General features: G+C 43.0%; 4 protein-coding genes and 2 pseudogenes across 6 annotated transcripts in view; 3 read left to right on the plus strand and 3 right to left on the minus strand.

The window, feature by feature from the left end:
- Window positions 1–3,524, minus strand: part of LOC308519487 (uncharacterized protein) — a 5,558-nt gene extending 2,034 nt beyond the window's left edge. Inside the window, exons 1-3 of the mRNA XM_081091484.1 lie at window positions 3,176–3,524; window positions 2,717–2,777; window positions 1–491 (exon numbers count right to left, since the gene is read on the minus strand). The exon at window positions 1–491 is cut by the window's left edge and continues 2,034 nt beyond it. Of these exons, the coding sequence (XP_080947610.1) occupies window positions 1–491; window positions 2,717–2,777; window positions 3,176–3,209 (586 nt within the window). The 5' untranslated portion in view covers window positions 3,210–3,524. The remainder of the gene's footprint in view (window positions 492–2,716; window positions 2,778–3,175) is intronic.
- A 6,510-nt stretch (window positions 3,525–10,034) lies between these two features.
- LOC308520163 (elongation factor 1-alpha 1-like) lies at window positions 10,035–13,074 on the plus strand (annotated as a pseudogene). The gene is made up of 4 exons: window positions 10,035–10,069; window positions 10,808–11,304; window positions 11,541–11,845; window positions 12,583–13,074. The product of its transcript is annotated as an elongation factor 1-alpha 1-like (transcript).
- A 13,069-nt stretch (window positions 13,075–26,143) lies between these two features.
- LOC308519488 (uncharacterized protein) lies at window positions 26,144–29,618 on the minus strand. The gene has a single exon (XM_081091485.1). The coding sequence runs from the start codon at window positions 29,061–29,063 to the stop codon at window positions 27,678–27,680; it is 1,386 nt and encodes a 461-aa protein (XP_080947611.1). The 5' UTR covers window positions 29,064–29,618; the 3' UTR covers window positions 26,144–27,677.
- LOC308519489 (zinc finger protein 124-like) lies at window positions 29,435–57,063 on the minus strand. Its single transcript, XM_081091486.1, has 3 exons — window positions 56,889–57,063; window positions 29,971–30,097; window positions 29,435–29,770 (listed from the first exon to the last, which is right to left on the minus strand). Exons 1-3 carry the CDS (start codon window positions 56,985–56,987, stop codon window positions 29,706–29,708), a joined length of 291 nt encoding a protein of 96 aa, XP_080947612.1. The 5' UTR covers window positions 56,988–57,063; the 3' UTR covers window positions 29,435–29,705.
- Window positions 34,305–35,709, plus strand: LOC308519219 (serine/arginine-rich splicing factor 7-like; the record flags this gene model as incomplete). The annotated part of the gene is made up of 4 exons (XM_081091228.1): window positions 34,305–34,332; window positions 34,638–34,818; window positions 35,252–35,428; window positions 35,628–35,709. The coding sequence occupies 4 exons, from the start codon at window positions 34,305–34,307 to the stop codon at window positions 35,707–35,709; spliced, it is 468 nt and encodes a 155-aa protein (XP_080947354.1).
- Window positions 47,275–50,704, plus strand: LOC308519220 (transcription factor 20-like; annotated as a pseudogene). The gene is made up of 3 exons: window positions 47,275–47,301; window positions 48,953–49,284; window positions 49,474–50,704. The product of its transcript is annotated as a transcription factor 20-like (transcript).
- Window positions 57,064–60,948: the final 3,885 nt, after the last annotated feature.

Raw genomic sequence — 60,948 nt, forward strand, 5'->3', positions numbered from 1 at the left:
CACATTGATAGGCCTTCTCTCCAGAGTGGGTTCTCTCACCTGTCTGAAGAGAAGTTGAAGAACTAAAGGTTTTCGTACACACCTTACCATTATAAGGAGCATCTGCACTATGTTTGGTCATGTGTTTCTGAAGAATTTTGAGCCACATAAAGGTTTTCCCACATTCCTTACACTTATAGGGTTTCTCTCCATAGTGAGTTCTTTCATGATTTTCAAAGCACTGAAGATAACTAAAGGCTTTCCCACATACATTACATTTATATGGCTTCACTCCAAATCTCTGATACTCAGAGAAGTTTTGTCCATTGTGGCAGCTGGTGTGACTACTATGGGATGAATGATCTGTGAAGGCTTTGTCAAATATTCTGCATTCACACCGTGTTCCTCCAGGAAGAGATTTCTTCTTCAGACTGAAATCAGGAATAAGGCTGATGTTTTCTCCACACTGACTAACCATTTTCCCTTCACAGGTTATCTCCAACATACGACTTCTGTAAAAAACAAGAAACACATCATGAATGATTTTTTATTAGAGACTTTGTATTGATCAGTAAAATATTTAAAGTATATTAGTATGATTTACACTGAAAGTGTAGGTTTTATGTTTTATGTTTATATAAAATTTAATATACTGAAGGCTCTGCAAGACAAGTTTAGCCTTGCTATTAATAAAACAGTGATATTCATATACAGGGTTTAATAATGCTGTTTCCTAATCTGTTTTGCAAACACTGATCATTTATATAATATACTAGAGGCCCAGTGCACAAAAATTTGTGCACTCGGGGGGGGGGGGAGGGGGGGGTCCCTCAGCCCGGCCTGTGCCCTCTCACAGTCTGGGACCCCTCGGGAGATAACGACCTGCTGGCTTAGGCCTGCTCCCGGGTGGCAGAGGGCAGGCCCAACCCCTAGGTGCAGCCCCTGGTTAGGCTCAGAGCAGGGCCAATTGGGGAGTTGGGGCACTGCCCCGTCATGCACAGAGCAGGGCGGATTGGGAGGTTGCGATGCCACCCTCAGTCACGCTCAGGGTAGGGCCGATTGGGAGGTTGGGGCACCACCCCGTCACACTCAAGGCAGGGTCGATGGGGAGGTTGCGGCGCCACCCTCTGTCACGCACAGAGCAGGGAAATCAGAGGGTTGGGGCGCTGCCCCCTGTCACTCACAGAGCAGGGTCAATCAGGGGGGTTGGAGCACTGCCCCCTGTCACGCACAGAGCAGGGCCCATCAGGGGGGTTGGGGCTCCGTACCCTGTCATGCACAGAGCAGGGCCCATCAGGGGGTTGGGGAGCTCCCCCCTGTCATGCACAGAGCAGGGCCAATCAGGGAGTTGGGGCGCTGCCCCCGGTCACGCACAGAGCAGGGCCCATCAGGGGGGTTGGGACTCCATACCCTGTCACGCACAGAGCAGGGCTGATCAGGAGGTTGGGGCGCTGCCCCGTCATGCACAGAGCAGGGCCTATCAGGGGGGTTGGGGCTCCGTACCGTGTCACGCACAGAGCAGGGCCCATCAGGGGGTTGGGGAGCTCCCCCTGTTACGCACAGAGCAGGGCCGATCAGGGGGTTGGGGCGCTGCCCCCTATCAGGCACAGAGCAGGGCTGATCAGGGGGTTGGGGCGTCTTCCCCTGTCACGAACAGAGCAGGGCGGGTAGGGAGGTTGCGGCCCCGCCTCCTGTCACACAGAACCGCAGGGCAATCAGGGGGTTTGGGCGCTGCCCCCTGTCACACTGATCCCGGTGCCGGGAGGCCTCTCGGCTCCGCTGATCCCGGTGCTGGGAGGCGTATTACCCTTTTACTATATAGGATAGAGGCCTGGTGCACGGGTGGGGGCTGGCTGGTTTGCCCTGAAGGGTGTCCTGGATCAGGTTGGGGGTCTCCACTGGGGTGCCTGGACAGTCTGGGTGAGGGGATGATGGCTGTTTGCAGCTGGTCACACACCCTTCAGGGTGGGTGTCCCCACTGGGGCACCTGGCCAGTCTGGGTGAGGGGCTGAGGGCTGTTTTCAGGCTGGCGGTGACTGAAGCTCCCAACTGCTCCTTTTTTTCTTTTTTTTTTATTCTGGGCCAGCTTTAGCTTTGAAGCTTGGCTCCAGCTCTTTGGCCTCCGCTGCTGAAAGCAGGTTTCTGGCCTTTGTTTACCTTCTGTATTTGAAACAATGTTGCGATCCTGCTGGCTGAAGCCCGGCGGACTAAAGCAGGTTTCTGGGGTTTTGTTTCGCTTCTATATTTGTAACATAGTTGCTTAGAGTTGCAGCTCAAAGGCCGGCAGCGGCAGGCGGGGAACGTTGGAGTCCTCTGTCACTGAAGCAAGCAAGCCTCATGTTCGCTTTAAGCTGCCTGGCTGCCGGCCGCCATCTTGGCTGGCAGTTAATTTGCATATTGCCCTGATTAGCCAATGGGAAGGGTAGCGGTCGTACGCTAATTACCATGTTTCTCTTTCATTAGATAGGATAAGAAAGCAATTTGGACACTGGGGGATAGGGGAGGCTAGGGGACTGTCTAGGGCGGGGTGATAAAATGGACACATATGTAATACCCTTTGTAATACTTTAAGCAATAAAAAAAAAAAAAAATTAAAAAAAAAAAAAAAAAAAGAAAGCAATTTGGTGAACATCTCTTAAGATGTAATATATTTAAAGAAGCTGTTGCTTTGGTTGCTTCTTTTTAAAATTTCAATGGTTTTTTCACATGAGACACTGCTTTCTCTTGTGTGACTCACCTTTGTTTTCTCTTCTGGTTTTTGTACTGATCTTCCTTGTCAAGATCTTCCCATTTGCTACCTAAAGAAGCAGACCCAGAAAAATAATTCCAAAGTATTGGAAGTTATTTAAAAATTAGTACATTCTATTTCTATGATGAGCTGTAACTATTTGTCAATGTCACTCCTTCCCAAATGACACATCTTAGAAAATGCTGATGGGTAAAAAACACTTGTGCCTGGCTGGCGTAGCTCAGTGGTTGAGCATCAACCTATGAACCAGGAGGTCACGGTTTGATTCCTGGTCAGGGCACATGCCGTGTTGCGGGCTCGATCCCCAGTGTAGGGCCTGCAGGAGACAGCCAATCAATGATTCTCCCTCTCATCATTGATGTTTCTCTTTCTCCTCTCCCTTCCTCTGAAAAAACAAAGAAACTTGTGCTCTAATTTGAGCAAGTGAAGGGAATTCATCATCCTTACCTATGGAGGCCAGGTTCCGGAAGGTTTCCCTCATCACATCTCTGTAGAGTTTCTTCTGTGAAGACTCCAGTAAAGCCCACTCCTCCACACTGAAGTTCACAGCCACATCCTCAAAGGATACCGAGTCCTAAAACAATCCATATACGTACAGAGTAAAGTTTGTGAAGTTGACAGCCTGAAAATCTACAATCCATTTATAAGAAGGTTACATATGATTCTATCAGCTCCAATAATTTATTTTATGATTTGATCAAAGAAACGTACTTTCCACACTTCCTCATAAATTTAACACCATCATGAACACATGGAAATTGCTTATACATTTTTACTATGAATACGTCACATCATTATTTCTCTAATAACAAGGTACAGAGCATGTTGAGAAATGACAAAAGTCTATACAAGTGAAACAAACATTATTATTTTAATAACATCAATGCCTTGTAAGAAAAATTGATTCAGCTCCTTTCTTTTTTCTTTTTAATATTTTATTGATTTTTTACAGAGAGGAAGGGAGAGGGATAGAGAGTCAGAAACATCGATCAGCTGCCTCCTGCACACCCCCTACTGGGGATGTGCCTGCAACCAAGGTACACGCCCTTGACCAGAATCGAACCTGGGACCCTTCAGTCCGCAGGCCGACGATCTATCCACTGAGCCAAACCGGTGAGGGCTCAGCTCCTTTCTTATTATTCCCAATTGACAGCACTCCTAAGTCTGAATGTCAAATCCGCATTCGATGAATAAAATGTATTAAAGAACTAGAAGCTTTCCTATCGCCAAACATAGAATACATGTGATCCTTGGGAATCCAAATTTTATCAAGGTACAGCAGGCCATACCTTACTAAAGTCCCCCAGGACATTACAAATAATGAGATGTAATGAAAATATTCTATGGAGAAGCAGGGCCTTTTCCTTGTGTGGTATTTACCACAGTTTTAGCTCTTAGTTTCTCTCTCGGTATGAATTGATGAGCTAAAATGGTAGTAACAACAAGGACACAGCCAGACATGCGTTGTTAAGTGAATTTGGCGTTGTAGAAACATTATACACGAACTTCGCTGGTATGCATAGCCTACCACACACCTAGGCTACATGGTATAGATTGCTTGTTACTGTTTTGAATGCTGTAGGCAATTGTAACACAAGATATCTAGGCAATGCCTATCCTGTCAATTCTTACTTCCCCCGTTGAATAAAGGAGCATGATAACTCAACCCTTGGGCATAGAAATCCCTCAGCTGATGAAACCACACATTGCCAACAGGGTATGAAAGGGCTATGACTTTCATAATTGGGGTCTTTAGGGAAAGTAAGGCACCTCTCTCAAGCAGGCATGAAATAGCTTGAGAGAGCATGAAAAAGTGCGTGGACTTGTTTTACTGAGTTTAGAAAGGGAACTAAGGTGAGAGTTCACACACGAGGGTGGAGCTAGCGTGTAGTCAACTTCTTGCTGCCCTAAAGGACAAAGTACGAAGGCTCTCCTGTAGCATCAGAGAGATGTAAAGACATGGGGGAAATAAATCATGAAGTATTAAAGCGGTCAGCAGTTAATCATCAGTGATTAATCATCAGTGATTGGAGTCAGAGACTTCAAGTTTCTGATCTGGAATTTAAGTAACTTAGAGGATGACATTCTCTCAATCTCAGGGAAAAAGGCACAAAAACTGGAAATCATCTTCTATTCTTAGATCCATAAGATAATTTTGGTACCAGGGCAATCTGGTGATTCCAGAATTTGGAAAGAGAAAATGAACCCAGTATTTTGAAATATGGCCCAAATATTTTGTTCTAAACACAACCAGTACTTTAAAAACAAACAAACAAAAACCTCTGTCTCAGTGAAGAATAACGCAAAAACAAGACAGAACAAATAAAACAGAAGGCAAGATCCATAAACCCTAGGTAAGCCTGCTTTAAACAAAAAATTTGAAAGCGCATCATGGGAATACCTTTAAAAAAAAAAAAAAAAGGAATAGCCAAAGCCAGTTTGGCTCAGTGGATGGAGCGTTGGCCTGCGGACTGAAGGGTCCCAGGTTCGATTCCGGTCAAGGGCATGTGCCTGGGTTGCGGGCACATCCCCAGTGGGGGATGTGCAGGAGGCGGCTGGTCGATGTTTCTCTCTTGTCGATGTTCCTGACTCTCTGTCTCTCTCTCTTCCTCTCTGTAGAAAATCAATAAAATATATTTTAAAAAAAAAAAGGAATATAGAAACAAGTCAGTGCAGTACCAATTAATTTTCATAAAATTAATAACAGATAACAGTCAATGCAAACTTTATGAAGAAGGTTCCATAAAACGACTTTTAAATGATGGAATGGCAGGTCTGTCCCAGATGCCCGTTCATTAGCAGACACTGCAAGAGAAGAAGCTTGCAACTTTAGATGTAACTTTGGCTACAGCATTCCACTAAAACATCTTGCAGACAGAGTGGCCACATATGGACATGCATATGGGCATACACACTTCACAGTGCTGTGAGAACTTCTGGCTGCGGTTTCATGTTAAAGTCTTACAGTGTGAATGATGGTGTGTGACTGACCCACTGGGTATTTCATATGGTCACTGGGGCTATGCTACTGGCAAAGCCAGACAAGCTGGAAGACAGAAATAGAAAAATTTCAGATAAACAGAATGCCTGATGTGATATTGTTAAAGAAGTTACAAAAACATTTTCCATAGTAGTTAATAAAGTTAATGATAAAGCTGAACTAGAGCTGAGTTGCGTTGGTGAAATAACTAAAGGATGACAAAAATTATCCCAAAAGATATAAAGGATGATGCAGAGAAATAGGCTAAAGAATCTTTAAGGAAGAAAATGAATCAGATAATGATAATATGTAACATTTACTTCAGCATCTATTTTAAATTTGTAAAGCCGCCCCAAAGTAACTATTTAGCCCCTTGGGCTATTACATACCCAAGGAACAATGTTTTTTAATTTTTTTGTCTTGTAAAAAAAAAAAAAAAAAAAGTAACCAAGGCACCAGGGCCTCATATGTTTTGGGCAGTGGGCCATTTCCCTTTAGTAAGCTCCTTTTTTCACTGTACGTGTGTCCTAAATGTCAAAAGAACGTCCATCAAGGAGAATGACATACATGTAATGTCATGCCTGTTCTCCTGGAGCAAGATAAATGCAGCTTATATCTAACCTGCAGACTGTGTGCTGTGATAATGGTGTTGAGGTTTCCTGAGAATAACCAGGTGAAGGTGTATCATGGCCCTTCAAGGTGAAGCCCAACTGTGCTAAATGGCTGTTGAAATGGGCACTGAACAGAACACACTGTTAGCCAAATCTATGATAACAGGATCCGTACCAGTTAATGAGTAGGCGTCAGTAAATTTGATAATGTCGGGAACTAGAAATACAGGTTTATCTGGTATGAACACAACCTCAAGGTTTTAGCAATCCAGTGTGAGAAGTCATTCATTCTCTCCAGGTTTAAAAAGGCAAAATTCAGCTGTTCAAAGTATAACTGGAGATAATGGCTTCTTTCTAAAAGGTTATTTACTACAGTTTTCAATGCCTGAAGGCCCTTTTTAATTTACACTGGGTCACATTAACTAACATTACAAAGTGGCAAGGACCACAGAGTCAAATTCTGTAAAGCCAATTTGGAAGTGGTGAAGTTTTAATTTAATTAATTGGGTCAGAGCTTTCCTCATGACCATGGATATTTTTGGAGAATGGGTGCTATGACCTTGAGTCAAAGGCAGACTTTTCATTTTTATTTTTTTTTAAATATATTTTATTGATTTTTTACAGAGTGGAAGGGAGAGGGATAGAGAGTTAGAAACATCGATGAGAGAGAAACATCGATCAGCTGCCTCCGGCACATCTCCTACTGGGGATGTGCCCGCAACCCAGGCACATGCCCTTGACCGGAATCGAACCCGGGACCTTTCAGTCCGCAGGCCGATGCTCTATCCACTGAGCCAAACCGGTTTTGGCCAGACTTTTCATTTTTTACATAAAGTATACTCCTTTCTCCTTTATATTATTTCAGCAATTCCCCTAAGATCAGAAAGTACCTTGCTTTAATTTATTGAGATCCCAGGTATAACTGTAACTTGAAACCAAATTACATGAGAATTGCACGAAAGGTCGAATACCACTGCATTATAGATAATGGGTAACAATCTGGAATTATTTTTAGAGACTCAAAGTCCAAAGAGTGACCTTTAATTTTTTTTATTTAATTCTTTCTGTGTATTTTGAATTTCCAATTATGTCAAATTCTGTACCATTTCAATGCTTTTTTCCTTTTGTTCTTTTGCTCAAGCCCTTACCTGTTTTATATTTTAGGTCACTATAAAAACATCAGAGGAGTGCAGTCTCTAAAGCATGGTACCCATTAAACTTTCCCTTCAGAGGGGCTCAAAGCAGTGCTATCAGGATTAGAGGCCTCGCCTATGAAATGATTGCTATATAGGACTTAAGGACCTGAGTCCAGTCTGAGTTCATCCCTTTGCTGTGCCACCGACAGGCTATAATTGTTGTCCCCACTATCCAGGGGGTCAGGATCTTTGTTGCAGTAGATGCAGAGCCAGCAGCAACAGAGGTACTTAAGGGTCCTGGTGAGCTCCCTGGTACTAGGAGAGTGAACTGGGCCCGTCGATTGTCGATTGGCTGCTTTCCCCAATTTCTTCTCTTTCTCTCTGAAATAACTTCTCTTTAAGACAGTGGTTCTCAACCTGTGGGTCGTGACCCCTTTGCGGGTCGAACGACCCTTTTACAAGGGTCACCTAAGACCATCGGAAAATACATATATAATTAAATACTGTTTTGTGATTAATCACTATGCTTTAATTATGTTCAATTTGTAACAATGAAATTGGGGGTCACCACAACATGAGGAACTGTATTAAAGGGTCGCAGCATTAGGAAGGTTGAGAACCACTGCTTTAAGATGTGACCATCAAATAGGCACACCTTATTCATACCATACAATCTTTCTTTTTGCCATTCAGACTCCCCTCCTACTGTCAGGGCAACCCCAGTCTCTGTCACAGCCTACCTCTAAGGCAGTGGTTCTCAACCTTCTGGCCCTTTAAATACAGTTCCTCATGTTGTGACCCAACCATAAAACTACTTTTGTTGCTACTTCATAACTGTAATGTTGCTACTGTTATTAATCGTCATGTAAATATCTGATAGGCAGGATGGTCTTAGGCAACACCTGTGAAAGGGTCGTTCGACCTCCAAAGGGGTCGGGACCCACAGGTTGAGAACCGCTGCTCTAAGGGAAGACAGGATCCAACATAGACATCTGCCCAAGGTCTTTTAACAAGTACGCCATTCTAATAGTACTACTCCCAAAGGTAGATCCGACCTTGCCACAGAGGCAGTCATCATCAGCTTGCACTGCACTTCGTCCCAGGTGGTTCTAACAATGGTAGACAACAGATGGCCCTGGTTCTCATCACAGTTCCTTCCAAGTGACCCAGACCTGGCACATGCAGCAGCCTACCTTTGCTGAAATACCACCCCTACCCAAGTAGCTCTAGGCCCTGCACAATCTGCAGCTGGCCTCAGCCACAGCACAGCCACTCTAAAGAGGCTTCAGAGCTGGCATATTTGGAAACCGGCTTTGTCTTACAGGAGTGCCACACCCAAGTTACCTCACAAATGGCACACTGAGTGGGGGGACTCAGCCAGCACCCATCAAAGTGACTCCTGCTCCATAGGGCCAACCCCTGTACACAAATATCCAAACCAGTCATGACAAGTTTTAGGGGCTAGTCAGCATGAGAAAAAATCCCACCCATGGTAGTACCCACACCAATCCCCACCAAACTAGACAGAAGGGCACACAGAACCCACACAGAAGACACCTGTGGAATAACTGATTCTGGTGACCAATGGGGATTGTGCCATATAACATTTTCAACACAAAACCACTCTTAAAAAGGGAGACATAATTGATCTACATTATACACTGAAACAACAGAAAGATAAGCGAAATGAGACAATGGAATATTTTCCAAATTAAAGAAAAGGACAAAAATCCCAGAAAATGAACTAAATGAAGTATAAACAGGCAATCTACTAGATCAGGGGTGGGCAAACTTTTTGACTCGAGGACCACAATGGGTTCTTAAACTGGACGGGAGGGCCGGAACAAAAGCATGGATGGAGTGTTTGTGTGAACTAATATAAATTCAAAGTAAACATCATTACATAAAAGGGTACGGTCTTTTTTTTTTTTTTTAGTTTTATTCATTTCAAACGGGCCGTAGTTTGCCCACGGCTGTACTAGATAAAGAATCCAAGAGCAATGGCTATAAAACTACTCAACAAAATTATGGTAGGTAGATGAACTCAGTGGAAATGCTCACAAAGAGATAAAACACACACACACACACACAAGAAAATATTGAAAAATACAATAACTAAAATAAAAAGAGCCGAAACCGGTTTGGCTCAGTGGCTAGAGCATCGGCCTGCGGACTGAAGGGTCCCAGGTTCGATTCCGGTCAAGGGCATGTACCTGGGTTGCGGGCACATCCCCCATGGGGGGCGTGCAAGAGGCAGCTGATCGATGTTTCTCTCTCATCGATGTTTCTATCTCTCTCCCTTCCTCTCTGTAAAAAAATCAATAAAATATATTTTTTAAAAAATAAAATAAAAAAATAAAAAGAATACACTAGGGGAATTAACAGCAGATTAGATGATGCAGAAAAACAAATCAGCAATCTGGAAGACAAAATAGTAGAAATCACACAATCGTAAGAGTAAAAAAGTAAAAAGAATGTTAAGGAACAAGGATAGTTTAAGAGACCTTTAAAATAACATCAAGCATACATTTGCATTACAGGAGTTTCAGAAGGAGAAGGGAGAAAGAGACTGAATCTACATGAAGAAATACTGGCTGAAAACATCCCTAATCTGGTAAAGAAAACTGACATTTATGTCAGGAGGCAAAGAGATTTTTTAACAAGAGAAACCCAAAAAGACTCATAACAAGACACAACACAATTAAAATGCTAAAAGTCTGAATAAAAACAATCTCTCCCTGGTCCGTGTGGCTCAATTGGTTGAGTGTCGTCCTGTGCACTGAAAGGTTGGTGGTTCAATTATCAGTCAGGGCACATACCCAGGCTGCAGGTTCAATCCCAGGCCAGGGTGTGTACGGGAGGCAACCAATGGATGTTTCTCACATCGATGCTTCACTCTCTGTATCCCTTTCCCTTTCCCCTCTCACTAAAAACAAACAAACAAACAATAAAAAAAAACAAAAAAAAAACAAACAAAACAGAATCTCCTTTCTTTTCGACAAGGCTTTGCTGCCAGAACAGTGTTGTGAGAACCACTGCTAAATCTAAGCCAAAATTAGAAAGAGCCCTAACTGGTTTGACTCAGTGTCCACCTGCGGACTGAAGGATCATGGGTTTGATTCCAGTCAAGGGCATATGCCAGTAGGGGGTGTGCAGGAGGCAGCCAATCAATGATTCCCATCATTGATATTTCTATCTCTTTCTCCCTCTCCCTTCCTGAAATCAATTTATATATTATATATACATACATGTGTATGTATACACACACACACACACACACATATATATATATATATATATATTTTTTTTTTTTAAGTAAAAAACAAATTGGAAAGAAAAAAACTCATGTCAGCATCATCAGCATTAGACACGTTGATTTGGGTAAGTCTACCACTACTGACCATCTGATGTACAAATTTGGTGGGATGGACAAAAAAATCTGAGAAGGAGGCTGCTGAAACGGGTAAAGATTCTGTCAAGTATGCCCAAGTCTTGGATAAGATGAAAGCTGAACGTGAATGTGGTATCACCACTAATATCTCCCTGTGGAAATTCGAGACCAGCAAGTATTATGTGACCATCATGGATGCCCCAGGACACAGAGACTTCATCAAAAGCATGATTATAGGCACATCTCAGGCTGACTGTGCTGTCCTGATTGTTGCTGCTGGGTTGGTGAACTTGAAGGACGTAACTTCAAAAACTGGCAGACAGGTGAGCATGCCCTTCTGACTTACACGCTAGGTGTGAAGCAACTAAGTGTTGGTGTTAACAAAATGAATTAAACCAAGCAGCCCTATAGTCAGAAGAGATACAAGGAAATCATTAAGGAAGTCAGCATCTACATCAGTGGTTCTCAACCTTGGCTGCACATTAGAATCACCTGGGAATCGTTTTAAAATCCTGATTTCTGGGCCTCATCCTCCGGAAATTCTGTTTCTTTGTTACTAATGTTGTGGCCCCACCCCATAACAAAGAAACAGAATTTCCAGAGGATGAGGCTTGGAAATCAGGATTTTAAAACTATTCCCAGGTGATTCCAATGTGCAGCCAAGGTTGAGAACCACTGATCTACATCAATACAGTGGAAAACAACCCCAACAAAGTAGCATTTGTGCCAATTTCTGATTGGAATGGTAACATCATGCTGGAGCCAGGTGCTAACAGGCCTTGGTTCAGGCTATGGGGAGTCACCCATAAAGATGGCAATGCCAGTGGAACCACACTACTTGAAGCCCTGGATTGCATCCTACCACCAACTTGTCCAACTGACAAGCCCCTGCATCTACCGCTCCAGAATATCTACAAAATTGTTGGTATCAGTACTGTCTTTAAGGGCCAAGTGGAGACTGGCGTTCTTAAACCTGGCACAGTGGTCACCTTTGCTCCAGTGCACACTATAACTCAGGGGTCCTCAAACTACGGCCCACGGAAAACATTTATCCGGCCTGCCCGGCGTTTTTGCCTCCGCTGCCTGTTGCTTAGCAGCCGACTTGTCCCGGGCAGCAGTGCGCAGGTGTGGAATGTGCGCTGCACCCTCCGACTCCCCTCCTTCTCTCTGTCTCTCGACTCCTCCTCTGTCTCCGGTGTGATTGGATGAGTCACGAGTCACGAGCTTGCCTGTGCAGAGCCTGCTGCTGCCTGAGGGCCGAGGTAAGAACAAGTTAGGATTTATTTTTTTTTGAAGTTAGGAGGTCTATTTTTTTTTTTTGCAGTTAGTAGGGCCTTTTATTTTGAAGTTAGGAGAGCCTTTTTTTTTGAAGTTTTGTTTTTTTACTTCAAAATAAGATATGTGCAGTGTGCATAGGAATTTGTTCATAGTTTTTTTTTAAACTATAGTCTGGCCCTCCAACGGTCTGAGGGACAGTGAACTGGCCCCCTGTTTAAAAAGTTTGAGGACCCCATGCCGAAACCGGTTTGGCTCAGTGGATAGAGCGTTGGCCTGCGGACTGGGGGGTCCCGGGTTCGATTCCGGTCAAGGGCATGTGCCTGGGTTGCGGGCACATCCCCGGTGGGAGATGTGCAGGAGGCAGCTGATCGATGTTTCTCTCTCATCGATGTTTCTAACTCTCTCTCTCCCTTTCTCTCTGTAAAAAATCAATAAAATATATTTAAAAAAAAAAAAAGTTTGAGGACCCCTGTTATAACTGGTCTGTTGAAATGCACCATAAAACTGAGCAAAGCTCTTCCGGGGGACAATGTGGACTTCAATGTCAAGAATGTTTCTGTCACAGATGTTCACTGCAGCAATGTGGCTGGTGACAGAAAAACTGCCCACGAATGGAGCAGCTGGTTTCCAGCTCAGGTGATTATCCTGAACCATCCAGGCCAACTCAGTGCTGGGTATGCACCTGTGCAGGACTGTCACACAGCTCACATTGCTTGCAAATTTGCTCACCTGCAAAAGACGAATCATCGTTCTGGAAAAAGCTGGAAGATGGCCCAATGTTTTTGAAATCTGGTGATGCTGCCGTCGTGGACATGGTTCCTGGCAAGGCCATGTGTGTTGAGAGATTCTCTGACTATCCTCCTCTGGGCCATTTTGCTGTTCATGACATGAGACAGACAGTTGCTGTGGGTGTCAGAAAAGCAGTACACAAGAAAGGAGCTGGGCCCTAACCGGTTTGGCTCAGTGGATAGAGTGTCGGCCTGCGGACTGGAGGGTCCCAGGTTCGATTCCGGTCAAGGGCATGTACCTTGGTTGCAGGCACATCCCCAGTAGGGGGTGTGCAGGAGGCAGTTGATAGATGTTTCTCTCTCATCGATGTTTCTAACTCTCCTTCTCTCTTTCTCTCTGTAAAAAATCAGTAAAATATATTTTTTTTTAAAAAGAAAGAAGGCAGCTGGAACTGGCAATCACAAAGACTGCCTTGAGGTTTCACAAGGCTAAATAAATATTATCCCCAATAACCTGCCACCTAGTCTTAATCGGCGGTGGAAGCACAGTCTCAGACCTGTTTGTCTCCATTGGCCATTTAAGATTAAAGTAACAGACTGGTTAATGATTACATCCTAAAACACTTCAGAAAGAAAGGAGTGTTTTGTGAAATATTTGGTGTTTTTTTCCCCCGTGGCAGTTTTTAAATTTTTAGTTTTGAAAATCAGTACTTTTTGGTAGCAAGAGAAAAGCAGCTAGATATACACAGGTGAACACCCACATGACTATCAGTCAATTTTTCAGGAGAAATTTTGCAGTTCAGAAAATTATAGCATGATATATTTAAAAAGATAAAAAGAGCCCTAACCGGTTTGGCTCAGTGGATAGAGCATCAGCCTGTGGACTGAAGGGTCCCGGTTTCGATTTTGGTCAAGGGCACATGCCCAGGTTGCAGGCTCAATCCCCAGTAGGGGGCGTCAATGATTCTCTCTCATCACTGATGTTTCTTATCTCTCTCTCCCTCTCTGAAATAAAAAAAATATATATATGTTTTAACAAAAAGGTAAAAGGAAAAAACCTACAATCAAGCATACTCTACCCAATAAGGTTATCATTCAGAATTAAAAGAGAGAGAAAAAAATTTCCCAGTCAGAAAAAATAATCTCACTAGTAAAAGTAAATAAACATTTAATAAAAGTAGATCAACTAACTATAAAACTACTATGATAGTTAAAGACAACAGTAGTAAAATCAGGATTATATAAAATAAATAAGAAAGAAACAACAGACAAAAACATAAAATATGCCATCATAAATGTATTATGTAGAGAGTGTGTAATAAGTATAGTATTTTTAGAATGATTCAACTGAAGCAGCCATTAACTTAAAATGGACAACTTTAAACATAAGTTGTTATAAATGAAGCTCATAGTAACCACAACCAAAAAAATATAACGGATACAAAAAAATTTAAAGAGAAATGTATCCAAATATAACATTAAAGAAACTTATCAGCCGAAACCGGTTTGGCTCAGTGGATAGAGCGTCGGCCTGCGGACTGAAGGGTCCCAGGTTCGATTCCGGTCAAGGGCATGTACCTGGGTTGCGGCACATCCCCAGTGGGGGATGTGCAGGAGGCGGCTGGTCGATGTTTCTCTCTCATCGATGTTTCTAACTCTCTATCCCTCTACCTTCCCCTCTGTAAAAAATCAATAAAAAATATTAAAAAAAAAAAAAGAAACTTATCAATACCCAAGGTAAAAAGGCCAAAAATGAAATACAAAAAACAACAAAATAACAATTAATACAATGGCAATAAGTACATGTGCCTATCAATAATACTTTAAATGGAAACTGAACAAAATGCTCCAATAAAGATTTAAGTGGTCGGCAAACAGCGACTCGCAAGCCACACGTGGCTCTTTGGCCCCTTGAGTGTGGCTCTTCCACAAAATACCACGTGCGGACGCGCATGTACAGTGCGATTGAAACTTCGTGGCCCATGCGCAGAAGTTGGTATTTTGTGGACGAGCCACACTCAAGAGGCCAAAGAGCCGCATGTGGCTCGCTAACCGCAGTTTGCCGACCACTGATTTAGGGTGACTAAAGGGATAGTAAAAAACAAGACACATTCATAAGCTGCCTACAAAGACTAACTTCAGATATAAAGACATAGACTAAAATGTAGGATGGAAAAAGGTATGTCATACAAATGAAAATGAAAAGAGAGCTAAGGTAGCAAGACAAAAAAAGACTTTAAAATTAAAACCATAACAAGAGACAAAAGACATTACATAAAAAGATCAATCAAACAGGATGATATAACACTGTACAAATCTATGCACCCAACATGGTAGCACCTAAATATAAAGCAAAAATTAATAGATATAATGGAAGATATAGGTACTATAATAACAGGAGGGGACTTCAATACCCAACTTAAATCAATGGATAGATCCTTCAGACACAAAAACAAAAACAAAAAAGTTGGCTCAAAATGACATTTTATACAGGTGACTTAATAGATACTGCAGAATATTCTACAGACAGCAGAACACACATTCAACTCTAATGCACATGAAACATTCTACAAATTAGATCACGTTAGTTCACAGAAATAGTCTCAATAAATTTAAGAAAACTAAAATCATATCAAACATCTTTTCTGACCATACATTATAAAATTGGAAATCAATTACAAGAAGAAAAAAAAAACTAGAAAAAGCACAAATATGTGAAGGCAAAAAAACATGCTACTAAGAATATATCAAAATGTATCTTAAAACAAATGGAAATAAAGCTACAATGTCCCAAAATCTATGAGACAAAGCTAATGTAGTTCTAAGAGGCAAGTTGATAGTTACACAGGCCCACATAAACAAGGAAAATCTCAAATAAACAATCTAAACAACAGGGAATTACAAAAATAACAACTAAAGCCAGTGTAGTGGGAAGAAGAAAACAGTAAAGATCAGAGCAGAAATCAAGACAAAAAAAAAATGAAACTAAGAGCTGGTTCTTTGAAAAGATAAACAAAAATGTTAAACCCTTAGTGGGATTTACTAAAGACAGAGAGATCAAGAGAGGCAGAGAGAAGAAGAGACAGGGTCCCCAAAATTCCAACTCGAAATGGAAGAGAAGTTACAACCAACATTAACAGAAACACGAAGTGTGTACGTACTATGAACACAAAGTGTGTACCAACAAATGGGACAACCTAAAAGAAAAAGATAAATTCTTAGAAACATACAATTCTCCAACAAAGAATCAGAATGACACAGACAATCTGAATGAACTGCTTACTGGAAATAATATTGAATCTGTAATAACAATTAAAAAAAAAACACCAAAAAAAACTCCTCCAATGAATTCTACCAAACACTAAAGGAATACCTATACTTCTTAAACTATTTCAAAAAATTGAAAACAAAAAATTCAGCTGAATTCATTCTACAAAGACAGCAATACCCTGACATCAAAACCAAACACACTATAAAAAAATCCACACAAATATTACAAACCAATATGCCTGAGGAACATAGATGCAAAATTCCTCAACACAATATAACCACACTGGATTTAACAATACATAAAAAGATCCCTAGCCCTAACCAGTTCGGCTCAGTGGATAGAGCATCGGCCTGCGGACTAAAAGGTCCCAGGTTCAATTCCGGTCAAGAGCATGTACTTTGGTTGCGGGCACATCCCCAGTAGAAGGTGTGCAGGAGGCAGCTGATCAGTGTTTCTCTCACATCGATGTTTCTAACTCTCTAGCCCTCTCCCTTCCTCTCTGTAAAAAATCAATAAAATATATATATATTTTAAAAATATCCCTAGCCAGTTTGCAGTTTGGCTCAGTGGATAGAATTGGCCTGCAGACTTTAGGGTCCCAGGTTCAATTCCAGTCAGGGGCACATACCTCGGTTGCAGGCTCAATCCCTGGCCCTAGTTGGGGCACATGCAAGTGGCAATGAATCAATGTGTCTCTCTCACATCGATGTTTCTCTCTCTCTCTTCCTTTCTTTCTAAAATCAATAAAATCATTTCTTTAAATTAAAGACTATAATACTGCAGACCATCAAAATCCTCCAAATCTTTTTCTGATAAAACAGACAAGATGCATTCTAATATATTTCACTCTGAAGATATTTATATGAGTGCCATATTATAATGCATGTGGGGTTTCTAATTAAACCCCTACCCTGAAATGAACTAGAAATCCCAAAGATTTCCATGTTTTGAGGTATTTTCCTAATATCAATGAATATACTAGAAATGCAATTACTTTTCCGCACATCTATTAAAATAGGAATTCATTTGCTTTAGGATTCATATTGTGGCAGCATAGTAAGAAGCTAGGAAAATTCCTGGGCAAGTAGAATAGGGAAACTGAGACAAGAAAATTAAACAAGGCCAAACAGCCAGCTTGTGAATCACAAGACCTTATCTTCCCCAACAAAGGACACCTGAAAGCTTATGGGTTCTACCTCCCTGTCCTAACCAGAGAACACATAGCTTACATAACCCTGGCCAGGGAGATAGAGGACGAAGACCCAGTCAATGCCATTTGTACCAGCTAAACCCAAGGACAAATGAAGTCAGGAGAACAAATAACAACAACCCCATTAAAGTTAGGCAGACCCAAAATAAAAGTAAAACAGACCAAAGAATAATCCCAAACATCCCTATACAGTCATTTTGATGCATCAGTATATTAAAATATACATGGAAAGCAGATGAATATTTTGCTGAAACCCTCCCCTAAGATTCCCACCTGCAGCAAAGAAAACATTTTAAAAAGACAAAGACCCAGTGTGGGCTCACTCGAGAGCATGCCCATGCCCCTTCTCTGGCATGAACTTTTCATTTCCCCCTAAACTCCAAGGTTCCCCACAAGACTTGCATCCAGGGAGCTTACCCCCTGATCCTGCCTCAAGGCCTTCTTTTCTCTGACTTCCCAGTAGGCTAAGGCAGCCCCACCCTGGCTCACTTCTCTCCTATAATGTTTCTAGACAGCCAAGGCAGAGCACCGCCTCGCCTTTCTCCTGTTGCTTCTGCTACCCTAAGCCCTTCCTTTGTTTCACTGTCCCCAGCTTTAATAAACATCTTCTCAAAATTACCTGGACTCATCTTGTGAAATCTTTCCTGCACAAAGTCAAGAACCCACACACTACCGGCCAGCCTCAGACGCAGAACCACTCCGGGCCTGTCTCTGTCCGTAACCATATGACCTTTTAATTGTCAAACTTCTCTAGAGAGAGAAACATACAAATGATGACCAAAAATGGAAAAAGCACCTGAGACACCCATCTCCCATCTTTTGGTTCTCTTACCTAAAGAGAAACAAAATTCCATTAATTACAGATTTTCTTGCCTTACATTGTGTCTCTCAATTAACTTACCTATTAAAAGCCCAAGCGCTAAGGTAAGCTAGAAAAGAACTGTAATATTCAATGGAGAAAAAATATCCAAAGAAAAGAAACCTAATGTCGGAATCCAAATACAGCAGGCTGCTTCCCTAGAATTCAAAAGAAAAGGCCACGTTAAGAAAATTGAACGTCAGTGTGAACGGAAAGGAAAAGGGGCTCCGGAAAGGAAAAGGGGCTCTGTAATAAATCTGACAAAGCTCAGCGAGGGAAACTCACCTCACAGGGCGATCTAATCACAGATTCCTAACTGCGAAGGTCAGGAGGGTCATCCAGCCTCTGGCCTCATATCCCTACCACAATGCTTATTTACCTTAAGCAAGCCCAGTCCATTGTTCTAAACACACCTTTGAAATTCGAGAAAGTCGTCTGTCTTCTTCAGACCCCAGGACCTTAACAAACCTCAAAGGAGCACATAATTTTGATCAGTGTCCTTTAACCCAGCCCTGGCCTTGCCATCTTTCACCTTCATCTAATCTTCTATGTTTCCTCTTTAACTCCAAAGGTTTTAAAAGAACTGAAAACTGAAAATGTTCTCAGGAGCATTTCTCAGTCATTTTGTTATCAGAACAGGGACCTGGCTTTGAGCAGGTCTGCACAGGGCTGGCTGGTACTGTGTGTGGGTTCTTGACTTTGTGCAGAAAAGATTTCACATTATGAGTCCACGTGGTTTAGAGAGAATGTTTATTAAAGCTAGGGATGGAAGATATATGTAATACTATCAACAATAAAAAATACATTTAAAAATGAAAAAATCAAGCTGGGGACAGTGAAACAAGGAAGGGCCTAGGAAAGAAGTAACAGGAGGGACTAGGTGGGGAAATGAGCCTAGGCCGGCTGCTTTGGCTCACTAAGTCAGAGAAAAGGGGGCCTTGGGTCAGATGATTAGCCGGGGACCAGCTGCCTGACACCCTTAGAGTTTGGGAGAAGGGGGAAGGGACAGGCCTGGACATGTGTGCTCCTGGGAGGGAGCGCTGCATGCTAGGTCCTTGGTGTTTAAAGGCTGGGAGTTCGGGGGAAGTCTTAGTGAAGGATCAACAGACTATTCATCATCTTAATGTTGATTCGCCAAAATGAGATGTGTTCCCTTAACTTCATCTGTCCCTGGATGTCTGCCGTCTGTCTCCCTGAGTAGGGGGTGATTTAAGCTATTTGTCCTCCGGATGGGGAGAACTGAAAACCATTTACTCTCGTGTCGGTCCTTGGTTTAGGGAAGATAGGATTTACTAGATGACTACAAACTGCTTAACTATCTGTCTCAGTTTCCCTATTCTGTTTGCCCTGGCTTACTAGCCTGTCTTTTTTTGAGATCTTGCTTCAAGGCCTATCCTGTATTTAGACCAAATAAATTCTAATAAACGCCTTTTAAATTTTCCTACAAATTTGGGCTTTTTTATGTCAACACCAGATTTGGAGCTTAGACAAACCCGGCTGAGACAAAACCCCTAGCGTTGGTCAGTCCGTGGGAAGGGGGGCGGAGGGGAGACACCTGAGCAGTCCCAGGACTGAACTCTCAGAGCTCCACACACCCTCCCCTCTTGTAAACATGGAACTGCTCCCACCCTCAGGCATCCATTCTCACAGTGAAGAAACTCAAAGCCTGATTTAGTTTAAGGTTCTAACCCAAATGGCCCCCAATTTCATGAACCATTTGTCCATGGGATAAAACACCTGATCTTCACACGTTCTCAGTGTACACAAACTATAATCTGCATGCAAAACAACAACAAAATCTAAAAGTGCCTAAGCCTAAAAAGCCATAACTACAACCCCCGAAAGGGCATCATCACCGCCACCCTACCCCAACCCTCCCAGTGGTGCTCCCCATCCCCACCCCGCCTCGCACCCCCAGCTTTCCAGGGCTTCCTGGCTTTTCTCACGAATCTAACTTGAACAGTTCCACTTTGCAAGACTAAGCCCTGGAATTATATATTAAAACTCCGAGAATAACACACACATCAGAAACTTACTATGCATGCTCTACAAAAATAGAATGTAATACTGCAATATTTTATGTTTTCTGAGTTCACAACCTTCCTGCCTGTTTGGAACTATTTTATACTGTCTTCCAAGCTCTAGTGATTAAATGCATTTTTACTCTTGTTGAAAACAAATAATACTTAAATTAATAAATGTTTTCAAGTGACAAACCCAGGGGAGGAGCAGTGATGCCAAGAGAGAACCAGGAAACAACCATGACGTCCCTCCCAGAGGACGTCTGGGCCCAGGAAAGGGGCTGGGGAAAGACCAAGGAGGAGTTCATCCACGTCTTCCAGGTGGTTATTGTCGGCTTTCCCCTCAGGTAAAGTAGCCACAACCAATATAAATCGTTAAACACACACACACACACACACACACACACACACACATTTTTTGAAAAGTCAAACTGTGACTGCAAGACGGACACTTGGCTTCGGGAATTTACTAGTAAGGAGGGATTTGGAAATTTAGAGATGTATACCGCTCCTAGGAAGAGCCACTCGGGGGAACAGAATCTTGGATTTGAGAACTGCTTTCCAAACAGTTCGAAAACTCAGGAAAAAACGGAACCCCAGAGGTTAAAGGAGGACCACGGCTCCTCCCACTCGTGAATCCGGGCAGTCAGGGCGAAGCTGCGCCCAGCGCGGTCTCGCGTCCGCAGACTTCAGGCTTGATCCCGGGGGAGCCGGGTCTTGCCCCGGATGGTTCCAGGGGCCCCTGGTCCCCGTCCCGGACTCCCGGCCACGCACACTCACCATTTCCCAGCTTCTGGGGTCCCCTCGCGCGGTCCTTTCCGCTCCCGCGGCGGGTGCAGCTCACAGCAGGACCGACGCCGCAGCAGAGATACCTGCCCGGTTCAGCGCAGGTGAGACTCGACCCGGGTCAGCCACGCAGGCCCCCGGGTTTGCTGAGAGCGGCCCCGCCCACATGCCCCGCGCCGCCCCTGATAGGGCAGTTCGCGAGGACCCGCCTCCCTCCCTCCTGAGTGACAACCGAGGGAACAGCTCAGGTGGTTGAGCAGAACCAGCTTCCGCTGGTGGGCGGGACCATCCTCCAGGGACGTTTGCCTTTTTTTTTTTTTTTTTTTTTTTTAACGCAACATACAAACTTATTTAACAAAAGTAAAAGGTAAAGTCAAACAGGCACTAATATTAGGAGAAAAAGCAACTAGAAGGAATTTTATGTTAAGCACCTTACAGTAATCTGCTCCCAATTGCATTAACTGATCTGTTGCTGTGACGACACAGCTCATGCCCATGAATGGATGAACGATTTGAACACTTTTTCAAATAGCCACTGAATACTAGCATATGTACATATATATTAAATTGGGGGGGGGGATGTAATTGACGGTCCCCCGATATACTGAATTTCAGAGAGCAGGAGCCCTGCTCAATGTAGACATCCGGGACAACCAGGGAGATGCCATCCTGGGCACCTGTGAGCTCTGCCAGTGCTCTCAGCACATGAAGGAGGGGCAGTGAGAGCAACAAGCTGCTGCAGGAGTTTGAGAAGAATGGCAAGACCTCCCTGCACACCCTCTTCTTCTACTGAATGACCCCGGGTCTTCCCAAAGACACCTTCTTGCACTTACTCTTGTTAATACTCTTTCCTTCTTAACCCTTGTTTTTTTTTTGGGGGGGGGGGAGTGGGGGGGAGTTTTGTTGTTGTTGTTGCTTATCCTCACCCAAGGAAATGTTCGTTATTTTTAAAAAATATGTTTTTATTGATTTCAGAGAGGAAGGGAAAGGGAGAGAGAGAAACTTCAATGATGAGAGAATCATCCATCGGCTGCCTCCTGCATACTCCCTACTGGGGATCAAGCCTGCAACCCAGGCATGTGCCCTTGACCGAATTTAACCCAGGACCCGCAGGCTGACGCTCTATCCACTGAGCCAAACCAGTTAGAGAGAAATGTTCGCTATTGATTTTAGAGAGATTAGAGAGAGAGGAAGGGAGAGGGAGAGAAAGAAACATCAATGTGGGATTGTGGTGATCTAGCAGAATGTGCCCATCACGTAGATTCTACATCTGCTGTGTCACCCTCTCGGCTCACAGCCCCCTAGTGTTGCCTCAAAGACATTTTGCAGAGTGAGATGTGCTTGGATTTCTAAAAACGTTTCCAAGTAAGCAGGACAAAGTAGGATTGAATTAATAACCAAAAAGCTGGAAATGGGCCGTGGAGGCGATGGAAGGAAATGATGCACGTGGCTGAGGACGTCCCCAGGCAGTCCACTGGGAGGCACCTCTAAGATTCAGAGCCACAGTGCATCCAGAGATCTGCCCAAGGAGCTGCTTAAACTCCAGGACAGGTTCTGGCAGCGGCTCACACCTGGTGATGTGCATGAGATGAGCGCAGTGGCGTCTTGGTGGTTGTTTTCTCAATTAAGACAGGGCAAGAAAGGCCTTTTGGCCCTAGCTGGTTTGGTACAGTGGATAGAGCGTCGGCCTGCGGACTGAAGGGTCCCAGGTTCGATTCCAGTCAAGGGCACATGCCTGGGTTGCAGGCTCGATCCCCAGTGAGGGGCGTGCAGGAGGCAGCCGATCAATGATTCTCTCTCATCATTGATGCTTCTCTCTCTATATCCCTCTCCCTTCCTCTCTAAAAAAATATATATATATATATTTTAAAGGCCTTTTGGCCTGTGTCCTTCTTCCCCAGTTATTCGATTCCTCCTAACAAGGATCACACAGTGGTGGGAAGAATTGAACATACAAAATCAAGGTTCAGCAGAGTTTAACATTCTCCTAGTATAGAAAAGCCAACGTGTCATTCCGTTAAAAATATATATGTGATATATATATATAATTAAATATACATATATGAAATATTTTAAGTTACTTGTGAGCTCTCACCAATGTATACTACCACCAAAAGATAAGAAACAAAGAACTCTTGAATAAAACCCCTTCTATATGTAAACTTACATCATTTAAATTTTTTAAATTTACTTACTCTGTATAAAAACTTGTAGCTATTTTGTGCCCCAAAATTGTTAGAGAGTGGAAGGGATGGGGAGATACAGAGAGAAACAATCAATGTGAGAGAGATACATCGATTGTTTGTCTCCTGCATGCACCTTAACCGGGGCCAGGGATAGGGCTTACAACAGAGGTATGTGTTCTTGACCAGAATCCAACTCGGGACCTCTCCATCTGCGGGCCGATGCTCTCTATCCACTCAGCCAAAACATATTTTGTGCTAGGGCCTCATACCTCCTTTATACTAAATTAGGCTATTACTGAAAATAATTCACTTTCTACAGCGCACCTCAATTATTCCTTGGATGGCTGCCTCTAAACATCCACAGCTCTTTTTGGTATTTCTGTGTGGGAAATACAGTAGACTTGCACAGGTAGCACCCTACTCACAGAATAAACTCAGGATGGGCTAGAATGATGCAGATCAACGTAGTTGTTTCCCAGTATGGGAGGACTCCATGGTTTAACGGTTCATACCTCGGGTCACTCTGTGTGCATGGCAGCAAAATCAAAATGCCAAATACTTTGTCACTTAAAAATGTTAAAGGTAAATGAAAATCATCTGAAATGACATTAAACTTCAAAAGACACCACAAATATCTGTGGCCCAAATCAATAGAAAGTTCAAGTCCCAGACAACAATGTCCAAAGTTATGACTACATAATCTATATACAAAATGTTCAATAATTTAAAAAATGAAGAAAAGTGATGTCTATATTTATCTTTCTGGGGAATCTTTACTGTTAATCACAGGAATGCAGGGTTTTCTATATTGCTGCAGGGCTTGATCCCCTGTAAGGGGTACACAGGATACAGCTGATTGATGGTCTCCTCTCACATCGATCTTTCTCTTTCTCTCTCTCTCTCCCTTCCACTCTCTAAAAATCAAAAATATTTTTTAGAGCCGAAACCGGTTTGGCTCAGTGGATAGAGCGTCGGCTTGCGGACTGAAGGGTCCCAGGTTCGATTCCGGTCAGGGGCATGTACCTGGGTTGCAGGCACATCCCCAGTAGGAGATGTGCAGGAGGCAGCTGATCGATGTCTTTCTCATTGATGTTTCTGGCTCTCTGTCTCTCTCCCTTCCTCTCTGTAAAAAAATCAATAAAATATAATAAAAAAAAATTTTGTTAGAAAGAATGAAAAAAATTAGTTTCATGACAAAAATTATAACTATAAAACAAATTTTTGTCAAGGAAAAATACCTGAACATACATGCATGCACATGATAAAATTGTCTCATAATGTGTAATAACTGAATTAAAAATTACAAACTTTATCTGAAATTCCATTATTATAATGGGGCATGTTAATGTATCATCGCAGGAAGCACCAAATTTGTTAGCATTCAATGGCTTTAATAATGTTAATAAAATATTTTTCTGAAACTACAAAAATGTTCATTTGACCAAAAAAAATGCTCATACTTGTAATCACATGCAATCAAGAGTAACTGAAAACTAAATGAGAGATGACATTCAGCTATAAGTAGCAGAAAACACTCTCAGTTCTTCCTGGCACGAATTCGTGCACTGGACCCCTAGTGTTGACATAATCCAGAGGAAGATGCTTATTCTCACAAGACAGCCACTGCACACACAGCGGAGAAATAAATTTCCATGTTGGTTTTTACTGCACCACTGTACATGTCATGTTGAATCAGAAAAATATGCTCACCAGCACTATTTGTAAAAATATTTTTAAATTGATTTCAGAGAGGGAGAGAGAGAAATATCAATGATGAGAGAGAATCATTGATTGGCTGCCTCCTGCACGCCCCCAATTGGGGATTGAACCCGAAACCCGGGCATGTGCTCTTGACCCGAATCAAACCCGGGACCCTTCAGTCTGCAGGCCGATGCTCTATCCAGTGAGCCAAGCCAGCCAGGGCTCACCTGCACTATTAATACCATAAAACTGTTTCATATACAAATTAGGCCTTATGTTGAATAATCCAGAAAAGAGGGACACCAGAAAATACTCGCAAGCATGGAAGTCTGAAACTGTTTCCTGGTGTACACAGACGGCTTAAAATTAATCCACATTCTTGATAGACCTTCTATATCAGTGATGGCGAACCTATGACACGCGTGTCAGAGGTGACACGCAAACTCATTTTCTTGGTTGATTTTTCTTTGTTAAATGGCATTTAAATATATAAAATAAATATCAAAAATATACATCTTTGTTTTACTATGGTTGCAAATATCAAAAAATTTCTATATGTGACACGGCACCAGAGTTAAGTTAGGGTTTTCAAAATGCTGACACGCTGAGCTCAAAAGGTTCGCCATCACTGCTCTATGTGGATCTTGTGAAGACATCAGAGAAAACCACACCTCTAAGAAAATGAAAATTAAAGAGTTGGTGGTGGTTTTGAAGATACACTTGATTGAGGCTAAGAAATACAAAAAATCAGCTGGAAGATGGTGTCCTTGAAGTTACTATGTATCTGTCTCCCTCTGTATGGTGGTGGCTCCAATATCTGACAGAATGACTTCCTTGCTTCTGCCTCCCAAATCACATACAAGTGAGGCTATTGGTATATTTTAACATGGAACCACAGAGAAAATGAATCCTGAAAAATCTACTTCTACCACTATCAAAAGAGGGAATAGCTCCAACTGAGATATTTTGTTTTATCACAGAACTCCTCTTTTTTTTTTTTAAATCCTCATCTGAAGATAGTTTTTATTGATTTGAGAGAGAGAGAGAGAGAGAGAGAGAGAGAGAGCGAGCTATGAGAGAGAAACATCGACCAGTTGCCTCTTGCCTGGAATCAAACCTGCAATCCTTTTGGTGGACAAAATGGTACTCCAACCAACTGAGACATCCAGCCAGAGCAGGTCTCTTCTTAAGTCAACATCTACTTACCATATGTTGGTCAAGAGGGAAATGTGAAAGTTTAACAATAAAAATAAGTCACATATAACTTTATTCTTTCATAAACTTGACAGACAAAATTTACTCCAACTTTTTATAAGAGTGGGAAAAGTAGGATCTTTTACCCACCCCCACCCCCCAAAAAACACGTATTCAATAAGAAAGGGAGAATACATGTAATAGACCAGGAATATGCAGGAACTGTCACAAGGCCTGTAGGAAAAAATCAACTTAAACCAAACTGTCATTTTTCAATGTCCCTTTAATACATACAAAAATAAACATCCTAAAAAAATAAACCTAATTGCATATTAGAAATACACTTGAATTAACCCATAAATCTAACAGACTTCAAAATATAAAAAGACAATGTTACTGATTTAATAAAAAATCACTACCTCATGTTATGTACTATTGCTGGAAGAACTCGCAGAACTATCTCCCATCGATATTCATTTCTGAAAATAATTTCAGTTGACCCTTGAACAACGTAAGTTTGAACTGCACAGTCCACTTATATTGGGGTTAAACTCTCTGTAAATAATTGGGAATCCATACATGCAGAGGCCCAGCTGAAGTTGTAGGTGGATTTTTTATGATGCAATTGGTCAATGCCCCAACCTCCCATCCCCCCTGTCCAAGTGCCTACTTCAGTAAAAACCCAGTGTTCAATGATGCACTATTTAGTAAGAAAAGAAAGAAGTTGGATGAACATAATTTACAATTTTATTACCAATCCTTTAATGTTGAAATTTTCTACAATATTATATATGAATTAATTTGTTTAATTCTCACCTGGGGATATACTGGGGTTTTTAAAATTAATTTTAGAGAGAGAGGGAGAAGGAGGGGGAGAGGGAGGAGGAGGGAGAGAGGGAGGGAGAGGGAGAGGGGGAGAGGGGGAAAGGGGGAGAAGGGGAGAGGGGGAGAGGGGGAGAGGGGGAAAAGGAGAGAAACATTGACATGAGAAAGACACATCTCTTCGGTTGCCTCCCTTACATGCCCCTACCGGGAACTGAACCAGAAACATGGGTGTGGGCCCTGACTGGGCATCGAAACTACAATCCTTTAGTGCATGGGAATGACACTCCAACCAAGTGAGCCACATCAGTCAGGGCTATATTAATTACTTTTCATCATGTATTCTTACATTATTTACATGTTTATATTTTTGGTGGAAGGTTTACAAGTAAGGATATGGGCCAATTGAAGCATTTCCCACACTAATTACATTCAAGAGATTTGACCCAGTGAGTCCTTTCATGTCTTCAGAAGAGAAATGACTGAAGGTTTTCCCACGACTCACATTTATGTAGTTTCTCTGCTGAGTACACTCTCATCTTGTGATTTTGAAGGATTTTGTTAAAAGTAAAGGCTTTTCTGCATACCTGACATTCATAGTTCTTATTCCAGTGTGAGCTCTTTCATGTCATTGTAAGGAACTCTGTTCAATGTAGGCTTTACCACATTGTTTTCATTAATAGTGTCTATTTCCAGTGGGAATTCTCTTACGTCTTTGATGCAAACCAAGCAAGTGAATGCTTCCCCACATTCCTTACACTGATACGGTGTTATTTCAAGGATGCATTTTCACGTGTCTTAGAAGGGATTTTCGAGAAATGAAGGCTTTAACACAATGTTTACATTCAAAGGGCTTCTCTCCAGTGTGAGTCCTTTCATGTGTTTGTAAGGAACTGTAAGATATAAAGGCCTTTCCACATTGCTTACATCCATAGGGTCTCTCCCCACTGTGAATTCTTTCATGTATTCGAAGATTACTGGGATATCTGAAGGCTTTACTACATTTTTTACATACATAGGGTTCCTCTCCTTTGTGAGTCCTTTTGTGCATTTGTAAAGAACTGGAATATCTGAAGGATTTTTCACATTCCTTGCATTTGTAAGGTTTCTCTCCTGTGTGAGTTCTTTCATGAGTTTGTAAATTACCAGAAGATCTGAAGGCTTTTCCACATTCTTTACATCCATAGGGTTTCTCTCCTGTGTGCGTCCTTTCATGTGTTTGTAAGGAATTGGAAAATCTAAAGGCTTTTTCACATTCTTTACATTTATACCGTTTTTCTGCAATATGAGTTCTTTCATGTTTTCGGAGGTAATTGGGAGCGCTGAATGCTTTACCACAATGCTTGCACTCATAGGGTTTCTCTCCAGTGTGAGACCTTTCATGTATTTGTAAGGACCTGTAATTACTGAAGGCCTTTCCACATTCCTTGCATTCATAGGGTTTCTCTCCTTCGTGAGTTCTTCTATGTGGTTGTAAGGCACTGTAAGATCGGAAGGCCTTTCCGCATTCCTGACATTCATAGGGTTTCTCTTCAGTGTGAGTTGCTTCATGTATTCGAAGGTAACTGGGATACATGAATGCCTTACCGCATTTTTGGCATAGATAGGGTTTCTCTTCAGTGTGATTTCTTTCATGTCTCTCAAAACTTTTATAACATCTGAAGGCTTTCCCACAGTGTTTACATTGATAGGGCTTCTCTCCTGTGTGGGTTCTCTCACATATTTGCAGTGCAGCTGAAGAACTAAAGGTTTTCCCACAAACCTTACATTTATAAGGAGCATCGACAGTGTGTGTGATCATGTGTCTTTGGAGGGCTTTGAGCCACATGAAGGTTTTCCCACATTCCTCACATTTATAGGGTTTCTCAACGTTGTGATTTTGTTCATGTTTTTCAAAACACTGAAGATAACGGAAAGCTCGCCCACATATGTTACATTTATATGGCTTCTCTCCATACTTATGATACTCAGCTGGCTTGTGTCCAATGTGACACCCGGTGTGCCTATTACTGGGTGAATGATCCATGACGACTCTTCCACGCACACTGTATTTCCATGATTTTACTGAAGGAAACATCTTCTTCACATTAATATTGGGAATAAAGCTGAAGTTTTCTCCATACAGACTACTTTTTTCTCCTTTACAGAGCCTCTGTACCATATGAATTCTTGGGGGGTGGGGGTGGGGGGGAGAAAAAGCACATTATTAATAATTTATTTATTAGTGATGCTATGTATTTATTAGTAGAATATTTGAAGTATATTTTTATAATTTATAGCAAAATTGTAAGTATTCTGCTTGATCAATATTGTTTGAAATAGAACACACTGAAAACTCTAAAAGACAACTTTACCTTGCAATTATTAAAACAGTGACATTCATATATATGGTTTATTAATGCTGTCTCCATGGGAACTAGTTTGCAAATGTGAACACTATGTCATATATAAGAAAGTAATTTGGTGAAAATTTCTGGGAAGTAATTAATTTGAAGCAGGGGTTCTTTTGTTCTTCTTTTTTTCTTTTTTGTTAATCCTCACCCAAAGATATTTTTCCATTGATCTTTTAGAAAATGTGGAAGAGAGAGGGAAAGACAGAGAGAAACATTGATGTGAGAGAAACACGTTGATTGGTTGCCTCCTGCATGTGCCCTGACCTGGGCCTGGGCTGGGGAGGAACCTGCAACCAAGGTACGTGCCCTTGACTGGAATCGAACCTGGGACCCTTTGGTCCGCAGGCCAGTGCTTTATCCACTGAGCCAAACCGGCTAGGGCTGTGAGGCCCTGCTTTCTATTGTGTGACTCACCTCTGTTTTCTCCCTGGGTTGTTACACTGATCTTCCATATCAACATCTTCCCATTTTTTACCTATAATGCAGACCCAGAGAAAGCATTCCAAGGTATTAGAAATTATAGAAAATTTATTAGGTTTTAGTTCTATAATTAGCTTTGACCATGCCCAGTTTATTTACCAATGTCCTCCCTTCCCACATTAAACACCTAAATGTTGAAGGAGAAGAAATATTTGTCCTCTAAATGAGGAAGTAAAGGGAACTTGTCATTCTTACCTATTGAAACCAGGTTTCTGAAGGTTTCCAGCATCACATCTCTGTAGAGTTTCCTCTGTGAAGGATCCAGTAAGGCCCACTCCTCCAGACTGAAGTTCACAGCCACGTCCTCAAAAGACACTGAGTCCTAGAACAACCCCAAATGTGTGTGTGAGACTGATAGCACTGGACACCTAGACTCCATTTATAAGAAGGTAACATATGATTCTATCATCTCCAAACATTTATACTATGAGTTAATCATCAATAATTTACTCTCTATCAACACTTAATTTTTTATAAAATTAATGCCATCATATTATGGGCTCAATCCCCGATGGGGTGGGGCGTGCAGGAGGTAGCTGATTGATGTTCCACTCTCACATCGATGTTTCTCTTTATCACTTTCCCTCCCTCTCTCCCTCCCTTCCTCTCTCCCTAAAAAGCAATTATGTGTGTGTGTGTGTGTGTGTGTGTGTGTACATATATATAGATATATATATTTTTTTAAATGTTTCAACCCTGGCCGGTGTGCTCAGCAGTTAGAGCATCAGCCTGTGCACTGAAGGATCACAGGTTCGATTCATGGTCAAGGGAACATACCTGGGAGGCAACCAATTGATGTATCTGTCTCACAACTGATGTTTCCCTCTCTCTCTCATCGACTCATTATGAAAAAAATTCTTTGTATCTGTCTCCTTATTACCCATTTACCGAACCCCATTAAACATCATCTGCATGATGTTTAAATAAGTAAAAACATAGTGAAAAACTGGAAGCTTTTCCTTCTGTTCCCATTACCAAAAACGAAGAGTCCAGGAGGCTGGTAGAAATCCTACATTTAGCAGAGCCCAGCTGGCCATGCTGTCTAAAAGTTCTACAGACCATTAGGAGTACAGACATGCTTTGTTTATTGGGCTTTAATTTATTGCATTTGGCAGATCTTGCATTTTCATCAATATGGAGATAAGAACCTCCACCAGCGGAGAACCAAGATGGCGGCATAAGGTACAAACCTGTACGTGCTGCCCCCCACAGCAACATTAAAACCACAACTATAAAACAAAACAGCTATCATGCAGAACCACGGGAAAGCTGATCAAGTGGAAGTTCTACAACTAGAAGGAAAGAAAACAGCACATTAAGACCGAGTAGGAGAGGAGAGGCACCAAGAACAGAGGTACGGGGGCCGCGCGAGGCTGCTGCACCTTGGTGCGTGGTTTTTTTCAATTGAAAGGGGACAAGCTCTTGAACCCACTGAACTCATTTAGGGCAAGACGCTGGGGTCCCAGGCTCCTACGAGGAGAAACGGGACTGTCTTGCAGCGGGTCGGAAAGCGAAGGTGACTTTCTCACAGAGCTGCTCGCAGGGATGTGGGGGCCCATGGCACTCGGCACTCGGGGAATCACAGAGTCAGAGTCTCGGGGTTGCTGACCACACCATTGCTGTTTGCCCGCCCTGGGAACTCTCTGAGACCCCGCCCCACTACATCCCCTCCCAAGCTGTGCTCAGCGGCACAAGGGAGGCATCTGCGCTTTTGCAGCCTAACTGCAGTGAATCAGAGAGCTCCAAAACTTCCAAACAAAGAGGGGAAATCTGTTGATATTGCTGTAGCCCCTGCTGGGTGGACCCACACACATAAGGGTGTCTCCAGCACAGACAGTGGCTCCTTGCAGTCAGCCAAAAATGCGAAGACAAAGAAACATGTCACAAATGAAAGAAATGGAGGAAAGCAAACTAATGGAGGACATAGAGTTCAGAACCACAGTTATAAGGTTACTCAAGAATCTTCTACGAACCTCTGAGGAACTTAGTGAGACCTTCAAGGATCTTATTGAGAATGCCAAAAAAATGGAAAAGGACCAGTCAGAAATTAAACATACACTGACTGAAATAAAGAACAATATACAGAGATCCAACAGCAGACGAGAGGATCCCAAGAATCAAGCCAAAGATCTGAAATACGAAGAAGCAAAAACCACCTATCCGGAAAAGCAAAACGAAAAAAGAATCCAAAAATATGAAGATAGTGTAAGGAGCCTCTGGGACAGCTTCAAGCGTACCAACATCAGAATTATAGGGGTGCCAGAAGAAGAGAGAGAGCAAGATACTGAAAGCCTATTTGAAGAAATGACAGAAAACTTCCCCTACCTGGTGAAAGAAATAGACTTACAAGTCCAGGAAGCACAGAGAACCCCAAACAAAAGGAATCCAAAGAGGACCACACCAAGACACATCATAATTAAAATGCCAAGGGCTAAAGACAGAGAGAATCTTAAAAGCAGCAAGAGAAAAACCGTTAGTTACCTACAAGGGCGTACCCATACGACTGTCAGCTGATTTCTCAACAGAAACTTTGCAGGCCAGAAGGGAGTGGCAAGAAATATTCAAAGTGATGAATGCCAAGAACCTACAACCAAGATTACTTTATCCAGCAAAGCTATCATTCAGAATTGAAGGTCAGATAAAGAGCTTCACAGAAAAGGAAAAGCTAAAGGAGTTCATCACCACCAAACCAGGATTATATGAAACGATGAAGGATATTCTTTAAGGGATAAATACCACATGATCTCACTCATTTGTGGAATATAATGAACAACATAAACTGATGAACAAGGACTGATCCAGAGACGGAGAGGCATTGATTGGACTGTCGGGCCCTGGAGGGAAGGTAGGGGAGGGTGGGGGTAAGGGGAAGAGATCAACCAAAGGACTTATATGCAAGCATATAGGCCTAACCAATGGACATGGACAACGGGGGGGTGGAGGGGTGAGGGCATGAGCAGGGGGTAGGGGATAACGTGGGGATAAGGACACAGATGTAATATCTTAATCAATAAAAAATATATTAAAAAAAAGAAAAAGAAAAAAAAAAAGAACCTCCACCAGCAATACGATAACACCTCCCTGAAGGCTCAGATGATGGTGAGCTTTTTTTAAGCAATAAAGTATTTTTAAATTTTATTTGATTTTAGATAGAGGAAGGGAGAAACATCTGTTTTGTCGTTGTTCTACTTATTTATGCATTCATTTGTTGATTCTTGTATGTGTCCTGACTGGAGATCGAACCTATAGCCTTGGTGTACTGGGACAATGTTCTAACCAACTGTGCTACCCAGCCAGGGCCGTGCAGTAAAGTTTTGTGTGTTTTTTTAACTATGGCATGTACATTGACATTGGAGACATGGTATTGCACACTTAACAGATTAAAGTATCATGTAAATAGAACTTCTTTATATACTGGGGAACCAAAAAAACTGTAGAATAATTATTGGCTCATGCGCCTTACTAGGATGGTCTGGAACTGAACCTGCAATATCTCCAAGGCATGCCTGCAATCCCAGGCAGCTGGCTGACAAACTATTCCTGTGGGGAAGCACTACTTTGACCTTGTGGGATCGTTATCACAGACTCGGTTCTTCCTTTTTCTTTCAGTACAATTTTATGGCCTAGAAAGTTATTTGGAACCTAGAGCTCAGATATTAGGAAGAAGGCGGGACAGCTTAGACCACAAAATCCCTATGCGCGTGTGCATCAGGGCTGCCTCTGAGGCAGGATAGTAAGAAGCTAGGGGGATTCCTTGGCAAGTGGAATAAGGGAAACTGAGACAAAATAATTAAACAAGGCCAAACAACCTGATCAATTTACAGGCAGCTAATGAATCACAAGGTTTTATCCTCCCTATCCAAGGACACTAAGGAGCAAATGGTTTGCAAATTCCAGACTGTAGGGGCTTCACCCCTTTTGAGGCCTATAATGTAGGGACCACTACTCAGATAGCGGGTTCACGGCATTCTCACCCTGGCCAAACTCCCGATTACCTCTGATGAGCCCCAGAGATCAGGTCCCGCAGCAGAACGGAGGCGGCGGCTGCAACACCAGCCGTTACAGCCTTTCAGAGGCCGGTCTAATGCACCTGTAGCAACATTACTGGAGCTGAGGGTCCCCAAAAATGGGGAAAATAGAAGGGGGAAGGGAGAAGGGAAGGGGGGAAGGATGGGGCGGGACACCGCGGGGAAGGCCAAGGGTTTACTGGCGGGATTCTGACGTTCATATGGAAACGTATCCCTCCGCTCGTGATTGGTCCTTTACGCTCTTCAGTCCCGTTCCCCCCCCCCCCGCCCCCCCAACCCCACGCCGCCGCTCCGGTGTCTCCGCCCAGCTCCTTTGTGCCCGCAGAACGCCGAGATGACGCATGCGCAAAGAGACCCAGCCGCCGCCTCTATAAACCGGAACCCAGGCTCTTCCTCGTCGTGCCGCTGGGGCCGTTGGTGTGCGAGGTCTGTGCAGCTTCTCGTGTCACTCGGATCCTGGGCTCCGCGAGCTGAACGAGCCGAGCTCAGGGGCCAGTTATCATGTCGCGCCACGGGCCGTACGGAGGAGGTAAGAGGGTGGGGCCCGGTAACTGCCGGGACTCGGGGCGGGACCGCCTCGCGCTCGGAATATCCTACCGCTCATCTGCTCCCGTGTTTTCCAGGCGTTTCCCCACCATACTAGAACGTGAAGAACTTTGTCCCACGCCCAGCTCTTCAGAAATGTGCCGACTTTGCTGGCTTTAAGACCACGTTCAGTTCTTGATGAGAGCACAAAATAATGTTTTGCACGGTCTTAAGGGTGTGCAAAGGATTCATTCTAACTTGGGTCAAGTTTTGCATAACGCGCGCTCTTCCGTTTGCATTTTTAAACAGAAACCAAGGTGTATGTTGGTAACCTGGGAACTGGTGCTGGCAAAGGAGAGTTAGAAAGGGCTTTCAGTTACTACGGCCCCTTAAGAACTGTGTGGCTGGCAAGAAATCCTCCGGGATTTGCCTTTGTGGAATTTGAAGACCCTAGAGATGCAGAAGATGCAGTTCGAGGCCTGGATGGCAAGTAAGTGAGATGCCAGTTACGAAACTTAGGTTCATGAGGATAGTCTGCTAGGCTGGGTAATGAGGTGGGTGCTGAGCTTGGGTTCTGTCGCAGCGGTTCTCAACCTGTGGGTCGCGAACAATGAAAACACATCCTGCATATCAGATATTTACATTATGATTCATAACAGCAAAATTACAGTTATGAAGTAGCAACAAAAGTAATTTTATGGTTGGGGGTCACCACAACATGAGGAACTGTATTAAAGGGTTGTGGCATTAGGAAGGTTGAGAACCACTGGTCTAGAGGAAAATGTAGGAAAGGGAATAGAGGTGGCCTTCAAAGGGCTACAAAGACAGCTGAAGCCTGTGAAAGCAGAGGCTTGGAAAGATCCAGATCTAGAGGTCATATGCATTTTTTTTAGCATAAGAATTTTGTTGCTTCTCTTTTACAGGGTGATTTGTGGTTCCCGAGTGAGGGTTGAACTATCAACAGGCATGCCTCGGAGATCTCATTTGGATAGACCACCTGCCCGAAGTCCCTTTGATCCAAATGATAGATGCTATGAGTGTGGTGAAAAGGGACATTATGCTTATAATTGTCATTGCTATAGCCGACGAAGAAGAAGCAGGTATTTATTTTAAAGGAATGGTTGGTGTACTGGTTAATCCAGTAATTCTTTTATTAGCAAGGAAGAAACTAATATTTTTATATAAATTTGAATGTTAATTATACAGGTGTATTTTTACAATTTTTGTTTAATTAAACAAATGTTAATATATTAATAATCAACCTGGTCAAAACCTTTCAGGTTTCTTTGTTTGAGTCAGTCACCGTGATTCAGAATGTCACGAGCCTTATGATATGCTGAGGCGCCTTGCAAATCCGACAATTAAGATCCTCCTAGACTAGTGATGGCGAACCTATGACACGCCTGTCAGAGGTGACATGCAAACTCTTTTTAGGTGACACGCATCGACAGAGACAAAAAATTGCATAATTCAAATATTTGTCTCTTGCAACAGCCAGAGTTGGGCATCATTCGAGTAATATTATTATTCACATTACTCATGATCAATACTGCAATTCTAAAACCAGATGTAAACATGTACATGGGGGGGGGGGGGAGGCCAAGATGGCGGCATAGGTAAACACTGGAGATTGCTGCCTCGCACAACCACTTCAAAAATACAACTAAAAGATGGAACGGACATCATCCAGAACCACAGGAAGGCTGGCTGAGTGGAAATTCTACAACTAGAAGGAAAGAGAAAAGCATACCAAGACTCAGAGGAGGTGCGGTGCTGAAGTAAAATACAAAGGTGCAGAGGTGCATGCGGAGCGGGCTGGCGGCAGAGGGCGCGGTTGTCTTTTTCAATCGGGAGGGAGTCTCAGGCTCTGAGCTCCAGTTCCGGGTGAGCCTCTGGGGAACCAGACTCATACGGGAGAAACGGGACTGTCTGGCATCAGTCGGAACTCGAGGGCAGCTTTCTCTCGGAGGCACACGCAGCGATTGCCGGGGCTTCTGAGGACAGGACTGAGAGCAGCCATACTGCTCGCTCCACCTGCCCAGTTGATCCCCTGGGGCTCTGCCCCACCCAAGCCGTGCATGGAGGCTTTTGCCTATGAAAGGCCCAGCCCTTTGTAATCTGAAAATTACTTAGCAAACTGCAGCTGCCCAAGGCCCCAGGGCAACTTGCATTGCTTTACAGCTGGCTTCTGCAGGGTAGCCTCAGGCAGAGGCTAGATTAGCACCTCCTTAGATCCAAGAGCCAGTGTACCCAGTGGTCAGAGTGGGACCATCCAATTATATCTCCTCAGATCCATAAGGGACACACTCAGGGGGCAGACTCAGTGAGCACCAAAGCCCCACTGAAGCAACTCTTGCCCCATAAGGGTGTCTTCAGCACAGAAGTTCACCCACTGCAGACACAGCTGATTCTCACAGCCAATTGGCCTGGAGGTCAAATCCTCCCAGTGTTACCTACAACATTCAAGGCTTAACTAAAATAAGACTGTGCACAAAGCCCACAAGGGGGTGTACCAAGAGTGTCCACCTCAGGTAACTGGGGAGGTTGAGCCACCGGGCCTTATAGGACACTTAGCACAGAAAGCCACTCTATCGACAAAGCGAAGCATAAAAAATGCCGAGACAAAGAAACAGGACAGAAATGGAGGACAGCAAACTACTGGATATAGAGTTCAAAACCACACTTTTAAGGTCTCTTAAGAACTGTCTAGAAGCCGTCGATAAATGTAGTGAGATCCTCAAGAAATCTAATGAGACCCTTGATGTTATGATAAAGGACCAACTAGAAATTAAGCATACACTGACTGAAATAAAAAATATTATACAGACTCCCAACAGCAGACCAGAGGAGTGCAAGAATCAAGTCAAAGATTTGAAATACGAAGAAGCAAAAAACACCCAACCGGAAAAGCAAAATGAAAAAAGAATCCAAAAATACAAAGATAGTGTAAGGAGCCTCTGGGACAGCTTCAAGCGTACCAACATCAGAATTATGGGGGCCCAGAAGAAGAGAGAGAGCAAGATATTGAAAACCTATTTGAAGAAATAATCACAGAAAACTTCCCCTACCTGGTGAAAGAAATAGACTTACAGGTCCAGGAAGCGCATAAAACCCCAAACAAAAGGAATCCAAAGAGGACCACACCAAGACACATCATAATTAAAATGCCAAGAGCAAAAGACAAAGAGAGAATCTTAAAAGCAGCAAGAGAAAGACAGTCAGTTACCTACAAGGGAGTACCCATACGACTGTCAGCTTATTTCTCAACAGAAACTTTGCAGGCCAGAAGGGAGTGGCAAGAAATGTTCAAAGTGATGAATAGCAAGAACCTACAACCAAGATTACTTTATCCAGCAAAGCTATCATTCAGAATTGAAGGTCAGATAAAGAGCTTCACAGATAAGGAAAAGCTCAAGGAGTTCATCACCACCAAACCAGTATTATATGAAATGCTGAAAGGTATCTTTTAAGAAGAGGAAGAAGAAGAAAAAGATAAAGATACAAATTATGAACAACAAATACACATCTATCAACAAGTGAATCAAAAAATCAAGTGAATAATTTCATGAACAGAATGAACTGGTGATTATAATAGAATCAGGGACATAGAAAGGGAATGGACTGACTATTCTTGGCGGGGAAGGGTGTGGGGGATGCGGGAAGAGACTGGACAAAAATTGCGCACCTATGGATGAGGACAGTGGGTGGGGAGTGAGGGCAGAGGGTGGAGTGGGAACTGGGAGGAGGGGAGTTATGGGGGGAAAAAAGAGGAACAAATGTAATAAGCTGAACAATAAAGATTTAATTTTTAAAAAAAAAAAAACATGTACATTGGTGTTTCGTAGCAAAGATACATAGTGAAAACATCCAAGGTACATTGTTCCAATATTGACGTTAATATAAAAAGGTTAAGAATTGCATTATAAAGAGATTAATCTTTACTCATGACCTTTTATTTTTACTAGAGTGACAAAATGCCCAATTCTGGAAATGGCCTCGTTATTGTCAACATGTGCCTCGGGTAAGCTTCCTGTGCGTTCTGGTGCATTCGGCAAATGGACGCACTTGATCGCCATGTTCGTTAGGAGACAGGAGTGGGAGGGTTAGAAGAAAAAGATATACAGTGCAACAGTGCTTAATGAGACATTCTGTGTGCCGGATAATTGATTACAACACCATATATTTGTTGGTTATACATACTATCTTTGAATTGTTTTGCACCAGGAGTCATAACAACACTGCAAAAAGTTAATAGGTAAGAAACCTATCAACCTTTTATAAAAAAACACCGTGATTTATATTTATTTATTTTTGCAGCCTTGTGATGGAGAATCAAAAAAATAAAAAAGCAAGATTGAATGATAAAGGAAGTGGAAGTAGCAGTAGCCAACCCTTTCAAGACATATGGACCAAGATGTACAGGATTGTCGACAGAAACAACAGATCATTGTGCATACTGTATAATGAAACGGTAGTAAGCAGAACATGGAATGTAAAGAGACATTTTGAAACTAATCATAGTCAGCGCTTGAAAAAAAGTATCAATGAAAGGAAGGAATACATTTCTAGGCAGCTCCACCTCTATAAAAATCAATCAAATTCCATCATTAAATTTGTAAGATGCATTACAGATTTAACATCAGCAAGTTACTGTATTGCTCACTCCATAGCTCAGCATGGAAAAGCCCTCAGTGACGGAGAATTTATTGAGGAAACATTTCTAAGATGTACACCAGCTCTATTTCACGATATAAAAAATAAAGATGATATTATTAAAAGAATTTCTGAGTTACCACTCAGTAGAAATACTATCAAAGACAGAATAATAGATCTTAACAAAGATGTACAACATCAATTAAAAAAAGAATTAGTTGTAAATATTTTTCGATTTCTCTTGATGAAACTACTGATGTCACATCAAATGCTCGGTTGGCCATTATTGCTAGATATTCTGATGGTCTCACAATGAGAGAAGAGTTGATAAAGTTAGAATCAGTGCCAATAAGTACATCAGGAAATGAAATATGTAAGGTTGTTATAAAAACATTCAGTGACCTAAACATTGATATCTCTAAAATTGTGTCAGTCACGACAGATGGGGCACCAAATATGGTGGGAAAAAATGTGGGATTCCTGGAATTGTTTATGGAAGCTATTAGACATCCACTTGTACCTTTTCACTGCATTATCCATCATGAGGTGTGTGCCAAATTGGGATTCTCAGAATTGAATGATTTAATGTCGGTTATAACAAAAATTGTGAATTTTATAGCTTCTCGACCCCTTCACAAGCGAGAATTTTCTGCACTTTTACAGGAAGTTGATTCAACCTACAGTGGACTACTGATGTTCAATAATGTGAGATGACTGAGTCGAGGTAAAGTACTTGAGCGATTTGTGGGGTGCTTTGAAGAAATTACGGTATTTATTGAGAATAAGGATCTGGCAGACTTTCCTCAGATCAATGGTCATAAGTGGGTCAGCAATTTCATGTTTTTTACAGATCTCTCTGTTCATATGAATAAATTGAACTTAAAATTGCAAGGTTTTGGCAAAAGTATTGATGTTATGTTTCGATACATCAAATCTTTTGAGAGTAAACTTAAAATTTTCAAGCGAGATATTGAAACGAAGACTTTTTCTTGGATAAAAAAAGTCTTTTGAGAAGGCCACTACAACGAGTGTAATGGAGTCCATACTTATGTACCAGAATATAGTAAACTCGTTATTTGAACAGTTCAGAGAAAGATTCAACCAATTTAGAAGCCTAGAACAGACCATTAAAATAATTAAGTATCCGGATGTAGTTGTTTACAGTACTTTGGAATTAAAGGATTTCCAATGGATGCAAATTGTCAATTTAGAGATGCAACTTGCAGATTTTCAAGGTAGCATTTGGACTCATGTGTTTGTCGACTTAAGGCGAAACTTGAAAATCTGGAACAAAATCGTTTGAATAATGAAGAAGAGTGCAACTATGAACGAGAAATGTTGAGTGCTTGGAACAGAGTACCTGACACTTTTAGCGACATAAAAAATCTAGCGATGGCCTTGCTAACAATTTTTTCACCAACATATTTTTGTGAGACTTTGTTCTCAGCATTAAGTAATATTAAAATGAACAAAAGAAACTGGCTAACAGATGAAGTTAGTGGCACTTGCTTGGCCTTGAAGTGCACCAAGTATGAACCTGTAACCGAAGAATTAGCAGACAAACTTCAGCACCAAAAAAGTCACTAATTTCTTGTTTTCTTATCATTGTTTTTATTATTTTTTCCTAAATGTACATTGTTTTTCTGTTTTTATTCATTTTATACATATTTTTAGTTGATTTTTCTTTGTTAAATAGCATTTAAATATATAAAATAACTATCAAAAATATAAATCTTTTTTTTTTTTACTATGGTTGCAAGTATCAAAAAAAAAAAAAAAAATGACATGGCACCAGAGTTAAGTTAGGGTTTTTCAAAATTTTGACACGCTGAGCTCAAAAGGTTTGCCATTACTCCTCTACAATGATGTTCTTGATGACATTCTTTAAATATGAAACTAACCAGCCCTAGCCAGATTGACTCAATAGAGCGTTGGCCTGTGGATTGAAGGGTCCCCAGTTCTATTCCAGCCAAGGGCACGTGCCTGGATTGTAGGCTTGATCCCCAGTAGGGGACATGCAGGAGGGAGCCAATCAGATTCTCTCTCACCATTGATGGTTCTATTATCTATCTCTCCCTCTCCCTTCCTTTCTGAAATCAAATATATATAAAATTAAATGAAACTAACCAGGAAATAACCCCTGACCCCTCTATATGCACATTTTGATGAGTCAACATATTGAAGGACACACCTGAAAAGCTAATAAATATTCCCCTAAGATTTCGGGAGTAAAGAGAGAGAAAAAGAGCCTCAAGACAAAGAAGCCACCTCGAGACTCTTCAAAGAGCACCTTGTATCTTCGCCCCCCCCCCTCACCTGAGGATATTTTTTCCATTGCTTTTCAGAAAGTGTGGAAGGGAGGAAGGCGGGTGGTGGGGGGGTGGAGAGAAACATCTGTGTGAGAGAGACACATTGACTGGTTGCCTCCTGCATTCACCCCGACTGGGGTGGGGAGTGAAACCACAATCCAGGTATGTGGCCTTAACCAGGAACCGAGCCCTTGACCCTTCCATAAGAGGACTGACACTCTAACCACTTAGCCACACCAGCCAGGGCCACACCTTGTATCTGCTGTTTTTTCTCCTAAACCCCACGAGACTTCCAACCAGGGGAGCATTGGGCAGCAGCAGCTTGAGCTAACCCCCTGAACCAGTCTGCAAGGACCCCTTTTCTCTGAATTTTCCTGTTGCTTTTCCTACCTTAAGCCCTCCCTGTCTTTAATGAACATACTCTCAAAGTCACCTGTACTCCTGAAATCTTTCCTACACGAAGTCAAGAACCCACACACTACAGGCCAGCTCTAGGCAAACCCGCCCCGGGCCCAGACCCCGTCTGATAACACTTCCAGCCAATTTTTGGCACATGCAGGTACACACACTGAGATACTAATAAGACAAAGTGCTCCTTCTAGCACAACCCTAACAGTCAATTCTGGGACCTGCTGACACTGAGGAGCAGGTTAAAAGCTACAGATTGTAAGAGAGCTCATCGACATCCACCATGGTTTCATGATGAATTTGCCGTGATTATAAATTACATAAAGGCGTCAGCCGTGCTTTCCTTCAGCCACTCTAGAGAATGCCCTCCCCTTTTTCGTTTCCAACACCCCTCACCACGCACCACACCCTCTGTGAAGTAAAGGAACATGACAGCTCAACCCCAGCATGGGAATCCTTCAGCTCATGACACCACCCACAGCCATAGGGTATGAAAGGACCTGTTACTTTCACAATTTTTTAAATATATTTTTTAGTTGATTTCAGAGAGGGAGAGTGAGAGATAGCAACATCAATGATGAGAGAGAATCATCAGTCAGCTGCCTCCTGCACGACCCCCACTGGGGACTGAGCCCACAACCCGGGCCTGTGCCCAGACTGGGAATCCAACACCCGTTCACAAGTCAATGCTCAACCACTGAGCCATGCTGGTGGGCTTACTTCCACAATTGAAGTCTCTGGAGCGACCAAGTCATCTCCAGCAGGCATGAAATAGCGTGAAAGAGCAACACAAAACAATTCCACGGACTTGTGTTTTGAGGTTTAGAAGTGCGGGAGGGTGAGAGTTTACGCACGGGCAGGCATTTGGGTGGGTTCAGTCTCTTCTGACTACAAGGAGAGAGACATAAGGTTTTCTTAGTGAACAGATGTGGGCACAAGGGGAAGGAAGAGGGATGTGGTTGAAAAATATAGGAAAAAGTATAGGAAGTAACAATGACTGAGATTTTCCTAAAATTATGACAGCAAACTGTCAACCCAGGGAGCTCACATAACACTAACATGACAACCAAGTATCTCATATTCAAATTGGGCAGAATCAAACACAAACAGAATATACTGAAAAACTCAGGGGAAAATACCTTAGTGACAATGAAAAAGGATAAAAATTAAATCAAATTTCTGAAATCATTCAAGCAAAGAGACTGAAGTATTATTTTACTTAAGTGTTTTTTGTTTCTTTAATATGCTTTTTATTGATTTCAGAGAGGAAGGGACAGGGAGATAGAAACATCAATAATGAGAGAGAATCATTGATCGGCTGCTTCCTGTACGGCCCCCACAGGGGATGGAGCCCGGAACCTGGCATGTGTCCTGGACCGGAATCAAACCCAGGACCCTTCAGTCCACAGACTGACGCTCTATCCACTGAGCCAAGCCAGCTAAGGCAAAGTGGTTTTTGTTTTGTTTTTTTGTTTTTAATATATTTTATTGATTTTTTACAGAGAGGAAGGGAGAGAGATAGAGTGTTAGAAACATCGATGAGCGAGAAACATCAATCAGCCGCCTCCTGCACATCTACTGGGGATGTGCCCGCAACCCAGGTTCATGCCCTTGACCGGAATCGAACCTGGGACCCTTCAGTCCACAGGCCGACGCTCTATCCACTGAGCCAAACCGGTTTCGGCGGCAAAGTGTTTTTTATTTAAAAACCCTAACCGGTTTGGCTCAGTGGATAGAGCATCGGCCTGCGGACTCAAGGGTCCTGGGTTCGATTCCGGTCAAGGGCATGTACCTTGGTTGTGGGCACATCCCCAGTAGGGTGTGTGCAAAGGCAGCTGATCAGTGTTTCTAACTCTCTATCCCTCTCCCTCTCTGTAAAAAATCAATAAAATATATATTTTAAAAAAAACAACACTCTTCTAGAAGTCTGTGTCAAACAAAATTATCCTTCAAGAATAAAGGAAAATAAGGTCTTTGATAACAAAAATTAGGGTAATTTGTCTTTGAAAGAAATGATATTCAGCCCTAGCTGGTTGCTCAGTGGTTAGAGATCTGGCCCACAGACTGAAGGGTCACTGGTTTTTTTTTGGTTTGTTTTTTAAATATATTTTATTGATTTTTTACAGAGAGGAAGGGAGAGGGATAGAAAGTCAAAAACATCAATGAGAGAAAAACATCAATCAGCTGCCTCCTGCACACTCACTACTGGGGATGTGCCCGCAACCAAGGTACATGCCTTGATCAGAATCGAACCTGGGACCCTTGAGTCTGCAGGCTGACGCTCTATCCACTGAGCCAAACCGGTTAGGGCATGGGGTCACTGGTTTGATTCTGGTCAAGGGCATGTACCTCAGTTGCAGGCTTGACCCCCTGACTGGTCGGGTAGCATGCAGGAGGCAGCCGATCCATGTGTGCTTCTCACATCCATGTTTCTCTCTCTCTGCCTCTACTCCTCCCTTCCACTCTTTCTAAAAATCAATGGAAAAATATCCTCGGGTGAGGATTGACAAAAAAGAAAGAAAGAAATTATATTCATCAGAAAGAATGTAAATTATGGAGGTGGTCAATTATTAGAAGAACAAATTAAGGTATAATTAATAGCTTTGTATTTCTTATAATTTATATAACAGATGACAGTTTATTTAAAATAATATAGATTTAAACTTAAAATAATAATAAAGAGGTCCATTCTCCAAGATGGCATAGCAATCTTCATGTGTATGTGCATAACAACGGACAAGCAAAATACATGGGGCAAAACTGATAGAATACCAGGGGAAATGGATGAATCCACTGCTATCAATGCAGATTTCAACAGCCCATATCATGAATAATAAATTCCAGCAAGCGTAAAAACACCAAGCACAGAGAAGACCTCAACTGTGCCATGTAACAACTGGATCTCATTGTAATTTATAAAACACTTCATGTAATAATAGTGGAGTACCCATTTTTCTCAAGTTCACATGGAACCTTCACCAAGACAGAACACATTCTGATACATAAAATACACCTTAACAAATCTGAAAAAACAGAAATTATACAAAATATGCTCTCACACCACGGGCATTCATCTAGAAATCACTAACAGGACCATAGTTGGAAAACCCCCAAATATGTGAACATTTAACAACACCGATTCTAAATAATACATGAAATCAAAGAACTCTCAAGAGAAAAACAATTATTTTGAACTACGTGAAATAAAAGTAAAACTAATCAAAGGTTATGGGCTGCAGTGACAGCAATGCCCAAGGGGTAATTTATGGCATCAAACAAATACACTAAAAAAAAAGTCTATACTTATTAACATAAGCATACAGTTATAAACAATAAAAAGATCTATTAAGTCCAAAGTAAGCAGAATTAAAGAAAAAATACATACATACTCTGGAATATTATCCAACTGCTATTTGCAACAACATGAATGAACCTTGAGAATATTATGCTAAGTGAAATAAGTCGCTTAGAAAAACCTGAGAACCATATGATATCACTCATAGGTGGGGTATAAAACTGGAACTCATAGACAACAGTATGGTAGTTACCAGAGGGAAGGGGGGTGGGGGAATAGTTAGGGTGAGAGGACCAAATATATGGTGATGGAAGATTATTTTTTTCAGTGGTGGGCACACAATACAATATACAGATCATGTATCTTAAAAATGTACACTTGAAACCTATATGATCTTATTAACCAACTAGAGGCCCAGTGCACAAAAATTTGTGCACTCAGGGGGGTCCCTCAGCCCGGCCTATGCCCTCTTGCAGTCTGGGACCCCTCGGAGGATGTCCACCTGCTGGCTTAGGCCTGCTCCCTGGGGGATTGGGACTAAGTTGGCAGTCAGACATCCCTCTGGCAGCCCGGCAGCCCTCAGGGGATGTCCACTTGCCAGCAGGGAGCAGAACTAAACTGCAGTTGGACATCCTTAGTGCTGCTGAGGAGGCAGGAGAGGCTCCCGCCACCACCGCTGTGCTGGCAGCCATCAGCCTGGCTTGTGGCTGAGCAGACCTCCTCCTGTGGGAGCGCACTGACCACCAGGGGGCAGCTCCTGCATTGAGCATCTGCCCCCTAGTGCTCAGTGTGTGTTATAGTGACCAGTCATTCCCAGTTATTCTGCTGTTAGGGTCAGTTTTCATATTACCCTTTTATTATATAGACTAGAGGCCTGGTGCATGGGTGGGGGCCGACTGGTTTGCCCTGAAGGGTGTCCTGGATCAGGGTGGGGGTCCCGCTTGGGTGCCTGGCCAGCCTGGATGAGGGGCTGATGGCTGTTTGCAGGCTGGCCAAGCCCCCCAGTGGGGACCCTCACCCCATGGGGGCTTGGCCAGCCTGGGTGAGGGGCTGATGGCTGTTTTCAGACTGACCAAGCCCCCCAGCGACCGAAGCTCCCAGCCTTTCCTTTTTTTAAAAAAATATATTTTATTGATTTTTTACAGAGAGGAAGGGAGAGAGATAGAGAGTTAGAAACATCGATGAGAGAGAAACATCGATCAGCTGCCTCCTGCGCATCTCCTACTGGGGATGTGCCCACAACCAAGGTACATGCCCTTGACCGGAATCGAACCTGGGACCCTTCAGTCCACAGGCCGACGCTCTATCCACTGAGCCAAACCGGTTTAGGCCCAGCCTTTCCTTTTTTGTTGTTTTTTTTAATTCGCTCCAGCTCTGTGGCCATGGCGACTGGAAGCAGGTATCTGGGGTTTATTTACCTTCTATAATTGAAATGTTGTTGCCTTGAGAGGAGGCAGCAGCCGACTGGGGATGCTTGGCTTCCTCCATCACTGGAGCAACCAAGCCTCCTGCTTGCTCCAGCTCCATGGCTGCCGGCCGCCATCTTGGTTGGGTTAATTTGCATATAGTCACACTGACTGGCTGGTGGGCATGGCTTAAGGCATAGCAAATGTACGGTCAATTTGCATGTTTGTCTTTTATTAGATTAGATAGATGTCACCCCCCCAAAATTAATAAAATAACAGAAAAAAATTAAAGTAATTGTGTGAAATCATTTCAAAAAATAAAACAAAAGCAGGTTCTCAGTGAAAATTAATAAAATTGATAAACATCTACTCAAAATAACAAAGAAAAAAGCAAGACAGAAATTACAACATAAGGCCATCATGGGTAACTCCAAGAGGTGTAAGAGGTGATAATTGAAGCTTTATCATGAAGGAGTCTCAGAGGACATTACCAGGTGTGTCTGTTGCACAGCTATTTAAACAGCCTAGAATCTTCGATGATAGGGGTGCCCACTCAAGGTGGGACAGTGGGCAAGTAATGGCATAAATGAACTCAATTAAATTTTGTAAATAAGAAATATGTTGCCTCCCAAACACACAAAAAATCTACACCATGTGGTGGTTGCTGAAAGACTATTTCATTGTGTTGTCATTTTATTTATATCACATGGGGATATTTTCCCATTGAATTTTAGAGAGAATTGAAGGGAGCGGGAGAGACAGACAGAAACATAGATGTGAGAGAGAGAGGCCGATGCTCTGTCCACTGAACCAATCCCATCCACTTTTTTTAGGTATGTCAAATGAATGCCCACAAAGGAGAATGTCATGACGTCATGTCATACCTGCTCTCCCGGCGCGAGGTGAGTGCAGTTCAGCTCCTGCCTGCAGAGACTGTGTGCAGTGGTGATGGTGCTGCGGTTCCCTGAGGGTAACCAGGTAAAGGTATCATGTCCCTTCAAGGTAAAGCCCAACTAAAGCTGAGAGACTGTTGAACGGACACTCAGCAGAACAGACCAACCTACATTTATGAGAGCAGAATCTGTACGGGTTGCTGAATTAGTAAGTCCAAGGTGGCTGGGTGCTGGGGACAGGGGTTTATTTGGTGTGACCACAGCCTCAAGGTTTTGATAATCCACTGTGAGGCATCATTCTTTCTTTTTGGGTTCAAGTACATGCCTAATTCAGCTGTTCCAGGGATAGCTGGAGATAATGTTTTCCTAAAAGGTTTCTTAGAACAGTTAATCCTTGAAGCCCCTGTTTAATTTACACTGGGCCATTTCATCTAATTTTCCTAAGATCTAAGGAGTGATAACCATCAAGTCCCATTTTGTGCAGCTAAATTGGAAGTAGCAAATATATTTTATTTTATTTTATTTAAATTCATGAATTATTGTTTAGGAGTTTTCCTGCTCAATAAGGAATATTTTAGGAGAATAGGTGTTATAATAATAAAGTAAGGATGGCCCTCAAAAGTGTTTTTATTGCCCTGATCGGTTTGGCTCAGTGGATAGAGCGTCGGCCTGCGGACTGAGGAGTCCCAGGTTCAATTCCGGTTAAAGGCATGTACCTTGGTTGCAGGCACATCCCCAATAGGGGGTGTGCAGGAGGCAACTGATCGATGTTTCTCTCTCATCGATGTTTCAAACTCTCTATCCCTCTCCCTTCCTCTCTGTAAAAAATCAATAAAATATATTTAAAATTTTTAAAAAGTGTTTTTATTTATTTATTTTGTAAATCCTCATCCAAGGATATTTTTTCCATTGCTTTGCAGAGTGGAGAGAGAATGTGGGAGGGAGGTGGAGAGAGAGAGAGAGACCACATGGACTTGTTGCCTCCCACACGGGCCTTGAAAACCCAGGCAGGGAGGGAACCGGAGACCCTCTGGTGTGCGGGCCTATGCTCTAACCACTGAGCCACAGGCCAGGGCAAAAATGTTTTGCTAAGTGAAATAATCCAGACAAAGACAAACACTGTATAATTTCACTTATGTGTGGAATCTAAAAAGAACAAAAACAATCAACAAACAAAATAGAAACAAAATCAGAGATACAGAGAACAGACTGATGGTTGCCAGAGAAATGAGAAGTGGAGAGATAAGTGAAAAGGGTGAAGAGGAATGAGAGGTACAGCCCTGGTCAGTGGGCTCTGTGGTTAGAGCAACAGCTCTCGGACCAAAGGGTCTTGGATTTGATTCCCGGTCAAGGGCAGGTACCTGGGTTGCAGGTTTGATCCCTGCTCAGGGGAGCGTGTGGGAGGCAACCAATCAACATCCATGTTTCTTCTCTAGGCGCTGATAAAGCGTTCAATTCCTATGCCCATCTTTCTCACAGCCAGGACTTCAAGTCCATCCCCAAGAGAGAATCCGCCAAGGACCTCACAAGTTCAGACAATAGAAACTGCCCTCCTGTTACCCTCACAAGTCCTGCTAAGACCAAAATCTTGCCCCCCATGCAAAGGACGGGGACTGAAATTGGAAGCTATAGTTCAGAAGATCACTTCCCCAAATGTTAGGAGAAGTGCATCCTCGAACAGTGCAGAGGCTGGGGAGACACAGGCACTTTGGATGACGTACTGCCTTTGAAGAGCGGCCCTCCTGAAGGTGGGCGTGTTGCTGCTCAGGAGGCCGAGGTGGAGAAGAGAAAGGGTGAGGTGGTATCTGACCTGGTCTGTCCAACAAACAAGGAGCTGAACATAGAAAAGCCTCTTGCCAGGTCTTCAGAGGAGTGGCGTGGCAGTGGGGACGACAAAATGAAGACTGAGACACCCCCAGATACGGTCACTGCTGGAAAGGAACCCCCTGGTGCCATGACATCCGCAGCCCGCAGCCTCACAGAAACCTGGGAGTAACCAAGGGAGACCAGATGGTTCCCTGGGTGGGGCAGTGCCTTTAATCTTCCCTGACTCAAAGAATGTACCTGCCCCTGGCGGACTGGCCCCTGAGGCAAATCCGAAGGCTGAAGAGGAGGAGACCGATGCAGTGACGATTTCCCCCAAACCAGAGGGTTTCCCCCCAAAGGGGTACCTCCCTTCAGGAAAGAAGAAGGGAGATCCATTGGTAGTGTGAATAAGCAAAAGAAACAGCAGCAGCCACCACCTCCACCCCCTCAGCCCTTCCCCCCCCCCCCCCCCCCCCCAGATAACAGAAGGTTCTGCAGATGGAGAGCCAAAGCCAAAAAAGCAGAGACGAAGGAGGGAGAGAAGGAAGCCTGGGGCACAGCCAAGGAAGCGGAAAACCAAACAAGCAGTTCCCATCGTAGAACCCCAAGAACCTGAGATCAAACTAAAGTATGCCACCCAGCCACTGGATAAAAGTGATGCCAAGAACAAGTCTTTTTCCCCTTATATTCATATAGTAAATAAGTGTGAACTTGGAGCCGTTTGTACAATCATCAGTGCTGAAGAAGAACAGACCAGACTGGTGAGGGGTTGGAAGGGGCAGAGGTCTCTGACCCCGCCACCCAGCAGCACTGAGAGCAAGGCGCTCCCAGCCTCGTCCTTCATGCTGCGGGGCCCTGTGGTGACCGAGTCTTCTGTGATGGGCCACCTGGTTTGCTGTCTGTGCGGCAAGTGGGCCAGTTACCGGAACATGGGTGACCTCTTTGGACCCTTTAATCCCCAAGATTATGCAGCCACTCTCCCGAAAAACCCACCTCCTAAGAGGGCCACGGAAACGCAGAGCAAAGTTAAGGTATGGCACAAAAGCGCTTCCAACGGCGCCAAGACGGACACTGAGGAGGAGGAGCAGCAGCAGCAGCAGCAGCAGGAGCAGAGGAGCCTGGCCGCCCACCCCAGGTTTAAGCGGCAGCACTGCTCGAAAGACTGTGGTGGAGGCCGTCGGTCCCTGGCCCGGGGGCTTTCCTGTAAAAAAGCAACCACAGAGGGCGGCAGCAAAGACTGTTTTGGACTCAAAGCCCTCTGTACCCACCACTTCAGAAGGTGGCCCTGAGCTGGAGTTACAGATCCCTGAACTACCTCTCGACAGCAGTGAATTTTGGGTCCATGAGGGCTGCATTCTCTGGGCCAATGGAACCTACCTGGTCTGCGGCAGGCTCTATGGCCTGCAGGAAGCGCTGGAAATAGCCAGAGAGATGAAAAGGTCCCGATGCCAGGAGGCAGGCGCCACCTTGGGCTGCTACAACACAGGCTTTCCGCTACCATTACCCGTGTGCCACTGATGCAGATTGTTTGCTACATGAGGAGAACTTCTCGGTGAGGTGCCCCAAGCACAAGGTGAGACTGGAGATGAGGAGGAGACACTCGTGATGGATGGAAATGGTCCTACTGTGCAGCCACACCCCGCCCCGCCCCACTGTGCCCACCCGCCTGCCAGCACCTCATCCCTAGTCCTTACATCACACTCAACCCTGACACCACAGGAAAGAAAGACCCAAGAAGTCAGAATGGCTGTTTCCATGGACACAATCTCCATAGTGACAATGCGGGGGGGAGGGGAGGGGTGGAATAAGGGGAAGGGGGGGGGGTAATGGGAAAGGGTGGGGGGAATTAAAAGGGAGGGATAAAATATATATATATATATATATATATATAAATCTAAAACAAACAAACAAAAAAAACCACAATGTTTCTTCTCTCTCTCTCTCTGTCCTGCCTCCCACTCTCTTACCCCTCTCACCCTCTCTCCCTTCTACTCTTTAAAAATCAATGGAAAAATATCCTCTGGTGAGAATTAATTAAAAAAAAAAAAAAAAGAAGAGGTACAGACTTCCAGTTATATAATAAATAAGTCACAGGAATTTAATGTACAGCATAAAAAAAATAGTCAATAATATTGTAATAACTTTGAAAATGGTGTTGGGAAAATTGGACAGATATATGCAAGAAAATGAAACTAGACCACCAACTTACACCATACACAAAAATAAACTCAAAATGGATAAAGGACTTAAATGTACGACAGGAAACCATAAAAATTCTAGAAGAATCCAAAGGCAACAAAATCTCAGACATATGCCGAAGCAATTTCTTCACTGACACAGCTCCTAGGGCACTTGAAACTAAAGAGAAAATAAACAAATGGGACTTCATCAAAATAAAAAGCTTCTGCACAGCAAAAGAAACCATCAACAAAACAACAAGAAAACCCACTGTGTGGGAAAACATATTTGCCAATGTCATATCTGATAAGGGCCTAATCTCCAAAATTTATAGGGAACTCATACAACTCAACAAAAGGAAGATAAACAATCCAATCAAAAAGTGGGCAAAGGACCTAAATAGACACCTTTCAAAAGAGGACATTCAGAAAGCCAAGAGACATATGAAAACATGCTCAAAGTCACTAATCATCCGAGAGATGCAAATCAAAACAACAATGAGGTACCATCTCACACCTGTCAGACTGGCTATCATCAACAAATCAACAAACGACAAGTGCTGGAGAGGATGTGGAGAAAAAGGATCACTTGTGCACTGCTGGTGGGAATGCAGACTGGTGCAGCCACTATGGAAGACAGTATGGAGTTTCCTTAAAAAACTGAAAATGGAACTCCCATTTGACCCTGTGATCCCACTTCTAGGAATATATCCCAAGAAACCAGAAACACCAACCAGAAAGGATATATGCACCCATATGTTCATAGCAGCACAATTCACCATAGCTAAGATCTGGAAACAGCCTAAGTGCCCATCAGTAGATGAATGGATTAGAAAACTGTGGTACATCTACACGATGGAATACTATGCTGCTGTAAAAAGGAAGGAACTCTTACCATTTGCAACGTCATGGATGGAACTGGAGAGCATTATGCTAAGTGAAATAAGCCAGTCAATGAAGGAAAAATACCACATGATCTCACTCATTCATGGATAATAGAGACCATTATAAACTTTTGAACAATAATAGATACAGAGGCAGAGCAGCCTCAAACAGATTGTCAAACTGCATCAGGAAGGCAGGGGAGGGTTGGGGGGCAGGAGGTAGGGGGGTAAGAGATCAACTAAAGGACTTGTATGCATGCATATAAGCATAACCAATGGACATAAGACACTGGGGGATAGGGGAGGCTAGGGGACTGTCTAGGGCGGGGTGATAAAATGGACACATATGTAATACCCTTTGTAATACTTTAAGCAATAAAAAAATAAATAAATAAATAAAAATAATATTGTAATAACTTTGAAAGGTGACAGATGGTTACTGACTTATTTGCTGATTACATCCTAAAGTATATGTTTTAAATTACCATGTTATGCATCTGAAAATAATATGATATTGTATGTCAACTACAATTTAACATGAAATAAATCACAACTTACAAAATATACATGGGCTCCATTCCCAAACTCCTGCTCCCAAACAACAGGGAATGATGAAACTGCCAACCCAGAGTCCTCTGAGCACAGAACCCAGGCTCTGTGAGGTCAACAATGCAACACAGGGCAGCACAGCTCGGGGGAGGGGCTCCCCAGCAAGCAGCAGGCCCAGAGCAGGAGCCTCCTGGCTCTTATCAGCCTGACAGGTAAGGACAGGGGAAGGGGGAGGGGTGAGGCTTAAGTTTTCAGTAAACAAATATCAAAAGTGTGAATCTACTCTCATTCCAAGAACAAATATCAGTAAGGAGAATGGGAATTCTCAATGGCTTGTTTTTATATAAACACTAACAAGATAATCAAAAAGTGATTAAAATTGATTATTTGAGGGTGGATGGAGTAGAGCAGGATATATAGGCAGGGAGTCTCCTTAAGTTCGTTTCCTAGCTTAGAAACTGAATTAACCTTCCTATATACTATTTAAAATAAAAGGGAAAAAGGAAAAATATAGCCCAGCCAACTAGCTCAGCGGTTGAGTGTCAACCTATGAACCAGGAGATCACGGTTCGATTCCCAGTCAGGGCACATGCCAGGGTTGCTGGCTCCATCCCCAGTGTGGGACGTGCAGGAGGCAGCAGATCAATGATTCCCTCTCATCATGGATGTTTCTATTTCCCGCTCCCTCTCTTCCTCACTAAAATCAATTTTAAAAAATTTTTAAGGAAAAATATTTATACATACCATATCTTCTATGCTTAATCAGTATTTTAATTAACTTTTGCTTTTTAGAATTAATTTAACTTTACCTTTTCTACATAGAATACCACGCGAAGATTTCATCCCTTAAACAGTAATGAATATAAACAGGAGCTCATCAAAACTTTCCCAATTTCTCTCTCACAAAAGGAACAAGATGCATAACAGTTTGTCCCCTCACTGTATTTCACACTGGGGATATTTTTGGGGATGAGTAACATATGATAATGCATTAGGAAGTTTGCAATTGAGACCTAAAAAAATACCATGATTTTCATAAATTCTTACAAGTTTTGAGGTGTTTCCCTCATGTCAATGAAGCTATAAACTTAATTGCTTTTTTCTCACATCCATTAAAATAGGTAATCAGTTGCATTAGAAATGGCAAACCTTTTCAATGTCCAAGCTCTCTAGAGACATGGACATACAAACACTGCCCCCCAAAATAGGAAAAACACCTGAGAACTTAAAAAACCTCATATCTTCGAGTTCTCTTGCTAAATGGAACCAAAATTCTCTTTGATTCCACAATTATAACATTGTATCTCTAAATCAACTTACAGATTAAAAGCCCAGATGCTAGAGGAAACCAGATCACAGTGCTGCAATATTCACCGGAGAAAGTAATTCAACAAAAAGAAATACAAATATTGAAATCAAGATAAGCAGCCTGCTTCCCTACAGTTCAAAAGGAAACCCACACTCAGAAAGTTGAATGTTTCCACTAAGGGTCTACCAGTGGTTCTCAACCCTCCTAATGCTGCGACCCTTTAATACAGTTCCTCATGTTGTGGTGACCCCCAATTTCATTGTTACAAATTGAACATTATTAAAGCATAGTGATTAATCACAAAAACAATATGTAATTATATACGTGTTTTCCGATGGTCTTAGGCGACCCCTGTGAAAGGGTGGTTCGACCCCCAAATGGGGTCGCGACCCACAGGTTGAGAACCACTGGTCTAGACACTCCCCCTGCTGAGATTAAACCCCTGCGGTGGGTCAGCCCCTGGGCAAGGACCATAAGTGACACCTGAGCAGCCTCAGGAGTGGGCACCCTTCCCTCTCCTGTAAGCATGGAAGCGCTCCGTCCCCAGGATTCCATTCTCACAGTGAGAAAACCCTCAGCCTGATTCCCTTTAAGTTCTGACTCAAAGGAACCTCCCAATTTATAAACGCTTTGTCCGTGAGACAGAAGCCCTGATCTTCACAGACCTCTCAGTGTGCACATATTACACTCTGAATGCAAAATATCTAGGCCTCAGGAGCAATAATTACAACCTCAGAAAGGGCTTCATCACTGCTCCCACCCCCGACACTTAGAGCCCATTTCCAGGACGCTGGAGCTTGTCTCATGAATCTACTTGAACACGTCTGCTCTGCAAAAGGACACCCCAGAATTGTATTTGTTTGGTTTTAAATATATTTTTAATTGATTTCAGAGAGGAAGGGAGAAGGTAAGAAAGATAGAAACATCAATGATGGGAGAGAATCATTGATTGGCTGCCTCCTGTACTCCCCCACTGGAGACGGAGCCAAAACCTGAGCAGGTGTCCTAACCAGGAATCGAACCTTGATATCCTGCTTCATAGGTCAATGCTCAACCACCGAGCCACACCTGCCAGGCTGGAATTGTATTTGAAAACACCCTGTCGACATAAGAGATGTCCAAAACTTGCAGATAATTTTTATGAGTTTATTTGGGCCAAGACTGATGACAATTGCCAGGAATCAAGATCTAAAATCATCCAAAGAATAAGTCTTGCAGTTTCTTGTATACATTTGAAATTAAGGAGGGGCTATAAGGAAGATCACTTAAGGGTAGGGAAAAGCAAAGAGGGATTGGATTACAGGTAATTAACAAGATAATGTGCTCTCTTGAAGAATACTAATTAGTGCATTTTATTATTTTTTATTTTAAAAATATTTTTCATTAATTTCAGAGAGGAAGGAAGAGAGAAACATCAATGGTGAGAGAGAATGATTGGTTGTCTTCTGCATGGCCCTACTGGGGATCAAACCCGAAACCCAGGCATATGCTCTGACTGGGAATGAACCGTGACCTCCTGGTTCATATGTCAGGGTTCAACCACTGAGCCCCACCAGTCGGGCTAATTATGGCATTTTAAAGGCGTGTTAATCTAGATGCACAAGAATATGGGTAGGGCTGGCTTAAAACCTCTCACTAATGGAGTTATAGGCCTGAGGTCTGACTATCCACCATGACCTGCCCAATTAAGTATGTGACCAGATCACCCATGAGGTTGCTTTTCACAGAAACTCTCCCCCCACCTCTTTTTTTTTTTTTTTTTTTTTTGTCCACAACTTAAAAGCAAAACAAACTTCAGAAACTTACTGCACATTCTAAAAGGATGAGAGAACTCTATTAGGCCTATCACTATAAAAATGTAATACTAAAATATTTAATTTTTTCAGAGTTTATCTTTTGTGCCTGTTTGGAACTACTTTATACTGTCTTTCAAGCTCTACTGATGAAAAACATTTTAATTCCTACTGAGAAAAAATGAGACAAACCAGTCAATAAAGGTTTTCAAGGTGACAGATTCAGGGAGGGGCAGTGCTGACAAAAGAGAACACTCAGAAAAATTTCCCCCCCAAAAAAGAACCTCCACCCACAGGCCTTCCCATAGGATGTCTGTGCCCAGGAAAGATCCTGGGAAAAGAGGCGAAAGGATTTCATACAACATATTTCAGGCAGTTATTCTAGGATTTTTTTTTCCCTGTAAAATATTCACAGACAAATATAAATTTAAAAAAAAATACAACATTCCATTAATGTGTTAAGAAATATATAAACAGGTAAAATATGGGAACCTGGAATGCACCCCAGAGGACCCATCATTGAAAATGTTGCTGTGATTCAAAGACGGGTATTTGCCTTCGGGAACGCATAAAGGAAACTGGGCGTTTATGTACTTCTTGCCCGTCCCAAGCTACTGGGGTGGCAGGGTCATGGTGTTGAGACCCTGCTTCCAAAATATTTGAAAACCTCGCGAGAAAAGGGGCACCCCAGGGCTGGAAGGAGACACTGGGGACACCGCATTCCACAGCTGCTTTCACAAACAAACCCAGAGGCCGAGCCAGGACTGCCCGGTGAGGACCCTCCCTGCGGGCGAGCACTTTCTGGGAGATGCGGGGTCTGCAGGCGCAGAGCTGCCCAGAGAGGCTGTGGGCCCGGGGCCAGCGTCGCTGAGCACAGGGACTGGGCAAGACAGCGGGGCGGGCGAGGGGGGTCGGCTGCCAGGTCGCTGAAGGGGACCGAGGTCTCAGCAGCGCCCCCGGGGAACGCGGGTCTGCAGGCTCCGGATTTGACCGTGGGAAGGCTGGTCCAGCACAGGCCGCTCCGTACGGCCCCACCGGCCTCTCGTGCCCATCTCTGACGCTGGCCCTGCACACTCACCATTTCTGGGTTTCCTGGGTCTCCCTGAGTCCCTCCTAGCGTCCCCTGGTCTTTGTAGATCACAGTGGCACAGAGGTTGCCACAGCCACCAGGGATCATTATAAGGGAGGGGACACGCTGTCACCAGCCAGTTCTGACATCCAGCCTAAGATGTGTGGCCCCACCCACCTGTCCCAGCGGTGCCCCTGATTGGACAGAAATTCATGCACAACTCTGCCTAATTGACAGCTGGCAGGGAGGACCCAGTAGTCAGGGAAACCCTCACTACTTCAACTTTAAACAACACACTCCTACATGGCTGGGCATGAATACGGGCTTATGGAGTAAATCTGGCCGGCTCAGGAACGGAAAGCACCTCCCAGGACCATCAGATCATGGAGGGCAGTCACTCCCCAGAGCTATAACTTTTTTTAAAAAATATATTTATTGATTTCAGAGAGGAAGAGAGGAGAGAGAGATAGAAACATCAATGACGAGAGAGAATCATTGATCGGCTGCCTCCTGCACACCCCTCACTGGGGATCAAACCGCAACCCGGGCATGTGCCCTTGGCCGGAATCGAACCTGGGACCCTTCAGTCCACAGGCTGACGTTCTATCCACTGAGCCAGGCCGGCTAGGGCAGGCCTATAACTTTTTTTAAAAAATTTTAATATTTATTTTTCCATCACCATTCATCCCCCTTACACCCTATTCCATCTCCACCACCACTGTCCCCACTCCCATTCCCTGCAGTCATCAGACTGTTAGGCCTATAACTTCTTTAGCTAAAGTTTTATTTTTGCCTTAAGCCCTGCCCACAGTTCTTGTGCATCAAGGTTAAAACACCTTTGAAATGCCAAATTAATCCTTTTCTCCAAATCCTCTCAAGGAAACACTAGATTTTATTGCCAAGATATCATTCCAAATTAATGTACTTTTTATTCAATCATAAAATTTTCCCACCTTGCTTCCCCTCGCTTTCTTAATCTACCACCAATGGATGTCATGTAATCTTTCTTACTTCCCCTCTTTTATTTCCCAGCGCATAAAAAGAACTGCAAAACTGCCCTTGTCCAGAGCATTTTCTCAGACCCTGAAATCATGTTCCAGACATGTCCTTGGTTTGCCTCAAAGTAAACCTAATAAGCACATTAATTTTCCCATAGCTTTGGATGTTCTAATGTTAACAAACTCATGGATAAAAGAAGAACTCTCAAGAGTACTTAAGGGCCCTGGGGAGCCCTCTGGTATTAGGGGGTGGACTCAGCTGGCCACCTACTGGCTGTATGTCCCCCTCTCTTCTTTCTCTTTTTAAATAACTGCTCTTTCAAAAGTGACAACTAGATGGGGCCACAGGGTGTAGTCTCCCTTACCCACCCCCACCACCAGGTCATGTTGGGGCCAACCCAGCCTCTGTCACAGCTTCCCTCTAACACACAGATAAATCCCAGCAAAGGCAAAAACCCAGGACCACTTTAAGGCGGGGCCCAACCCCACACTCCTGCTCCCAAATGCCTAAAATTCTCAAAAACTGCCCACTGGTCAGCAGCACATAGAATGGAGGCGTGGCAGGCTCAGCAATGCACACAGACAGCACAGCTCACAGCACCAGCTCCCCGGCGCCCAGCAGCCACACACAGTGCAGGCAGCAGAGCAGGCGAGCAAGTCAGAGCAAGAGACGAACGCACAGTGGTGGTCACGTGGGAACATGCTGCTCACTGTGGTGGCCACCTGTCAAGGTAGCACGTACACACACAGAGGGCAGAGAAAGGCTCAGTCCCATAACTGAGGTCTCTTGGGAGGGCAGGGTGACCTCTCAAGCAGTTCTGAAATATCTTCAGAGTAAAATAAATAAATAAGAGGCCTGGGCCGTAACCGGTTTGGCTCAGTGGATAGAGCGTCGGCCTGCGGACTGAAGGGTCCCAGGTTCGAGTCCGGTCAAGGGCATGTACCTTGGTTGCAGGCACATCCCCAGTAGGGGGTGTGCAGGAGGCAGCTGATCGATGTTTCTCTCTCATCGATGTTTCTAACTCTCTATCTTTCTCCCTTCCTCTCTGTAAAAAATCAAAAAAAAAATATTTATATTAAAAAAAAAGATAGTAAGTCAGAATTTGTTCAGAACCATTGTGATAGGTAGAGAGGTGGCTGCTGTGAGGTTTTGCAGTGGGTGAGAAAGGGCTCTTTCAAAGATTGAAGTCAACTCTGAGCACAGCACGGGCAAGTGAGACTTCATGGCCAGAGAGCAGGGTGGGGGTCAGTGGATAGAAAATTCCTCAGAGAAAAATCAGGGGTGAGGGGTACCTGCTAAACTGACAAACAGGAGTCTTACAGCAGACAGGCCAGGGGGACCAGGCATCACCTGATGCTGGAGGAGGAGGAACCTGATCAGATATGGAGGGTGGTCAGATAGCAGGGTGCAGGATTCTGGTTGACCCAACTTAGCGGGGTACCTGCTAAAACTGAGTTTTACAAAGACATGCAAAGATAGGCCTGGGAGGAGGGTCAGGAGCCTGACTAAAGCTGTTCAAGCAAAGAATCTTTGTCAGGGGCGGAGCCAGGGCAAGAATTCTGCACACAGATGAGTTTGTGTGGTTGGAATCTGAAGCCAGTGCCAGAGGAGGGAGTCCCGACTTTTCTTATCAGCCTGCCCTGGTGTGGACACAGGGAAGAGAGAAGAGGAGGCCTAAGTTGTCAGCAAATACCAAACAATGTGGAATATGACTTCTCATTATAAGGACAAACATGGAGAAGAACAATATGCATTTGCAATGCATAATTGTTTTTAAACTAAACAAACAAACAAACAAACAAAAAACACCAACAAGATGCTCAAGAAATGATGAAAACTGTATTTGGGAGTGGCTGGAGTAACATTTTTGGAGAAACCAGGATATGTGGGCAGTGAGTTTTCTTAAGTTAGACATTTTTATCTTACAGATTTAAGGTAAACACAGAAAATTATATATACCATGTTTTACTACCTATAAGTATTTCTTTTCTTTTTTTTTTAACATATTTTATTAATTTTTACAGAGAGGAAGGGAGAGTGATGGAGAGTTAGAAACATCAATGAGAGAGAAACATTAATCAGCTGCCTCCTGCGCACTCCTCACTGTTGATGTGCCCGCAACCAAGGTACATGCCCTTGACCGGAATCGAACCTGGGACCCTTCTGTCCGCAGGCTGACGCTCTATCCACTGAGCCAAACCGGTTAGGGCAAGTATTTCTTTAATTACAACTTTTTAACATATGAAACCATTTTAAGATTCAATTATTTTAAATACTAATGATTACGAAAATGTAAACCATACGAATGAAGAAATTTAAATCTCTTGCTAACTAAAAGACAAGTTGCATCCTAGTTTGTCCTGTCCCTTAATCTCACTTAAAGGTATTTTCAGAAATATGTAGCATATTATGACACAAGTTGGGTTTGGGTTTAGCTGTTTAAACATAGTAAATTTTTCAAATATTTACAAAAGTTTTGATAGTTTTCCTCATATGAATTAAAAACACCGAAGTAAAAAGAAAAAATGGACCTGAGAGTTTAAACACATTCATCTCACATCTTGAGGTTTTCTAGCCTGGAAGGTACCAAAAATTCTATTCAGTTCCACTATTTACTGGCCTTCTCTTTAGTTCCATTATCTACTTGCCTTACCAACATGATCTCTCAATCAATTTACATTTTTTTCAAAAATCCTGTTTGATTCAACTAATTTTATTCCCTCTTTAAAAAAATTATTTTTAATGACGAGAGAAGAAAGAGAGAGAGAGAGAGAGAGAGAGAGAGAGAGAGAGAGAGAGAGGAACATCGATGTAAGATAGAAACATCGATCTGTGGCCTCCTGCACAGGCCCCAACCAGGGATCAAACCCACAACCTAGGTATGTGCCCTGACCAGGAATCAACCCACAACGGCCAGGTCTCAATTTATATTTTTTAAGTCCAAGACACTGAAAGTGTTATTTCTCACACAGGGAATGGAATTACAAAGTGCTCAGGGAAAGTAGCACAAAAGGCTGCAGTATTCAGTGGATAAAGGATCCGAAGGAAAGAAAGAAGTATTGGAATCAGC

The sequence above is a fragment of the Myotis nattereri genome (assembly GCF_964212035.1).
Source record: "Myotis nattereri genome assembly, chromosome: 5".
NCBI lineage: Eukaryota > Metazoa > Chordata > Mammalia > Chiroptera > Vespertilionidae > Myotis > Myotis nattereri.

What these genes read in the sequence shown, in the direction of transcription:
- LOC308519488 (XM_081091485.1), bottom strand. Translation starts at nt 29,063, where the DNA reads ATGGTACAGAGGCTCTGTAAAGGAGAAAAAAGTAGTCTGTATGGAGAA.
- LOC308519489 (XM_081091486.1), bottom strand. Translation starts at nt 56,987, where the DNA reads ATGATCCCTGGTGGCTGTGGCAACCTCTGTGCCACTGTGATCTACAAA. An exon ending in ACCCAGGAAACCCAGAAATG is followed by an intron (nt 30,098 to 56,888) that starts GTGAGTGTGCAG and finishes GGGTTGTTCTAG; the next exon opens with GACTCAGTGTCTTTTGAGGA. An exon ending in CAGAAACCTGGTTTCAATAG is followed by an intron (nt 29,771 to 29,970) that starts GTAAGAATGACA and finishes TCTGCATTATAG; the next exon opens with GTAAAAAATGGGAAGATGTT.